The sequence below is a fragment of the Acipenser ruthenus genome, chromosome 27 (genome assembly GCF_902713425.1).
Source record: "Acipenser ruthenus chromosome 27, fAciRut3.2 maternal haplotype, whole genome shotgun sequence".
Lineage (NCBI taxonomy): Eukaryota > Metazoa > Chordata > Actinopteri > Acipenseriformes > Acipenseridae > Acipenser > Acipenser ruthenus.
In genome coordinates, this window is record NC_081215.1 from 23,521,296 (window position 1) to 23,588,842 (window position 67,547).

At 37.9% G+C, this 67,547-nt stretch overlaps 3 protein-coding genes across 12 annotated transcripts; all 3 read right to left on the minus strand.

Annotated features, from left to right (window-relative positions):
* Nucleotides 1-4,489: 4,489 nt before the first annotated feature.
* LOC117432373 (C-Jun-amino-terminal kinase-interacting protein 1-like) lies at nt 4,490-43,553 on the minus strand. 3 transcript variants are annotated; one of them, XM_059002041.1, is made up of 13 exons: nt 43,387-43,553; nt 24,469-24,583; nt 15,684-15,926; nt 11,274-11,355; nt 9,200-10,051; nt 8,041-8,116; nt 7,555-7,727; nt 7,206-7,315; nt 6,695-6,814; nt 6,025-6,078; nt 5,552-5,622; nt 4,836-4,934; nt 4,490-4,719 (listed from the first exon to the last, which is right to left on the minus strand). In XM_059002041.1, exons 1-13 carry the CDS (start codon nt 43,467-43,469, stop codon nt 4,647-4,649), a joined length of 2,151 nt encoding a protein of 716 aa, XP_058858024.1. In that variant the 5' UTR covers nt 43,470-43,553; the 3' UTR covers nt 4,490-4,646. The 3 variants fall into 3 exon arrangements, with proteins under 3 accessions (XP_058858024.1, XP_058858025.1, XP_058858026.1); XM_059002042.1 differs by lacking the exon at nt 43,387-43,553 and adding an exon at nt 26,657-26,965; XM_059002043.1 differs by lacking the exons at nt 24,469-24,583; nt 43,387-43,553 and adding an exon at nt 20,982-21,125.
* A 4,331-nt stretch (nt 43,554-47,884) lies between these two features.
* Nucleotides 47,885-56,881, minus strand: cry2 (cryptochrome circadian regulator 2). The gene is made up of 12 exons (XM_034053833.3): nt 56,539-56,881; nt 56,002-56,110; nt 55,314-55,456; nt 53,584-53,768; nt 53,336-53,424; nt 53,107-53,247; nt 52,511-52,822; nt 51,591-51,742; nt 50,667-50,869; nt 49,836-49,919; nt 49,183-49,325; nt 47,885-48,892 (listed from the first exon to the last, which is right to left on the minus strand). The coding sequence occupies exons 1-12, from the start codon at nt 56,697-56,699 to the stop codon at nt 48,860-48,862; spliced, it is 1,755 nt and encodes a 584-aa protein (XP_033909724.3). The 5' UTR covers nt 56,700-56,881; the 3' UTR covers nt 47,885-48,859.
* A 1,510-nt stretch (nt 56,882-58,391) lies between these two features.
* slc35c1 (solute carrier family 35 member C1) lies at nt 58,392-63,321 on the minus strand. Of its 8 annotated transcripts, XM_059001843.1 has the most exons (5): nt 63,151-63,197; nt 62,991-63,023; nt 61,914-61,944; nt 61,285-61,802; nt 58,392-60,799 (listed from the first exon to the last, which is right to left on the minus strand). In XM_059001843.1, exons 4-5 carry the CDS (start codon nt 61,769-61,771, stop codon nt 60,237-60,239), a joined length of 1,050 nt encoding a protein of 349 aa, XP_058857826.1. In that variant the 5' UTR covers nt 61,772-61,802; nt 61,914-61,944; nt 62,991-63,023; nt 63,151-63,197; the 3' UTR covers nt 58,392-60,236. The 8 variants fall into 8 exon arrangements, with proteins under 8 accessions (XP_058857826.1, XP_058857824.1, XP_033909727.3 ...); XM_059001841.1 differs by lacking the exon at nt 63,151-63,197 and adding an exon at nt 63,209-63,321 and having other exon boundaries at nt 61,285-61,944; XM_034053836.3 differs by lacking the exons at nt 61,914-61,944; nt 63,151-63,197 and adding an exon at nt 63,209-63,320.
* Between the last annotated feature and the right edge of the window lie 4,226 nt (nt 63,322-67,547).

Consider the following 67,547-nt stretch of genomic DNA (forward strand, 5'->3'; position numbering starts at 1 on the left):
TTGGCTGTTCCTCACCCAGTTTTATTCCTCCTACACAGCTGTTTCTGTTTCAGTTAATGATTGTGTTTCAACCTACATATTGAATTGATGATCATTAGCACCTGTTTGGTATAATTGTTTAATCATACACCTGACTATATGCCTACAAAATCCCTGACTTTGTGCAAGTGTACCTAGAAGAATTGATGCTGTTTTGAAGGCAAAGGGTGGTCACACCAAATATGGATTTGATTTAGATTTTTCTTCTGTTCACTCACTTTGCATTTAGTTAATTGATAAATATAATCTATTAACATGTCTATTTTTGAAAGCATTCTTACTTTACAGCATTTTTTCACACCTGCCTAAAACTTTTGCACAGTACTGTATGTATATGTGTATATATATATATATATATATATATATATATATATATATATATATATATATATATATATATATACCATGGCCAGCATGAAGTATTAAAAAGGAAATTCATCTTTTAAATTATTTTAACTTTTATCTAATTCACTTTAAGTACAGTTATAATTCATTACAATTGTCTTGATGTTTAATAGCTATTTTTATGGTTTCGCAAAACGATAAACTTTGAAAGATGTATTGCTTTTAATTACTATGGGTTGAGGGACACAACGTCTGTATTTAAATTTTAAGTTCTGAATATGCAAATGTTTTATGTGAAATGGTTACAACACATTTCGAGACTGGCAGATGTTAAATAATCTAAATGTACTCAATCACATATTAAGAAAATAAAACTACAACTCTTAACACTTGCTGTGTTTGACTTTTTATTTTCCTTAAAAAAAAAAAAAATCGAATAAGATAAAGCAATAGTTGCCCAAGGTAGTTCAATCAATTTACTAAGATCATGTTTTAAAAGGCTGTGCAGCTATGGCAGAGTATGGAAGCAACTCTAAGCATCAGGTTAATCATTCTATGCAAGCCATTGGTCCTAATAATTTGCAATTACAACATCAGGATTATGTACATCCAGGGCATATAATATCCCTCTTTTTATAGCTTGTATTACCAATATTCATAAACATAACCAAAAAATATATATATATGATTTGCTGCCACATAGTGGTGAAAAGTGAATAGTGCAGGAAAAGAAATGGTAGACATTCTGAATTGCAGTACATACATTTATCTAGGGAAGCTGTACACAAATTATGACTTCATAGACATCATTGTGACAGCATTGATCGTGCAGAACTTTCCTTGAGGTACATCATCAAAAAAACAGTATGGCATGAGCAAGCTTTACTGGAATCACCCACATTCTGTATCAGTGATATCTGCGCAAGCGGCGATATTGTCCAGCAGGTTATTTGGTAAAACTTTTAAAACTGTAATATTTAATATGAAGAAGTTTCTACTATCAAGTCTGTTTATGTATGTCCTTATTGGAAATACACACTCACTTCCTCTAAAAAGGTAATAGGGTAATAATCATTTAGATTAGTTGCTCTGACCTATTTTAAATCCACCTGTTTTACAGTTTCAATGTTGTTGTTCTTCTTCAAGAGTATCAAGGGATGTGCCAGTAGAAACCTTTGTAACCATTCAACTTCCCAAGAAGCACATTGCACTGTTTGATGGTAAAGAAATGATCTAATTACCTTTTAATATACGGCATTGAAAAACACACTTCAGGTACTGTAGAATTGTGTACAATTAATGTCCTCTTTTAGCAGTCATAAAGGAGTCAGCAGAAGCTAAACAAAACAAAATAAAGCAATAACTTAGCAGTCAGTCTTTTTTTTTTTCAAATTGATAATCATTACAATCATATTTTATATTTAAAAACATTTGTATATTAATATATTTATATTCTTGACAGATGATATGTATGTTACAAAATAACATTATAGCTGTTTTTATAATGTGACGTTACAATATCAATTGTATTTTTTTTTTTTATTATTTATTTTAGATTACGGTGTAACACCCATACCACCCAGACTAAACACTCCAGTAACACACAAGAAAAATCGCAATCTCCAAAATGCTGGCCTGAGCAAAAGGGATGAATCAGACTTTGATGACTATTACAACGACATCTTTAGATGAAGAGTCAAGACTATTACACTGTCACACTCATCTGTCAGGGTATATTTATTTCTTTAAATAACCATACTACACATTTCTTCTGTTATTATGATTGACAAACTGTTCCTATATTCAAAATGATTATAAATAAATTGACAAAAAATTGAAGACTTTGATTGGGTTGGTCTTACTGGGATTAAAGTTAATTTAATGTTTTAAATCTTGTTCAATTCATAATCTGTTTATATAAAAATGTTCTAGGACAGACTTCTGATTCTTCAGTGCGTGGCAACAGCGTGTTCTAGAATTTCAGAAATGTGCTGGATTCCCAGCAAAACAGCAATACAGTATTACATCATTGCAGTATTTTCAAGTTAAAGTAGAAAAAGCTAAACTTCTGTAGGTGCCATGTGCAGTTTGACCACCAGAGGGCAAAAAAGATACAGGTTTATTGGACATACAGACAAGGAGATGCTGCAGTCACAAACTGTACGTGCAGATTGGTAAAGTTCAATGTGGATATCTAGTTCCAGAAACCATCCGTTTCTTATAAACTAAACACTTCAAAGGTCCAATTATTAAGCTGCTTCCTTTTGTTTTATAATTTTGACACATGTTGACTTATCTTTTGTTCATTTTTCTTCAGCATTCTTAATTAAATTGCTCAATTTGACGCACCTTAACAACACACACACACACACACACACACACACACACGCTTACTGGACTTGCTTCAAACAGCTAAGCTCACAAAAACAATGTTTCACTGAAATCAAGACAGTACAAAATAATTGCAGCTTTTTAAAATTTTAAAGAAAGCAAAATTGCACACTTCAAAAATCAAAAAAAGAATTTCACACACTACAGTATGAATCAGTACAATGTAACATTGTAATTGCAATATATATATAATGGCATATCTTTACAACGTGTTGCTATGTGTATCTGGTATGTTCACTCAGTCTGTAGTTTTAAAAGTAAACCTAATGCATTAAAAAAAATACTTTACACTCCTTCATTTTTGTACAAGGTCATCTTTATAATCCTCCAGAATATGACATTAACTCCACTTTAATCAAGGCTGTGTTACAAAAGAGTAAAACATACTGCTAACAATGGGTACAAATATTTTTTATGATTGGTTTGAAAGTCTAGTTGAGTTGATAAAATGATGTCTGAAAAGTAAATCTGTGCCCTTATTATGGGATATCTGATAACCACATCACAGTTGGCTGTAATCACAAAGCATTAGCACGTCAGTAAATTCATTAAAGTCACCTGCTTCTATTGGCACACACATGCTTTTCTCACTGTGTCACATGTTGACCCCTGTAATAATCGCAGAACAGATTTACTGAGGAGCTGCAGAGACACACTGGAAGCACAGCAGACAAAAAGGATTTGAACATCTGCAGAACCTCAACCTGTTTCGTCAAATGCAAGGAGCACTGACACGGGTCACTGTGTTGAAATCACCTTGTGCTTATTTCACGTGTTAAAGATATGGGAGCCGTAACAGGGATTTTTATTTAATACCTGACTAGAACACAAAACATGGTACAGATCAAGAGTCCTGCAGAGTTTCAAGGTATGTTTCAAACAATTCCTGCTCCTGTTAACTGTTCTAATCAGGCTTGTTATAAGCTTGTTTAAATGTCTACAGAAACCACTTTATAATATAAACAAATGTCAATTATAGCCTTTATTTGTAATCCTTGAAATGTATATGAAGAGCACAGACATCTTGATAAACAACTGAGCAGGACGGACAGAGTAAGGACTTTGGCTTCCCCTTCATAATGTCCTTATGTTAACATAACTGAGGGGTGGATTCAGTTAAACTCAGTTATAGCCTGTGCTATTTACATTTTCCCATAGCGTTATTCAATCAAACTTCTGAAACAGGAAGACATGCCCCCAAAACAGGCCCTGAATATGCAAAACTGTTATGTAAACATACAGCAAGCCCTTGATTGAATTCAAATATATAATGCCCCCCCTCCTGAAAATTTGATTGAATTCCACCAACTGAATTCAATCAAAAGGAAAATAAATTAACAGACTTTCCTCTTTCTATTACCAAAACGTTCAATAAAAACAGGCTGTTACGTCACGGGTAGACATCTGTCATTTTTTTGACATTTTTCCTGAAATCTATGTAAGTGCATATTTTAAATTTCACAAACAAAACTGGTTGCAACCTTGTTTCCGTAAAAATGGGTGATATCCCATTTATTAAGGTAAACAATAAAAAAAACAGAAGTCTGTACTGTCTTTAAATGTATTTCCTATTATTATAAACCTATGGAAAGGATTACTGTAGGTCAGTCTGCTTTGTATCAAATGTTCTGCTTTGGCATCTAAAGCATTCTGTACCCTTTAAAAGGAACGGTTACATATCTGGTATGGGAATAATCAGTTACTAATTACTGTATTATTATTTTTTTTATTAAGAACATTTCTTCAAGAAAAAAACAGATGTCTATTTTTGTATGTGTTAAATATATATATATATTTTTTTTTTCTCTGTCATGCAACATGTTATGATACACAAATATTGTACAAGGCGCAGTTTCCAGGCAGGACTGTCTCTATTCCAAGTAAATGTCTTCTGTGGGACACGTGTACTCCACATATTCCTTGTAGAACTGCTGGAATGCTCTCCTGTGGAAAATAAAACGAAGGAATCTTTAACAAGATTAAATGTTTGCAAATACCAAATGGGTTAGAACCACTGAAATGAAAAAAAGGAAAATCATCAATACTTCATCAATACATACCCTACTGACTCTGCTATTGGTTTAGTTGAGTCTTCAGAGACAAAAACATGACAGGCAAATCTGTGATCGGTTGGGTGTTTGGTTATAAATCCAAAGTATCTAGAAAAAAAACCCAAAGATTATAGTTTTTATACACAGGGGGTGAGACGCTCCCTTCAGAGTCCCTAGCGAGACCGGCCTACTTCACACAGCCAGGAAGCAAACCTGCGCTGTATGACTGCCCAACACATGGCAGTGCTTCTACCAGGTGAGCCACTCAGGGACCCCAAAAAGATTACAGTTTTAACATTACTAGAAATGTGTAGATACTAAAAACTAGCACCTTATTTATGTATATCAGTACACTTGCATTTCTCTATATCTTAGCCAAGTTAAAAAAAATATAGATCATGGTAGATGTGACCTAAATACGGTATGTGAAACAATTCCTTGTAACAAATTTCAATGCAAAGTGTCTTCAAATTCATGCAAGCATTCCCCAGATCTAGAATTCTAAAAAAAAATGTTTTTGGTTGCTGTTTTTCACATTGATGTTGTCAGGAAACGATGGTTCCTGTTGGTCTTAGCTTCTACCGATAGCCTGGCACAGAGCAGCAAGGACTGGGTTGGTTTGGGGAGTCATCAGCCTCTCAGGGGAAGTATGGTGGAACTCTGGGGTGTCTGGGTTAGGAGCCCAGTAGCACAGTACACAGCCAAGGTAGGTTCACATCACTCACTTGTGGTTCTTTGGATGATATCCACAGAAGGAGATATTCTTCAGCTGAAAGAAGTGACTACATTGGTTACCCTATTGAAAAAAGAAAAAAGGAAAATAAGTAATACCATTTTACTTTTTTATTTTATATACAATGCTCATGAAAGGAGAGGAGGCAAACGGCACTGGCACAGAGCTTAACCCTCATATTATTATTTGTTATTACCAGTTGTTTATTTAGCAAACGCCTTTATCCAAGGCGACTTACAGAGACTAGGGTGTGTGAACTATGCATCAGCTGCAGAGTCACTGACAGCAACGTCTCACCCGAAAGACAGAGCACAAGTAATTCTGTAAGCCTGAACACACTCCTGAATTATGTGTTGATTTTAGGAGATAGATTAGATTGTCCACTGGGGGTCGAGACCACTACATTAATTTCACTTGTGACCTGTATCCAGACTTTCAAAGATATGGAATGGCATTGCAACTCACCCCAGACTCTAAGGCAAACATTCTCCCCAGCTTTCTCCCGGAACAAGCAAACTTCTAGGATAAGACAGAAATATTAAATAGCAAATAACAAATGCAACATATATTGTAAAAAAAAAACATTAAGGTAAGAATTGATTTGAGAAAATACTACAAACGATGGAGCACACTGACTAGTATTTATGGATATGATTTAATAGCTGCAAATTAAATGCAACTAAATAGGGTTTGTTGTTTTAGGAAAGAAATGGCATATAGGGAGTACAGCTGTCTACTTTAGAAGTCATAGTACATTCCCTGTTCTCTTCATTACCACTGAAGATTTTGTGGTTGATGTCATTGTTGACTGAAGATTAAATATCTCAGCACCTAGCAGACCAGGCATTGTATAAATACCAGTCTCTGAAAGTCATTGCTGTGTGCTATACAACAACCTATTACATCACAAGCAGCAGAACCGAGCATTGGTATATGCAGTCTGATTGTTACATTGTACACCTGTTACTGATTTTCAAAGACCATTCCTTTTGGGATATTTGTTTGTTATACTGTATAAATATTCAAGTAGGTAAAGCTCATTATAAATCACATGTAAAAACATAAGAGATAGTTAGTTACATTTAAAGTAGATAGATAGATCGATCGATAGATAGATAGTTTAGGAGTAACTTACCTTTTCATATTCACTGTAATCATTTAGTTGTACCACTATTTTAATTCCCTTCATATTAATCTCTAAAATACAGCTGGAAGTGGGGTTGAATTGCACAGTCGCTCTCCTGTTGGTAGCAATCTGAAATGAAGCATAGTGAAGAAAAGGACATGTCTTTGTTTAGCTGCAAGCACATGACATGCACAACACAGAATATACTGCATAAAGATAAGGCACAGTACCAGTAGGTGATGGATGACCATGTTGCTTGACCTAATGCAGAGCTGAAGCACCTTAATCCCAAATCAGATCCTCATTATAGCAATGTTTCTGCTCATCTTGGTCTGGGCTGTATTTGCAACCAAGTCTCAAACACCTTTAAATATTTATTTATTTTTTTCCCAGTGGTGTTTCTATCGCTATGAGATGACTGCGACTGAATCACAGACAATATATAACGGTGGTATAAATGCAACATGAAGAACCTGCCTGCCTGGTTCCCTGTTTCTTGCACTCCTGGGAATAGGATTACCTTTTGCATGGCCGCGCAGAGCACGTCGTTCCCTTTGTGATACGGAACTTGCACTGAGCCAAGGAATTTTACCCGGAATTTGTCCAACCATTCGCTACTCTTCTCTGTTTCTGTTAAAAGAAAGAGAAAGTGAGTAAGAAGAAGATACATTGAGTTCCTTAAGCCAACCAAAAAACGATAAACAGCAAGTATAGACAATATCTAACAGGTAGACTCCCTCACAGCATGCTTGATTGAGGGGTTAGGAGCTCAGTTGTAAAACCTTACATTGTGAAAGGTTCCTTAGCCACTGTGCTAGTTGAAAATAAGAAACACTAACCCCCCCACCCCTATTCTCTGGCTGGGTTACCTTTAAAGCGCTCCGGCTCCTTGGTGACCTCGATGGCGTAGTAAGCAGGGAAGACACCCCTCAGCCCTGTCCTCATGTTGTAGGCCTCGTACCAGTAATCATCAGCCTGCACCTCCACCAGGAGAGGATCGTCCACCTCCAGCTCCAACTCATCATCGTGCCGCGGGACAAACCTGACCAGCGAGCACACGAGTTATATATATATATATATATATATATATATATATATATATATATATATATATATGTATGTATGTATGCACAGGGGAGAGAGACAAACACACACACACACAATGGACATGTTCATAGCCAATTGGTATGAAAAAATCCAAATGACATCAGGTGTTAAATTATATCATTTACAGACACCATACATCTTCACATCCATTACAACATACAGAACCCATCTGTATATTATTTAGATGAACAAAGAAACAATGAAAAGCAATTCTCCAGGCAATAATAATTGCATTTCCTTTGGTCTACCTGAACACTGTCCGATGGGTCTGCTCCCTCTCCTTTCCATTAATTACACAGGAGAACAATCCAAATGATTCAGCACCTAAACACATACAAGTCCTTTTTTCAAAATATATAAATAACATTGGCGGCATTGATTACATTGATATTTTTTAAAGAGCCATCTTAAAATGAGGTTATTTGATGTGCATTTATATTTCTGCATCCCTTTATATGGGTACAGTGACAGATGTCATACAGTATTTCCCTGCCAAAGAACAGCTATACACTATAATAAATCACCAGTGCTGTATGCCAGTCCTGCTGGCAGCTAACCAAACACTGCTGACTGGCACCTGTTCACATAAAGACATTGCTGGATTTACTGATCACATTGCTGGTGGCTTTGAACATTATGCTTATATAATAAAAAGATCTTTCAGAACACGCACTTCTTAGGGATTCGGTGGTAATAGGTATGGTGATCTACAAGCACCCAACACATCCTGGAGAGGATAGAGATCAAACCAGTGCATTAGCATGTGATTATTTATTTCTTAGCAGACGCCCTTATCTAGGGCGACTTACAGTCGTAAACAAATACATTTCAAGAATCACAGTACAAGTAAATAAATAATAAATAATAATCAAATCCAGGTCAAGAGCAAACAATTAAGGATCCAGCCACCCATTCACAGCTTGAAAGATGCAGGGTAGTGTACAGTAAACATTATGAGTTATAGCGTAATGCACACAACCAGATACACAGCTCATAAACACAGCAGCCTATATGCTCTTATACACGTCAGATAAGAAGTACAACAAATCCCATGGCACTTGTCACAAACTGCAGTAGAGTTAACCCCAGCACCCCGGACAAATCTCCCTCTGACATGACACTCGTTCTCTCTAGCATGGGATCAGTGCTGCTTAGGAAATGTCACCCTGCTCAAACAGCAACTGCTTCAACAAATGCAACTTTTCTCTTTGCAATGATTGCAATCCTTTGCAGGATTTTTGCATAGAACAATATTACAAGGATTATGCAAAGATAGGGATTCAAACAAGTGGTGCACCGCTTTGCATAAGGCCCACATTTAGCAGCTCTGCATGAAGACCAGACTTTAAAACGCAGACACAGGAATATAGTAATGTATAGCAATGGTTACACATGTCATTCACTTACTTGAGGAGCTGGACCTGCCGTGCTTGAACACGTTGAGGAACTTCCGTGAGAAGGGGAGGTCCGTTTCTGGGGTGGAGTCCTCAGAGACACACACAGAGTCTCGCTTCAGAGCATCCTCCTCATAGTCTTCGCCGATCGCCGACTCGTAGGGCGAGGAGACACAGTTGTCATAGACAGTGGCTGAATCGCTGTCCTCACTGTATCCGGAATAGCACTGCTTCAAACTGACCAGCTCCAGCTGCATGTTCTCATCCACCACCAAGGTGTATTTGACGGAATCGTACGAGAGGCCGCTAGCCTCAGAGCTGACAGAAGTCCGCGGGACACCGGAGGCTGCTTGAAAAGCACTGCCCCCGTGGTCCGTGTTTCGAGCTACACTCATCTTGTCTAAGGCTGAGGTGGTGGTGTAAACCTCATCCTCCTCACTAATGGAAGGGTTTGTCCGATTGGGCAGGGACTGGTAATGTGTCGTGTCTATATCAGAGCTTATGGACATTCGGTTTTCACTGGACTGGGACAGGAAAGGCTTGTCGTGCTCTAAAGAGTCAGAGTTTTTCTGCACCGGGGTCAAATAGATTTCCTCTGTGGCTTCGAGCCGCACATCGGTGTGGTAGCGGATGCGGTCCCTGTGGCCCTCGGGCTGCCCCTTGCTGTGTTGTTGGAGTTGCAGTCCTCCTGTGGCTGTGGGTTTGTCGTGCAGTTTGGACCGCGTTCCCCCGCTGCTTTGGGTGGAGGAGGTGCGACGGCACGGGGCGTCTGTAGAGGTGCCTCTGTCTTTGGTCTGGGTTGTGCTGAGTTGGACTTTATCCTCGTCACTTAGGCATATGTGATCATGGGTCGGTGTCAGCTCTCCTGCCACAAACAAACAAACAAAGCATTACTACTGAATATAAACTGCGCAAAGAAAAGGCTGACAAAAACAAAATGTGGCCTATTGAAATTAGAAACACCAGGTGCTCCCGAGTGGCACATCGGGTAAAGCTGCTCTGCCTGGAGTGCAGGATGCGCCCTATAGCCTGGAGGTCGCCGGTTCGAGTTCAGGCTATTCCACTGTGGACGGGAGTTCCTGGGGGGGCTTAGGTCAGCCAGCGTGTCCTTGGCTCACCACGCACCAGCGACCCCTGTAGACTGGCCGGGCGCCTGCGGGCCAGCCTGTGAGTTGCCCAGAGCTCTGTGGTCCTCTGACGCTGTAGCTCTATGGTGGCTGCATGGCGGGCCTGCAGAGTGAAAAGAAGCTGACGGCCCAACCCAGGTCACGGCTGTCCATCTTTGTCCCTCCCAAGTCAGCATGGGGGTGGCAGCAGTGGGCCGGATTGAAATAAACAATAATTTGGCTTACCAAATTGGGGTCAAAATAAGAAAAATAACTGGTGATTCCAAATTAAAAAAAAAAAAAGAAACACCAATCATGTTATGTTTTAAAAGTCATAAACCCATTACACACACTTTACATAAAACACCTTATTTATATTTTTTAAATCACAGGGGATTGTACAGATTTGACATTTTTAATTACCATAATCAATCAGTCATTCAGAAACCAGATAAATGAGTTCCTTGAAATTATCACATAGTTGAAGTTTATATGTCCTTGATTTTTAAAACCTCCTGCTGTCTCATTACTAGTCCTTTAAAACTTGGGAACTGGTCATTTTGAAAAGAACCCATTTCACATTGTTCCATCTTTAAACAGCTGTCCAATATGGCTGCCTAACATGGTTGACAGCTTCTTGTTGTTTATGTATCCTTTTAAAAAATGCAAAACACATTACATAAGAACAACATCCTCTGAATCACCTGGCCTCAACAAAGCAGTCCTGATTATGGTGTTGTTATGCTGGGCACCTGTTAACAGCTGCAGATACTGCCAGGAGCGAATGTCTGTTGCAGCACAATCCAAGAGACGGTTCCAATGCATTTCAGTTCCACCCAGTGAACATGCAGCAGCGGGGGCCCCTGTGGCTATTGAGGACTTGACATCACTAATGCAAAGCTGCACAGAAGCTCTACAAAAACACAGCAGTGGTGTAATCTGATAAAGTTTTGAAACCAGGAAACTTTGACGAAGACTCACCTGTTTTTAAGGGGGAAGATGAACGAGAGACCTTTTCCTGCCAGCTGTACTTCTTACCAAACGAGTTGTTGTTTAGCGTGTCCTGTGATCCAATAATAAAAAAAAAAAAACAACACAGCTTTTATTCTGCTGAATATAAAAGAGAATGCGGAACAATTGAGCCTCTTTGTTCCCAGCTTCAGGATTCATTTAAAGGGACGGGAGTCCTTTTTACAGCCAAAAAAAAAAATAGGAATGTTTATTCACAAGCTGGCTTCTGCACTAAAAGCCCAGACGTATGTTTGTTTTTTTTAACTATTTATTAACTAAACATAACCAAGCACTGACTAGATGCATTCGTTTAACCCCAAAGCAGTTTTAAAAAAAGAAATAGTGGTTATTACCTTATACTGTATTCAGAGGGCCATTCTAGTCCAGGTTTTATTAGCATTTTAATTCCCTATGCTTTCTATCGCTACCTTGTGTTTCTAATGCAGTGCTCACAACCAATTTTGATCCTCTATACTAACTATTCTGTACACATCAGACTATCTATACACATCAGAAGCTTGAAGTGAAACAGCTGAACTGGGGTATGAACAACAGGACCCCTCATCTAGATGCTAGCATGCAGCTTCACAAAAAAAAAAAAAACCCCGCAGCTGATGAGGGCTGAAGGCGGACCCAGGTAAACTGTGCATTTCCTGTAAATCCCTTCAGCAGTGGCCAGACTGCGATTCTCTTAGCTGATTAAACTAAGTTCATGTGTCTGTACTCTATGTTCTAGTACAACAGACTATACTGTAAAAATGAACTGAACCAGCACTAATTTCAATAGTCTGAACAATTATGAGAGTCCCTGGAAATGTACGTGCCAATAGTAGAATATATCAGTAGTGCTTGAGGACTTTCATCAGATTATTAGTAATGTGTAATCGCCCACATCCCTCAGATCAACTCACCACGGAATTGTAAGCAGTTCTGCATCATGCAAACTTTATTCTGAGATGCCTGCAGAAAAACGATGAAGGCAGAGAACTGGCTAAAACGCTTGCTCTAGATCCAGAGCCTGGACAAGAACCCCACAGAACATGCACGGGATCATCTACTCAATACAGGAGGTCCCACCCTGGCAATCTGCAGAAACTGATGGATGTCTTCCTGGGCTCCTGGCAAAATGTCAAGCAATCGAATCTGGCACTGATCCATGCCCAGACGTCACCATGCACTTTGACATACGCCAGCCTGGTACTAAGCTCTGCATATGTTGCCCTTTTCTACTTCTATCCCGCTTACAGCAGACACAGCAACAAAATGTCATTGCTTGGCTGTTCAGAATATTTTAACAGTGATATTTACTACATGTTTATGATTCTTTTCCCTCATAAGGAAGTGGGTGGAATTTAGTAAATGCTAAAATAGCTATGTCAGTACTTTGTTGTGATAGATTAGACTAACATTTGTACTCGTTGTGCCACACACATTGCTGACACACACACACACACACCTTGAAGGGCAAATTCCACATGCATTGAAATGTAAATCTGCTGTGTCACCTTGCTGTGTTTCTTTTACACAATCAATCCATTCACAAGCGTTTTTTAATCTGTGTACTGGCTTGTTAAGGAAAAAGAATAATCTCTTTGATAGACTGACCTTTTCTCTTGCTTTAAATACCAGCACTACAAGTCAAAGTGTCTACATAGGAGATAAGTGTTTGTGGTACTAAGAGGGATTACATTAGGCTTCCATAAGCAGACACTGGTTCTTTAATGAATGCATAAAGGTACTCGTGGCACAAGGAGGCTGCGACACTGTTTGCTTCGTGAATGCAACATATTGTTCTATTCGCTGACTCACTGAGATGGTGCAGCTGTCAGATGCAGTGTGTTGCTGTGGCAACCACTACTGCAACGATGATGTTGGAGGAGAGATGATGTGAAACAGGTGCCGTTCAGAAAAATGGGCTTAATCAATTCTACACCACAAGCGTCAGTTACACACGGGTGTGTCAGAGAGTCTTGACGCATTTCAGGACCCAACCCAGGTCACTAATGTAATTTACTAGATGCCTTTAAACAGGAAGTGTGGCTGTGAGTTTATAGGTCCATAAGCTGGGAGACTTGGGTTTTCAGTGTTACCATAAACAAAATCTAGTCTTTTATTGAATTAGGCAGTAGCACCAAAGATTATGGACAGGTTTGGCAAATAATTACTACCAAAAAAAAAGTCCATAATCTCTGTGTGTGTTATTAGTGAATGAACATACTGAACATGCTCTTTGTGTACGTTGTAATAATATTATTTGGTCATGAAGCAGTCTCCATGCAGTAAACACTGGTGCCTAGGATCTCATTGGTTGGCTGTAGCGTATCACTGAGGTTAAAGTGGAGTAACAGTGGAACGGCAGTGTTGTGTGATGCACTGCCATTATGAATTCAGTCCCGTCGGTGAGATGAGATGAGGTTAAAAGCTCAAAAACCAGGCATGCAGACGAGCCTGGCTCTTTTGCATTGGGTGTTAAGACGCTTGCTTGCAGTGTGTGGGGTCGCTGGTTCAGTTTTCACCTGTTACATTTGAAACCTTGTGGATTTAAGACTTCTAGCTTCTGTAATATTCTCTTTGTATTGGATATTCACTTTTTTAAAATATCACAGCACATAATAGGACCACTGACAGATTTGACAGGGTTAAGACAACAACACACTTGCTGATCTGGATATTATGATGTAACACTATGTCATTTATTATGCTAACCCTATAGTCACTCCTGTGGTCTTTCCCCTGCTTTTTGTGCAACTCTAGACTTGCTACGCTTCATCAGAAACACTGCCTAGTGTGAAATTGGAGCACTATGGGAATCCTGTTTGGAACAGTGGGTCAATAAACATCAACTTTTACCTTCTTAGGAGCCGCTAAATGTCATTGTCATGGTTACCACAGTAACACTGCCAATATAAATTTCTCACAGTGATTTTTTTACTTTTTTTTATTAGAAATCTATGTACTTAGAATAGCGTTTATTTTTGGGGTACATGTTGTAAATGTAACTAATTTCGAATAAAAACGTCATACAACTGAGCTTGCCTTCATTTTTTAAAAATTATTTTGTCAAGATCTGCATTTTTCTCTTGGCTTTAAATATATTTTTACATAGAACATAGCTCCACCTGGTGGCTGAATATTGTAATTGTGCTATTATTTCTAAAGAGGAATATGTTGTGTTTTGCCCTGTAGATAATAATGGGAGCAGTCATTCGTGAATAGACTTACTTGAATCAGTCTTTGGCATCACTGTTAAAAAAAGCACATATAACCCTTATTATACAAGTGCCCATGAACTTCATCTTTGAATACACATTGTGCTATGTTTAATTCAAACCTTTCACAAATGCTGGAAATATTATTATTATTATTTATTTATTTATTTATCTATCTATCTATTTATTTATTTATTTATTTATTAGCAAGTGCCCTTATCCAGGGCGACTTACAATTGTTACAAGATACAATTGTTACCTGGCATACAATAAAACAACCCTGAAAGAAAGCAAGCACAGGCTCTGGAATATATAAGAATATAATAAAGTTTACAAAAGAGACGAGGCCATTCAGCCCATCTTGCTCGTTTGGTTGTTAGTAGCTTATTGATCCCAGAATCTCATTGTGCAGCTTCTTGAAGGATCCCAGGGTGTCAGCTTCAACAACATTACTGGGGAGTTGGTTCCAAACTGCTTTACAAACTGCAATAGATTTAATAGACTCCCTTCCTTTCAACGAAGCACTGGAAAAGGTTAGCACTATAACCCAGGATTGGTTTGCTTGAAGATATATTTTAAAATCAAATAATTAGTGGATATCGTTCCTTCCAAAAGGAGGATATCCACTAATAACAAATAATCTACCCTACCCTTCCAAAAGCGACCTTCCATTAATGATACATGTGAGCCATCATCTGTGTGACCCTCCCTTGCCTTAATGTCCAGATTAGATCAGGCTGTGTGCTGAAAGCTTGCAAGACAACAACATATATAGTGTCTTCCTCAGGCAACTCCTGTTTTGTTTAAAGATCATCAATGAATTTGAGGGTAATATATAAAGATGATAGCAATAAATACATACATATGTACCTTATATACGAGAGAGAGAGAGAGAGAGAGAGAGAGAGAGAGAGAGAGAGAGAGAGAGAGAGAGAGAGAGAGAAACATGCATGCAGACGTACATAGATAGGGACATACATACACATATCAAACGGATTAGACAGATAACAGGCACATAATTAACAGCATTAAAATAAATTATTGACAGGCTGACAGACGAGCAGTCAGATTGCCCAGCCAACTAATCCATTATGCAGTAAATACTGCTCCACCACATTATATAGCATTGTAAAAAAATAAATAAATAATAATTGTGAGGATGCTCCCTTACCTGAGTCCGAGGCACCTGTGGGAAGAGGTTAAGGGTGGTTGGTCTCTTGGGCCTGTAGGTATCCATGGTAACTGGTGCAGGTTCCTCCACCGAAGGCTCCTTGATGGGCAGTTCTGCTTCCTCGTCCTCTATATCACCCACGGCATCAATCAAATCCAACTGAAGCATCTCTGCCTGCAGCTTGCTGGACTCACTCCCACCTGCTTTCCCTGCCACGCTATTGGTCTCCTGGCTCACATGGCTCTGGGAAGGCAGAACAGGATTGGATGACAAAGATCAGTCAGTAGCTGTGTCAATGGGGGGGGGGGGGGGGGGGGGCAGCCCATTTAAAGGCATTCATGACGTCACTCTGGGAATAGTAACCCTTTGAGTGCTCCACATGTTGAATACCTGTAAGACGACTTTTTCCTTTTTTGATTTTGTGATGATTTTAACCCTACTAATTGCTAATAGATCTATAACTGACTAAACTCAATTATTTAAATCATATAATCATATCAAATGCATCATCCTATAGATCAGATTTCTCATTAGGATACTTTATTTAAAACCCACATTTAAAAACCTAAAAAGTTACTAATAAAAGCCCACTCACATAGTAACTGACTCATTGGGAACACACCTACACTGCACAATGTGACTCAATACTGGTTTCTCTGCTAATGCTAATGTAAAGTGACAAATCACGACTTCCAGTAATACAATTCGTGTGTGTTTGGGGGGGGGGCAGGTATTACTATCAATGTGTGGACAGAATTTGAGAAAATGTCCCCAGAAAGATGGTAACTCCTGAAAAAACAACGTTTTGGGGACATCCCTACTTTGTAAAACACATTTTGAAGAACTAAATATGCCTTCAAAAAAAATAAAATAGTGCCAAAATATTTAGTTTGTTTTTGACTTTCACCGTGTGGAATTTTGTCTGACTGGAGTAAGAAATAGTAAATATAAATATAGTGAGAGTCAATGAGAAGAAAACACACATACATGTGTGTGTGTGTGTGTGTGCGTATCTGTGAAAGAGACACACATCAAGTCTGTTTTAGTGAGCCAGTATCACTAGCGTCAATGTCATATTAACTGATGCTATATATATCAATTATAGAAGAGCGCATCCAAAAGTATTAGATACATTTATAATACACATTTTGATATACTACTGTAGCTCTTTTAGGTGTGCATTCTTACGTTGATGGAAATCTGTATCTGTGCCATAATAACCTGAAACGGGTCAAATACAGTACCTTCTTCCTTAGACTCAGTGAATCAACTATGCCCTCACTATAGTGTTCACCGGGGTTATGTATGGCACTCTAGGAGCACAAAGCTTGGAGGAATTGCCGTTGAGACTGATATACATGAAGTTCCACAAGGAACAGTAGGAGACCAGCAGGCTCATTTTAATAGAGGTGGTCTAGTAGTGTATACCTGGTGTTTTCTGGAATCACAGAACACTTCCTTTTGCAGGATTCTCGGCCTCACATGTATGACCTGGGCTGCACAAGGATCCCCATGGAGTGTAGGAGCTGAAAGGTGACGTTTTACTTTTCAAAGCAAAAGGTTGACAGCTTTCCCCTTTTAATCTCTTGACATTTCCCCCCGATAGATCCAGTGTGCCTCCCTGCATCTGGAAGAATCAGTTTCCAGCCGACACTTTTCCTTTTAAAACCACTTTATCTAACTGTCACTACTGCTTACTCTCTGCACCAGAAGACATTGCATAGTAAGGGGTTAACTCAATTTCCTTTTTTTTATTTTATGGTTGAACATTTAAAAACGAGTAAAGTAGCACAATGAAAGCAAACACTCTAGCATGCCCATACCTGTACTTAACACTTGTGAATGAATGAAGTCAATTTTGAGATTAACCCTTTAATAATATATGCATGAATCACTTATAATCTGCTGCCATTTTACCAAATTACCCTTGGAAAAAAGATTGGTACTATATATCAAGGCGCACTTGACTCGATTGATATAATATTAATAGGGTTAATATTCATAGTCATTGCTAAAGTAATTCACTAGTTCAATCCTTTAAACTGCACAAGGACATCAGGCAATGGATCAAACGCTGTGTAAACACATAGGAGGCTGTGTGGTCCAGGGGTTAAAGAAAGGTCTTGTAATCAGGAGGTCCCCAGTTCAAATCCCACCTCACCCACTGACTCATTGTGTGACCCTGAGCAAGTCACTTAACCTCCTTGTGCTCCGTCTTTCGGGTGAGACATAATTGTAAGTGACTCTGCAGCTGATGCGTAGTTCACACACCCTAGTCTCTGTAAGTCGCCTTGGATAAAGGCGTCTGCTAAATAAACAAATAAACAAATAATAATAAACATGAAGCTCCAAGCCAGGGTAAAAACCGATTGGTTAGCCTGGGTTTTATTACAGCATTATCAACTTGGGTACATTTTCTTTCAGAAACAGTTTTTGTGTATTCACCCCGCTGGTTCAAAATTTAAAAAAGGAAATAGGGGCCTGTCATTTTCTGTGGAGGTGTGTGAATAAAAACAAACATTAGCTCACTTTTTGTTTGCTGCACAAATGGAATCTGTTACAATTTTTATTAGACCACAAAAACACTAGTTAATTTGTAACATGGCACATGAAAAGTGTAAATTTAAATTAACTTGTAGGTATAGTTAAAAAAAATAGATATTATAAAGAAACAGTGCAATAAAAGCATATTCATGTTCATATAAAGATTGAGATTTTGCGTAACAGAAGGCCACTTTATACCTGATTAAGAACTCCTGTACAATATTCAACCATTCCTAATTCAAACAACTAAAACAATTATCGTTCTGCATAGAAACATTCATTTTGTACACCTGTAACCTAATTTCGAGAAATATTCTGTAACTGCTTTCCAGTTCCAATTTCATATTTCCGCAGGGGACAGAAGGACACATCGCACGAGAAACTATACTGTACCGAGCTGAAAAGATTTTTATTAAACAGTTTCAACTGTTCATGTGAGAAAAAAAAAAAAAAAAATCAATAACGCTTCATTGAAGAACTGGCAGGTTTTCCATCAACTGTTTATATATATTTATTCATTTAGTTTGAAATGATGCTTGCGCTCTTTAAGAGCCATTGCCCGGTTGCTAGGCAACCAGTCTGTGAGACAGGGCTGAGACACTGCTTGCAGATTAGATACTCATTCTTTCTATTTGTGTCCCATAAAGCACCCCCAGTGTGACGTGTTCACTGCAGGCTTGAGTGTGTTACTCACACAGCACCAACGTGTCTGAAAGGAAAACACAAAGCAACAAATGTCGTTTCCTGAATTTTCTTCATACTGTTTACAACAGCTCTATAAACCAATACTACTATTCTATCTCCATTATAACCCACAAAAAGAATTAGTAGGTTAACACTATATAACGCTACTTTTTGTAGCTAGTAGCAGCCCAATTTCCAATTTAGTGTTAATTTTAGTTCAGTGGGATGCATTGGCTTATTAAAGGCATAATAAGGGCAGGGCAGGGCAGCAGTGTGGTGTAGTGGTTAGGGCTCTGGACTCTTGACCAGAGGGTCGTGGGTTCAATCCCAGGTGGGGACACTGCCGCTGTACCCTTGAGCAAGGTACTTTACCTAGATTGCTCCAGTAAAAAACCCAACTGTATAAATGGGTAATTGTATGTAAAAATAATGTGTAAAAAAATAAATAATGTAATTGTATGTAAAAATAATGTGATATCTTGTAACAATTGTAAGTCGCCCTGGATAAGGGTGTCTGCTAAGAAATAAATAATAATATAGATTATTAACATAATATACTCATATTAAAGTAAAATAATCCTTATTAAAGTAATATAGTCATTATAATAATGTGGCACAGGTCAAGGTGGAAGGGAGTTGTCCTCAGATATAGCTCCAGCAGAGAATGTTTGCAGAATGGACCTAAAAAATAAATACTGCATTTTTTCATCCTTCGTATTTGGTTTTCATCTGCATTTCCTGACACAACACATAAACAAGGTAAATTTGAATTTAAACTCAGCAACACAGTGTGACTGTACACAGCAGTACACAGAATTTGACTTTCCCACTCCACGGTTTAGACGATTGTGCATGGGTTGTGTCAGGAAATGCAAATTAAATCCAAATACGAAGGATGAAAAAATGCAATATTTATTTTTTAGGTCAGATCATCCTCAAAGACCTCATTCCAAAAGGAAATATATTGTTTCTGAATCTCATTTACTAGTTTATTTCACACGTAGAAAAGTAGACGGACCATGTTTGTCACACAGACTAGTGTGTTTCCACGCAGAGGTAACATAGCTAATAGCTTGATTGGCATGCGCCGGTACGTTCAGAGCACATGTGAGGGTACATGCGGAAGTCATGTTTTTTGGCTCAGAAGAGATGCTTGAGAACAGCGATTCTGGACATAGCAGTGTGACATTATGCAGATGTTTGGGCGCATACAGATTATTATACAATGACCAAATACATTCGGAACAGCAAGGTGGGACAGTTTTGTTGTATCTGTCATGTAGTGCTGCTGTACCCTTTAACAGCTGCAAGGCACAGATACACACTGCTGAGCTGCCAGAGTTTCTATCCTCCCAGTATGAGAGACCACTGCGGTGTGAGACAGCGGAGAGAAGCCAGGAGCTGGAGGGGCTTTGTGAGTCAGGGGCTGCTAGGCAAAACAAAACCCTTTACCATGCAATCCACAGCAGAAATGCAATGCTAATGCTGGACAAGAAATGAATCAACACAGCAGCCAAGCATGACTGCGCATGGTGGTCTAATCAGCATGTGGGAGCAGGACTACTGATTTAATGGTTTGCATGTTTTAAAAAAAAAAAAAAAAAAACATAAGGTCAACATTAAGGTCAGCCGTATTCCATCAGGTGCCTGCAGCTCTGTAATTTCTGCTTACAGTGTACAGAAGCTGTTACATGATAATACCGCCTCACCCCCCAGGAAAAGTGTTTAGAAATCAAGGTACTGGAAAACATTCCTGTCTCTTTCCGCTTCATTGACTCTATCAGGATTCATCTTCTATGGTTTACTAAGTCACACCAAAAACAGTGTTATATATATACAGCATACATTGCATCTCCAGAGCTATAACGATGAACCAGACACATTAATATACATAAAATGTGTCAGCCTGGCTCTGATGGTGCAATAGTATATATCACACTTACTATACAGCATATTATTGGAAGAAACTAGGTTTTAAAATCAGTGCATTTATCAGTGAACATTATGTCTACAATACATTGTAAGAAAACAAATTCAGAAACCTATTAGGTTTAAAAGGGGGTGGCCTACCTTCTTTCCAGGGTCCATTGTTTGTAAGTGCTTATAATCCATTAACAAATTACATTAGCCTCAGGAAACAGCCAGCTGATGAAATTACATTATGAGGGGAGACACAGTCTGTATAGTATAGTCAGCCCATAGCCTTCATTGAGCAGAGAGAGAGAGAGAGAGAGAGAGAGAGAGAGAGAGAGAGAGAGAGAGAGAGAGAGAGAGAGAGAGAGAGAGAGAGAGAGAGAGAGAGAGAGAGAGAGAGAGAGAGAGAGAGGAATCTATAGGTTCATGTATACTCATTATCTCATCCAATGGGGGGGTTACCTCATCCCTGACATCACTATCTCTGGAGAGCAAGGTTAACCTCATCAGTTACTGGAGGCTGTACAATACTGTAGGACATTCCAGTACTTGCATCCACCAGTAGAGAGATTTGGAGAATGCTATTGTGATGAAAGAAAAATACCCATCTAATTGTATTTCTAATATATATATATAGTACACTGGTAATCTTTTACTGTATAGCATTTTATCAGGATGGAATATTAATCAGTTGATTTCCAAATTATGATAAGAATTTAAAAAACAAATCACTGTCTATTTATTGAATTATACTCCAGCTTGTCATTTTTGCAGATATCCATTCATCAGGAAACCTTCACGATTTTCTTGAATTTGCAAACCCAATACGCATATTCTGGGAACTACAATAATGGTAACTATTACAAAAACATTCTATATTTCAAAATAAAAGGTACCACAGCCTAAATAAAGGATTCTTCCTGTGATATAAATAGCAATTGGTCTGATATTTATGGGGTGACCACAGGCTCCCATCCAAACGACTAAGATAAAGGTTTATTAATGTGCATTCTATGGATACGTTTTGTGAGGCATACAGTAGTAAAACATAATTTATACAACATATAATTCACTGCAGTAAATACTGAAGCAAAGGCTGCAGAACATATTGTCGTAAAATGTCCATTATATACTACAGACATTTTATAAGAGACTGGTAGCTTTTTATCATGAGAAATCAAATGGTATTCCCATAGAAACTCTGTACGTCACCACGATACCAGTACAAGTACAGCAGACAAACATCCGGTAATAGCCTTGCATTATGCTCTAAGCAACGCTGGGCTACCAATTCCTAGCATTCAGAAACATGAGTCATGCTCTCATGAGAACACCATGTTAAATATTGAACCTGTCAAAGATAAGAACAAACACATCTAATCTCAGTTTCCTTGGCAACACAACTACACAAAGGGAGTAAACAATGTTATTCCACTATTTATAGATACAAGTACGGAGATGAATGAGTAATTCCCCTTTATTCTAAATATCAATGAATCAATATAGTGCCTTTCATAGTTGGCCACCATCAGTGCTTTACAAGATAGTGAAAAACAATACATAATATCTTAAATACAGAGACAACAATGCAATACATTAAATACAAGGCGTAGTACATTAAATACAAGGCTAGGATGTGAGTTCCAAACATTGTGGATGCATGTGCCATACAGAATCATAACATAAAGATACAGTGAAAAATCTGAAATAGCAAGTTAGACAACAGCTAACAACTGATATCAGGCTTAAAGAGCACGGAAAGCAAGAGAGAACAAGTGGGTCTTGAAAGCTGGGAAAGAGTTCCAGAGAGTCGGGGCCATGAAGCTAAAAGAGCGCTCTCCGAGTGTGGTGCACTTACGCTTGGGTAAAACAAGCAAGCCAGAGTCAGAGGACCTCAGCATGCGGGCAGGGACATAGCAGGTCAGCAGGTTGGAGAGCGTGCTGGTGAGCAAGATGGGGGGGTGATGTGATCAAGTTTTTTACATCTGGTAAGGATCCTATGCTTCCAGTGACGCCGTGGTTCATTCTGAATGATTCTGCATTAGAAATCATTACATCATTTTCAACCAATCAGATTGCTTACAGGTGTAAAATTACATCATGTTCAACCAATCAGATTGCATACAGGTGTACCATTACATTATTTTGGTACAGGGACACACCTGCTGATTTGAAGGCATTCCAAAACCTTACAAAATGGCTGGTGACACCTACTGCACAAGCAGCTCTTTTGAATCCCTCCATCAACAGATTGCCATGAACTTCAACACAGATAAATAACACTGCTAAATAAACAAATAATAATAATAATTTTAAACCACACTCGAATAAGAACCTGAAAGTATACAAAATAGGCCAAATACTTTTTGTTCAGATATATTTGGGCTCCGACCTCCTTGAATCCATAATTATTTTTAAAGATTATGTTAGAGAGCTCAGAAGTCCCCACTGCTGCTGGCTCTCTCCTCACCTCCTCTGACAATGCTGTTACAAAGCAGCCATCTACACAATGCTTGCAGCAAGTGAGAGCTGATAAGGCTTTCAAATGATGTGAGGTCTGGCAGGGTCTGAATTCAAAGCTGTGTAATTCACATTGTGCCCCTTAGAAACAGTTCTGTAAATACTCACTGTACCTCAAAACATGTTATAGTCCAAAACCTGAGCAGTTATCACAGTGAGAATGCAGATTACATATTTTCCAATTAAAATCGATTAAATCCTACTACATTTCAGTAGCTTTTTTTGGAAGATAACTGAATCGCGTTAAGCTTCATTTGAATACATTTATTTTTTTTATTTTCGGTCTTGAAATATGTTAATAACTTGTGGCCTAGTACTACTCAAATCAATTTTCATCCCAGGTTTTTCTAATTAGCTCCCTAGATACATGGAATAGCATGTTTTAAACTCATTATACAACCAAATGATATCCCTGAACCCTGAAATAATTCATTTTTAAAGAGTGCACTGCCTGTACACTTCAATTCCTATTAATATTTGTTTTACCAAGGTAATTCAATTTTAACCCCAATTTAAATTCCTGCAGATACCAGCAGCTATAAAAATGTAACCCCTGATTTGCACAGCATCTCTGGCTGCCTTTGGGAACATCCAAATAACAAAGCATTAGTTCAGAAGGTTTTAAAGGGTCCTGTATGCAGGACTGGAAACAGATTCCAGACGCAGAGGGAGACTGAGAGGTATCTGTTTAAAAAATCATCAATATTAGCACAAAAGAGCCAGAGCTGGAGTGCAATTGATCTGTGTCCCATCGTTATCATAAACCACAGCATTCTCCCTGATGAAAATCCATGCAGCTCACTTACACAAGAGGATGGAAATGCAATAGCTGATGTCTCAAGACCCCCCCCCCCCCACGCACACACACAATCCCATTTCCACATTGACGTATCAGTCATTGCTGGCAAACCACATCCCCAGTGCCTGCCTGATATTGCATAGACGCTGCTCTGACAGCCACTAAGTCTTGAAATTGAAGCTTTTATCCAGACGGAAAGGCTTGCCCTTTTTACCTTGGAAATCTGCATAGTAATTTAGCCTTTCCCGTGCTTTTACGTTTCAGTTACCAGGCTTTAACGAGTCTAATGCACATTCCCTGCACATCACTACGCTTGGCCCTTACCATGATGTCCAGGCTGTCATTGCAATTCAGGCTCATTCCACATTCATCTGTGATCTCTGTTATCTCAGAGAGATCCTCATCTTCAAACTCCTCCAGACTGATATCATGGGTCAGCCTGTGGAAAACGAACACAAAGCATTTCAATTCCAATATCCACCAATGTACTGAATGCAATCAAATTCTCGAAATTCATGCATTGTACTTGTGTAAACAGCTTTTACTGTTAGTCTTTTGTAACAGCGCAGAAGATTGGGGTCACTATTCTCAGAGCTGACAGTCAATGTACTGCAATGTTATGCTGCAGTTGTGCCAGGTGCAGCTCTGCAATGCATCATTTATTTCCTTAAGGGCAGGTGGGTGGATGGCACTGCCATGATCCAACAGTTTGGAGAGGCTAGGGACTTGGTTTCAAGAACACTTCCTGTTCCTGCTGTATGGTCGACTCAGTCAGTCATTAGATTCCTCATTCAAGGTTTTATGAGATGAAAAACCCAGCCTTGATTTTATAGAACAACAGCAACTTTGTTGAGCTTCATGCTACAGCTTAATCTAGTTGATGAATATTTTTTTCTCAAAGTTCCAAAAAAAAAAAAAAAAACGATTCCAAAAACGAGGCAACTTTCCAGAAAAGGGGCTAATTTCCAAAATGGGCTAATTTCCTAAAAAAGGGCTATCGATTCCAAAAACAGGACTAATTTCCAAAACCGGGGCTAATTTCCAAAAAAGGGGCTATCGATTCTAAAAAAGGGGCTAAGGATTAAAAAAAGGGACTCATTTCCAAAAACAGGGCTAATTTCCAAAAAGGGCTATCGATTCAAACAATGGGGCTAATTTCCAAAAAGTGGCTACTGATTCCAAAAATGGGTCTAATTTCCAAAAACAGGGCTATCCATTCCAAAAACGGGGCTAATTTCCAAAAAAGGGGCTACACAGGATAAAAAATGTAACACATTCTGTAACTTTATAGGCAACGTTTTAATTATAGTCAGCAAAAGCCCTTTATGTCCCAAGTATGCAATGTGGCATTACAGAAATGAAAAGAAAGCACTATTAACGTTGCATTGTTTCTCCTTCATTTAGCTTGACTCTCATTAGTCCCAGAGAAGAAGGGACCTTTATGACATGTACTGCATATTTGTCATAAGCTTCTTAGTGGGATTCTAAGGACAAGCACCAAAGGTTAATAGTTTGTACTGCAAAGGCTTACTTTTTTTCTGTTCCTTTGTACAACATTTCTTCTTATAAGCCAATTAATGTGATTTAAAATGGTACGTCTGTAGTTTATACCATTTCCAGATTACTGATACAGCAAATATTAGTTCTGCAATAACACTCTATCATAAGATCATGACCCTGTTGTAAATAGACTAAAATATTAAAATATTATGGGGATTCATTTGCATAAGTGCACCAATTTGAATACTGGTATCTTAAAAAGGTGAAGCAGAAAGTATGACATGCACGTCCATTGTTTCATCATCCGTACACTTGTCAAAAAGCAGGCCAGTTAAGTGATCTAGTTTATTAACGTTTCACAAAGGTGGTTTCAGCTGCAGGGACACCTTGAAACATGCTACTGCAACTCTGTCAAGAAACCTGTAAGCCAATCAGACACCCTGCTGCTTATAACCACAGCATGAGGTTATAATAATACAGTGAAAAAAAAGAAAATTCACCAGGGGGTTCAAAAGCAGCAAACTTCTAAAATATATAAGAACTATTTCTAAAACCATATGGTACACACCACACCTTGAACCAGTGAAGAGATATCACAGAAAGTGGCAATACAAATGTAATTATGAGAACAAACACACTATTTCCTATACACATTAGGTAAACATTACGCAAAATATTGCTGACATGTTCCACCTGTATAAAAATAACCCTTTTTCAATATTAATTCATATTTAACAGGCACAGCTGTGCAGGCTTTATAATACTTATACGTATGTTTTAATACAGCATTTACTTGTTACTTAGTTTTTAATTTGTATTTCTTTTACACCAAAAGCTTAGCCCTTTGAGATCCAACTCCTCATCTTCAAGGACAGTCCACATCCACAAACAGTAAGAACATTTCATCCAACACCAGACAGACAGAAAAGCAGCACCCACAAATTAAAAAAAAATTAAAGCTAACAGCTGAATACAATTACAAAAAAATAAATTTTAAAAAAAGCTCATCTACCATTTTTCCCACTGATCCTCCATCCAGCTCTCTTCTTCATTAGACTCCATAGCAAAGGTGAGTACCATTTACCCGGCAGAATAATTTCTACAGGATCAATTTAAAAAGCAACTGCAATTTCCCTGATGCTACGTCCCATTGAGATTCCTCACTCTGGTCAGCTCTTTGCCTGTGTAGTCAGGAGCCTCTGCATCTCTCGCTGCTGCTGTGTTTCTTTATTCATTTATTTATTTATTATTTACTCTTTGCAAAAATAGCATCCACTGTTGCAACAGAAAATCTGCTGTGCTCTACAGAAACATGACAGCATGCACTCGACTTGGCTGCTGCTCCTCCTCTAAAAAGCACAGCTCCTCTATAATTAATGGATCCAATCGATAAAGCTCATGTTGCCACCTCCATTTTTGATTCCTGTAGATAGGGGGATAGTGTTGCTGTGATCAATAGGACAAGCGCTGCTTAAAATCTGCCTCCTCATCGTAAAGGAACCCGAACAAAGGTCTACTGCATTTAAAAACAAAATACGGTTTAACTTTTTCAGCGCTGCGGCTCTGCATTAACCAAAGTCAATAGTTTTTAGCCGATTACATTTTTTTGTACTGATGCATGGATGCTCATCCAACCAGTAGGAGACTGTGAGACTATCTATGGCACTGAACTTGAAAGTCAAACCATTTGCATCTTGTAATGATGTGTACTCTGTTGAAGGTCGTTTTAATAGATTTAATGTAGTCAGGCTCCAGGGTATAGAAGCTCTCAAAAGAAAAGGGTTCAGCAGCAGCAGCACTTATTGCAAAACCACTAATTATATCTTAAATCCATTTGGCCAAACTGTATCTTACTTCATCCTTTTAAAAAATATTGGAGGCATTGTGGCTTACTGATTAGTGCAAAGAGAACTGGAAGCAAAAACAAAACCACTTTTAAAATCCCACTTTAGCTACTGACTTAGATTGCAACATTTTGCCATCTGTATACTCTGCACATTGTTAAAATCACACTGAGAACACTGGATGCCAAGCAAAAGTCCCACAGCATTAACGTCATATGGGAATATATATATATATATATATATATATATATATATATATATATATATATATATATATATATATCAGCCATTGTATTCAGATTCTTTGCACAGCCCTTCTTAAGAATTACACAGGTCTCAGTGAGCTGCATTTGATTGTTATGCCTGATGGAAAAGAAAAATGATCTCAAGTTCAGCTCAAGTATTGTGCTGTCTGGTTTTTTATGTGCTTATTTGTCTGGTTCCTAATATTTAATCCTGGTCACGTTTCCCGCTCTGAGGATTGATTTCCAGGCTTATCCGACATGTTGAGAATCCCGCGGGAGTGATGTTTCCAAATAATCAGTTTATGCTTGCGGTGCAAATTAAGGGCCATTGGCAGTTCCTGCAGTGCCATGGCAGAGATGTGTAACAGGACAAGGCCCCTTCTTGCATTAAGCCACACCAGTTCAAGTCGGAGGTACAGATGCTGAAAACCATTGCCAGCAGGCACTCAACAAGGATGCACTTTGTTGGTGGAGGAACTCATTTATGAGCCTGTTTCTCTGCTACTCCTTCTGCCACTAGGTGATATTGTGAGATGTACTGGCATGAGTACTAATCCTTAATCTTCCAGATTCAGGATGCATTCCAAATAAATTTGGTAGATTGTCCCCAGAAAGCAGACATCAGATTACATCACAAAACCCACCCCCGGAATTTGGCACAATTTGTAAAAATCTGGATTGAATGCAGCTGTGGTTTTGCATATTCTTTCTTGCTCATCTAGTGGAGTACAGATACTATGACGCATAAAAAAACCCCACAGATCAGCTCGTTTACAAATGTAGAGATCATCACAACGGATCAGACCACATAATTGCCTACTTCTGTGTAGAACTTTGAGACAGCAGGCTTTCTACCAAGCTAGCCTGTCATTCCACACAGTAATCAGCACTAAAAAGTAAGACAGCATTCCTAGTGCTTTCTATGTGAGTGGAATCGAGAACACTGCAAAGCAATTGCATTGCCCATTCACCTTTATGAATACTGCATCCTTGATACTCATGTTGGGCTATTACCCCTGGAGAACCAACAAGCAGAGAGCTTTCACTAAATACACACACAGCAAATGAACCTGAGTTCTGTCAAAGTTACAGTGTTTCCAGGAGTCTTGTGTACACCCTAAAAATGTGTACTACTTTTGTACTCCTTGCACCCTCTGTTAGCTTTATAGTTCTAATAATTTATAGAGCTATGAAAGGAAATACATGATAATGCAGGTTTTGCTTTCCTGGTGGGCTAACTTTCAACAGTTTTAAATTATAGCAGATGTTGTGAGATTTCTAATGTGAGCAGACGTATGTCTGAAGTAAACTGATGTGTACTCTTTGGCCACAATTCAAACCTGGATCACAAATGAGTTGCTCTTGCTGTGCCAAGTGATGTGGTTATGTCAATATATTCAACTGATTGCTATGATGAGAATGGTGTGGTTATCTCCCTCTAGTGGCTGCTGTCAGAAATACAACCTTCAGTACAGTGGACTACAAAAATGCTCGCCCTACGAGCCACAACATTGCCAATTTGCATCTTTGTCACATGCACTCAATAAAAAATGTGTTCTTCAAGTATAAGAATCTTTATAGTGGCACACACATTATTGTATTTGATATTATTTCATTCATTGTATTCTGTTTTAAAAGGAATGTCTACCCCACCTCCTAGTGCAACACAATTTCGCACTGTTTCAATAGTGATCCAATGCTTGGTTGATGAGCATTTCAACTTGCTGGCTACACACAACAAATCGCTCCTGCTCTATCCTCCCCAGTTCATTAACCTCCATTTCACACTTGCAAAATACAACAGTCTAAGACATGTTTGTGTTATGTTATATTTACATTAGCCACTTGCAGTACAATAATAGCTTCGTGTTTCAGATTAAACTAATTATAATAGCTGGCAACCAATACATTCTATAGTATACTTTCTTCTTCTTTGTGATAACTGTACCAATTCCCTGATCGTCTGTGAATGCCTAACCGATGTGCATTAATAAATTAAGCATTTATATTATATTTGTCTCTAGTTAGTAAGATTGCTGAAATGAATAACTGTTCTAGTCAGTTTTCCAGCAGAAATGCAAAAATGCATTTCTGACCTGCACTCTTCTAACACAGACATTTCAGACAGTAGCTAATAGCTATTTTGAGAGTATAACAGTGCAATATATACTAACTGTAATCCTATGCAGCTAGTCATATCATTCACAATTACAACAAGCCTGCTGTATAAGAGGTTTTCTGAGGGAAATGGTAAATGGTATTTTTAATGGTAACATCTGCTATAAATATACTTTTCCTGCCTTTATAACTCAGCTCTCATTATAAAGGAGGCTGTGTGGTCCAGTTGTTAAAGAAAAGGGCTTGTAACCAGGAGGTCCCCGGTTCAAATCCCACCTCAGCCACTGACTCATTGTGTGACCCTGAGCAAGTCACTTAACCTCCTTGTGCTCTGTCTTTCGGGTGAGACGTAATTGTAAGTGACTCTGCAGCTGATGCATAGTTCACACACCCTAGTCTCTGTAAGTCGCCTTGGATAAAGGCGTCTGCTAAATAAACAAATAATAATAATAATAATAACGCTATTAACAACCAACTATGATCTCTTTCATCTCATACCACCTAAATACTGAATCAGTCGAAAAAAATGTGCACAGGCTAACGAAAGGCAAGGAGCTGTCCCAGCAGCCCAGCTCATTAGGCACCTGGACAATCATCAGGGGAAGTGATGCATCAGAACTTCATTACTGAGGATTCTGCATCTGAAAGCCTAATGACGGGCAGCCTCTGTACCACCTCTAAGCCATCATATCAAAAAATACCTGCCATTTATCACTGGATACAAAGCACTTGTCAATTGAGTGCCAACTATCTTTTTTTCACCCCTATCTAAAATTCATACCAGATATGTTGCCTATTGTTACTGAGTGTGACTTTCAAAATGTTTGATCTCTTAAAGTTAAAGATTGGAGAATACAACACAGGCATTCCTTCAGGAACTTTGCTTGAGGGCTCAAGCCATTACATTTGATTAAAATGGATTAAACAAGGTATAAATTTGCTTGAGACAGAATCAAGGACACTAAAGCATTTTTGCACAAACATCCATACAACATGATTACAGTACCTTGTTGTTTCTGTGTGCAAGTCTTACTGATGAGGAGAAGGAAGTAGGTTTCAATCAACATCCAATGATGATCGCTCTAGACAAAATAGATGCAATCTCAATAATACAGTATTACTGAGATAAGAGGGTGCTACCTCAATGTCGACACTGATCATGTTCACTACACTGCCAGGGTTCACGTTAGGGTAGAGTTTCTTTGGCTGACATTTTCCCAATGGAAAAAAAATTCTCATAGAATAGAATCTCACTGGAACTAGAAGACTCTTTTATGTTGGTTTAAAGGCCTTCAGTTCTGACCTGCACTGCCAATACTATTCATAAAATAATAGATACACTGAAGAAGTGAATGGCTGTTATTGGCACTAGTAAGATTTTCACTGGTCCCCCCATTTAAGAATTGCAGGAATGTTGTTGTTGTTGTTGTTGTTTTGTTTTTTTTTACCTTGTTTTGTTATGTAATGTTTTTTTCCTATTAATGAATTTAAAGTATATTGTAGTTTTCTATTTGTAGAACAATTTGCATACAAATCTAGGTAGCTTATAACCGCATGCCAGACCAGATGGTTATAACCCTTTACGTAAAATGAAAATCACTTTTAAAATATATTATCAATATGCTACAAGCATACCGAACAACATCAACTCACTGATCATAACGCCAATAGGTGTACATTCCATTGCATTCTCAATAATAGCAATCGGGTAGCGGGGCTGTGTCAGGCTGATGGCTTGCTGTTTGACTACCTGATTGATAGACCCTCACTTTTGCAATTGGTTCAAAGCAGTCCAATTGAGAAGGCTTTGATTGACACCGAATATTGAAGTAGTCAAGGGTGACACTGTGCATTAGGAGATTATTCAGATAGACCGCCATTGAGGATCAGCTTCAGTGGGGCCACCATACTGAGAAAGCATTGCCAATCAAAAGCCGAGGAATGAAGTGCTTCTGCTATTTCTCATTTCATGTTTGGTTCATGTTTTTTTGCAAATCCTTCTTTGCTAGACTGTTTTAAGCTGCTACTTCAAGCTACAACATAATTCACAATTCAACCACTTTCAATCTGACCCCAGTCACATCTAATTCATCTTTACTGCACTGGCTTTCTTAAGATTTACTGCACTGGCTTTCTTTGCGTTTAATTTGGGGGATTATTACAGCTTTAAAGGATTATTCCAGGTCACCTCGCCGCTGTATCTCACTGACACGGTCTCCAGGTAAATTCCTGTCCCTGTCCTGAGATGAAGGGGTGGCGTTCAAAGCATGTTCTTTCTATACACTTGAGCTCCAGAAATCCTTGTAAAAACTAACTCAGCAGAAACTGTTTCTAGGTCCTGGGCTGCAGAAAAGGAAAACTTCACCCAGGATCCGGATTAAAAAATCTGCTGCACCCTAGAAGCTCCAGCTGTGACCATCCGAGGGGGGGGGAGACAGACGACAGTGCTGCAGTAAGCATGGCTGCTCTGGGATCAGCGGTCTGAGGTTCTGATCTCCAGCAGCAATTGACTCAGCCAAGATCATTCTAAAATAAGGTCACCAGGAAAGACATGAACTGGAGTAAAACTACTTATCTAGAGGGCAGGTAAAATTCTGCTTGTTAGCCATTGAAACATGATGCTGATATTTTATACACGTGTAACTTTGGTCTCTGCTTTGAGCTATAAAAGCAATATGTATATATATATATGCGCATTATGGTATACTGGACAGCACTGGTTGAGCTCTTGGGCTTCTAATATATATATATATATATATATATATATACAGTGCCTTGCGAAAGTATTCGGCCCCCTTGAACTTTGCGACCTTTTGCCACATTTCAGGCTTCAAACATAAAGATATGAAACTGTAATTTTTTGTGAAGAATCAACAACAAGTGGGACACAATCATGAAGTGGAACGAAATTTATTGGATATTTCAAACTTTTTTAACAAATAAAAAACTGAAAAATTGGGCGTGCAAAATTATTCAGCCCCCTTAAGTTAATACTTTGTAGCGCCACCTTTTGCTGCGATTACTGCTGTAAGTCGCTTGGGGTATGTCTCTATCAGTTTTGCACATCGAGAGACTGAAATTTTTGCCCATTCCTCCTTGCAAAACAGCTCGAGCTCAGTGAGGTTGGATGGAGAGCATTTGTGAACAGCAGTTTTCAGTTCTTTCCACAGATTCTCGATTGGATTCAGGTCTGGACTTTGACTTGGCCATTCTAACACCTGGATATGTTTATTTGTGAACCATTCCATTGTAGATTTTGCTTTATGTTTTGGATCATTGTCTTGTTGGAAGACAAATCTCCGTCCCAGTCTCAGGTCTTTTGCAGACTCCATCAGGTTTTCTTCCAGAATGGTCCTGTATTTGGCTCCATCCATCTTCCCATCAATTTTAACCATCTTCCCTGTCCCTGCTGAAGAAAAGCAGGCCCAAACCATGATGCTGCCACCACCATGTTTGACAGTGGGGATGGTGTGTTCAGGGTGATGAGCTGTGTTGCTTTTACGCCAAATATAACGTTTTGCATTGTTGCCAAAAAGTTCGATTTTGGTTTCATCTGACCAGAGCACCTTCTTCCACATGTGTCTCCCAGGTGGCTTGTGGCAAACTGTAAACGACACTTTTTATGGATATCTTTAAGAAATGGCTTTCTTCTTGCCACTCTTCCATAAAGGCCAGATTTGTGCAGTATACGACTGATTGTTGTCCTATGGACAGAGTCTCCCACCTCAGCTGTAGATCTCTGCAGTTCATCCAGAGTGATCATGGGCCTCTTGGCTGCATCTCTGACCAGTCTTCTCCTTGTATGAGCTGAAAGTTTAGAGGGACGGCCAGGTCTTGGTAGATTTGCAGTGGTCTGATACTCCTTCCATTTCAATATTATCGCTTGCACAGTGCTCCTTGGGATGTTTAAAGCTTGGGAAATCTTTTTGTATCCAAATCCGGCTTTAAACTTCTCCACAACAGTATCTCGGACCTGCCTGGTGTGTTCCTTGTTCTTCATGATGCTCTCTGCGCTTTAAACGGACCTCTGAGACTATCACAGTGCAGGTGCATTTATACGGAGACTTGATTACACACAGGTGGATTCTATTTATCATCATTAGTCATTTAGGTCAACATTGGATCATTCAGAGATCCTCACTGAACTTCTGGAGAGAGTTTGCTGCACTGAAAGTAAAGGGGCTGAATAATTTTGCACGTCCAATTTTTCAGTTTTTTATTTGTTAAAAAAGTTTGAAATATCCAATAAATTTCGTTCCACTTCATGATTGTGTCCCACTTGTTGTTGATTCTTCACAAAAAATTACAGTTTCGTATCTTTATGTTTGAAGCCTGAAATGTGGCAAAAGGTCGCAAAGTTCAAGGGGGCCGAATACTTTCGCAAGGCACTGTATATATATATATATATATAAATATATATATATATATATATATATATATATATATATATATATATATATATATATATATATATATATATATATTAAAAGCCCAAGAGCTCAATCAATGCTGTCCAGTCAGTCATTAAACAAATCTAAATGTCTTAAACAGTAACTAGAAATTGATATTGGACATTTGCAGCGCTAATTTGTGGACAAAATATGTTCAAATGTGTTTCATATAGATGTAAAGTATGGATATGTTAAAAAGTTCAGTCAATATAGCTGCAGACAGCTAGATACTGTATTAAAACAGTTGCGGCTGGTGCATTTTCTTTTACTGCCCCATTCTACACTATAGACTCATAATTGATGGTTGCACTGTGCAGCCTGTATAGCAGGAAAGTGAATTATAATGGACACTTTGATGCAGTGGTTTGGATGGACCTGTTACCTCTATATTCTTGCCGTCTTCATAAAAATATATTTTCTGACAGGTTTCTCAAGATAAATTCATTATGTTGCAGTAAGGTGGTGTTTTTTGCACCCTTTCTTTGGGGGCTATAACTTTGAGATAAAATAAGCGTTCGCCTTCTGTGTGATTTCAGTCTCCTGGTCATGGTTTACGTTGTTTTAATAACTAGATGAATCCATTCTTTCAGTTGAATTGGAAAAGGAATTAGGTAAAGATCAAAGGATGACGTCAGAGAAAGTGCTACCAACTAATGCTTTACTTCCCAGCATTTTCACTATGGAGAATTGCCATGTGTTTCCTTGTCTTTTTATGATAATTTTATGCAACTGAAGAGAGTAAACATCTGTCCACGGCAGGTACAGTATTTAGGATTCAGCTTTTAGAATATTTTTATTCAGCGACAGCCATTTAATCTAGGAAAAACAAAATTCATTTTTAGTATTAATACTAAAATTCATATTTTAGTTGGCGATGCACACTGTAGTATAAAGCTTTAAATGACAAATATGTTTAACTGGTCAAAAAACATGTTTTATTATCTTAGTTGTTTTAGGAAGACTCTAAACTCCTAATAATTCCAATTAAATGGAAATGTTTGATCTACAAATGAGGAATAACTGGCCAAAATGTGGAGTTTTTTTTTTTTTTCTTTTTTTTTTACACGAAGATTTTGCACAAGGCATAACACATTTATCAAGACAGAGACAGTTGAACATCTGGATATGCACTGTATACAACTATTTATAAGACAGTATGTTGAAGTATGAGCATCTTCATTTATTTATTACAGGCTGTTTGCAGTTGATTTATGGCTATATTTGATGTTTTTGTTGAATGGAAATAAAGCTGCATGAGAAATACACAAAATGCAATTATGTTCTTTGAAATACAGCCAATAAATCACAAATGGCACCTTAAATCTAACATGTGTATGCTGTGCAGTACTTTCTTAAATGTATAGTATTGCAGAATATAAGATAGCTGTTAAAATGATAAAATAATAGCTTCAGATAGATAGTATACACCTCATTAGTATAGTACCTTCACACTTCAAGAATGCTGTTTATTTGCTGCATGAACAAGCAACTTTTTGCTACCAAAGGCAATGTAAAGGTTAGGCAAAGAGCTCCTTCCTAAGCCACAGTTTCTACAAGAATGATCAGACAGATGACCAGCCTTTTATACACACACCTGCATCACTAAAACCAAACTGAATAATTCATGAATTGATTGGCACACCAATTAAGGCATTCCCTTTCCTCCATTCCGTCCACATTCTCACATTTAAATCAAGGCTCAAAATGAACCCTTTCCTGGGTTCAGTTAATGTGCACATTTAACAGCAAAAACTAACACCAGTAAACATTTATACAAGAAATAAAGTAAACACATTTAAATGTGAAAATAAGGATAATACCGTTATGCATATAGCTGGTGAAATATTAGAAATATTTATACTGTAGAATACGGAAGTGAATGAAAACAAGTACCGGTACAAAATAGATTATTTACACACACACAAGCAACAACAGAGGCAATACTAGATGCTGAATTTATGTTCTTTACATTGGTGAGATAATCTTGACTCAGAAAGAACAATTTCCCCCTTTAGTTTTTTCCAAATTAAATATATTGCAACAAACCAATGCTTTAACAATATTAAGTTCCTTATTAATTCAATGTTGATATTTGTTATTTCTTCATTTGTATGTCTGTTTTAGGTCATTTCTGAAGCCACAACACAAATTGTCAGATGGTTCTTCCTCTCTCTGTGTTCCCTTCTCATGTGCAACATTGCACAAGAAAAGGCTGATATCAGCAAAAAAAATCCATCCCTGTATGTCATGCACAGGGAACTCATCAAACCTTTCAAGAAATTCCCAGTTGTTAATGAAAATAATGAAAATAATGTTCAATGAATTGAGAATTGCGTATCGTCTCTTGACAGACAGCGCTTGAGACATGAATTCTGTAACTCAAGAAGGTACACAAAGAAAATGTCACCCCCAGTAGCATATTGTCTGCCATAAGAAAAGCATCTGATTTAATCAATGGGTTTATCACATGGGTTTACAAAGCAACTGTGTACTGCAACATGACTAAAATCACTGCTAACCAAGGTTTAATACTAGCACTTGAAGGTGTTTTTATTTTACACTTCAACTTGGAATATGCCTTACCGGTTGAAAGAGAACGAAACACATACAAATTGTGGTGGCTTTCTAGTACCTAATCCAGTCTACTTGCTTTCAAACCATGTGACCTATTGCAAAGCTTCCAGGATGCAGCTGCGTTGTATTTAAAATATTTTACCATAAACAAACGTGAAGGGCCAAATGATTCTCATGTTAACAAAGCTAAAACTAATAAGGTACTACAATAGAGCATAGGTTAGCACTCTTGTAAGACACCACTCTTTACCTGTTATTTTGCTAAGTTCTCTCTCTGTTTTTTTGAAGGGTACATTGTTTAGTGACAGCTGCAGTATACAGAAAACTATGGGACTTTGCATCAAGCAATTAAACTATTTCCAAAGGCAGTTTCTATGAGATTGTCAGACAGTTATATAAGGAAGAAAGGCAGGCTGAGGAGAAAAGTAGTTCCAGGATAGAAAGTAAATGCTGAAAGTGTTGTCATGTCACACATATCAAAATATAACAAAAAACATTCAACTTATTATCAGATTGCAAAAACATCAGGACTCCCTGTCTTTATCTTAATGGAAAGATTCCCAAGCTGTCAATTTCTATTGGCTTGGCATTCAGGTTAGAAAACTCCAGCTCAATATAGCAATATTTTTTTTTGAAAAAGCTGGAAAGAAATTTTTTAAGGCCACAGAAAATATGTATTTTTCCCCCATGTTGAAAATCTTGGCCTGTTAAAATATTTTCTTGCAGAAGGATACCACTGTATGAATGTATTGTACAGCAGTGTCGCTTAAAAACGACTTGATAAAAAAATAAAACATATTCTGTTTATGTTTTTTCAACAGCCATAATTAATGAGCTATCTAAATCTCAAAACCAGATTAGCCTGGTTAATCTGAATTAATTAACAGGGCACACAGACGACATATCCCCTGCGGCTGAGTGGAAATGCAGGTTCTTGTATTTGAATGTCATTTCCCCAGGACAGCCCAACATCACGTTACTGAAAGGTTCCTCCGATCTTATTTTTCACAGGGAGATAAAGTAGTCTATCCCAAGGTCACACAGTATAGCTGAGGAAAGGACTCTGATCATGTTTTCTTTGGCAAGGTTTTCAGTGCCAAACCAAGAAACACCAGTAACATGCACAGATGAATTGCAGTATGTCTATAGCAGTTTCAAAACAAGTCTATTTCTAATGCAAGGGGCACACTGGTATCAGAAATAGAAGATTGCAGGTAAAGAGGTTAAAGATATTACAAAATAGGAAGACAAAAGTTATTTTAAAAAATTCAAGAGCGTCCATAGTCAGTAATATTCGCAGTTATAAAACATGGGTTTTAAATGAGTCTGAAAACCCTTCTCAGTGTGCAGCATGCATTTCATGCAGTGCCCAGATGAACTCAGGGTGCACAATGGAAATGCTACCAAGTGATCATCAGGCATGCCAAAGGCATCTAATCTAAATTAACATTCATGATGTGCACTTTTTCCTGTTGCTCTGCAACGCCCCTCAATCCCAGACATGGTCCAGGCAATTCAACCAACCAATTTCAGCCTGTGAAAAAAACATGGGTGGATTTAATGAGACCGTCTTTACTGGCTTTGATACTCTTTAGTTGATGCAAATGGAGATTTCAAGTTAGCTATAACATTTTATAAGTAACGAACTCTGCAACTGTTTAAGCTGAAAACAATTAAAAAGGTCTAATTAAGCAACTTATCAGTTCAATTAAGGGTCTAGTTAAGTAACTGAGAGCTCAGACAAAGACACCAGCAGACACAGGGGGTCCCCAGAACCAGGGTTTGGCACCACCTGGTGGTCAAAAAAAAGTGCTTATTTTAAAATGTTAAAACATACAAAATAGTCTTGTTGCTGTGCTCAGTCTTGCCATGGTGTATGACTTTTGACAGTAAACTGTCTTCAGCAACCTCACCTTGTTAGCTGAGTTTGGCTGTTCCTCACCCAGTTTTATTCCTCCTACACAGCTGTTTCTGTTTCAGTTAATGATTGTGTTTCAACCTACATATTGAATTGATGATCATTAGCACCTGTTTGGTATAATTGTTTAATCATACACCTGACTATATGCCTACAAAATCCCTGACTTTGTGCAAGTGTACCTAGAAGAATTGATGCTGTTTTGAAGGCAAAGGGTGGTCACACCAAATATTGATTTGATGTAGATTTTTCTTCTGTTCACTCACTTTGCATTTAGTTAATTGATAAATATAATCTATTAACATGTCTATTTTTGAAAGCATTCTTACTTTACAGCATTTTTTCACACCTGCCTAAAACTTTTGCACAGTACTGTATGTATATATATATATACATATATATATATATATATATATATATATATATTGTTAATAACATCATCAAATGATGAGCTTGCCCCTCAGGGATTACAGATACCCCTACGATTTTAAGCGCCTAATAATGAATGGCTCTGGGTATCTACTAATGGCATTTCAAACAAGGATGCTGGATCCCATAACATCTGGAAATTACCTACTCAGGACAGGTCATATGTGATGGTAAACCCACAAACTCACATGGGATTCATTCTTGCATCTACATATCCAAGCATTTTTTTTCACTTTACCAATATTAGTATGGTACAAAGTCATAAGTAAACAGACAATTGTTGTAAGTTAATACAATGTGGTGTCTATTTGCTTACTGTACGAATATGTACTAAAACGTTTTTTTCCTGGTTCATTTGTTTTTAGGAGTGTTTACGAGTGCTAGGCTCATTTTTTTCCAGACAGTGAAGCAGAAGGACAATTCATTGTTAACAACCATGGCTCCCAGAAGCGTAGAGCACAATTATCCACACAGTCCATAATCTGGCAATACTTTCTGTCCATTACCTAAATGCAATGTGGGCAGTTTAGCTCACGCCCCCACTGGATGCTAGATTTTTTTTTTATCTTAATCAATTGGTGAAGAAGTAGCTGAAGACTGCAAGAACATATTTACTGGTATTTCTAAGTAACAGACTCTAACATATTTAGTTTTTGCACAAGTACGTTATATAGAAGTGGACATTGCCTCGCCTCTCTGTTTCTGCCTGAGCTGCTGTGAAACACATCTCCCTTGGGGAAAGGTCAGGAAAACAAAGATCTGTCCAGGGTGATGCAGTTCTTCAATCTAATTGCAATTTCTAAACGTTATAATGGGATTGAGATTTTAATAAACCTTGAGTCTCTGTCTCTAATGACACTACTCATGCATTCAGAGCTGCTTTTCACAGTCATTTCATCTAATCATAATACAGTAAGTGTTACTGGCTTGCTAAAACACCCATAGTGCTTTGCTTAGGCTGACTGGAATGAAATAGGATCCAAACCATAGGTTGTACTCTTTTAACCATATGGGTTTAGAATGTCAGCAGCCAATCAGATGGCTGGACATTCTAAGATACAGTATTTTAATTCCATTTAAAATGTGTTGCATGCAGTATTGACAGTGCATGTAGACACTCAGTAGCACAGTACTTACAGAGTTCACACAATTTAACATTTCATATTGATAGCGTGAAACAAAACTGGACATACAGAGTCCGACACTGTATTTCAGGTGCAATTGGCACTGAATCAATTATACTGCACTATTTTGACATGCAGTAATAAGTTAACAGGTCACAGTATCTTCACAGCTGTAGAAGAGCAGGTATTTGCACCTCAATACAATATGAAATATGCATCTTATATATTATTAACTTAATTTTAATACACAGCCCTATTAACATTAAAATGAAAAATAAAATACAGTCGCCATTCTACATTGCTAAACCAATTCACTTCATTTGACTGTAAAAAAGATGAAAATTACATTCCCTTTTCTGAGGTGTTATGGCTGAGAGTAGACTGTTCAGAGCTGCTGAAATAAATAGTCCTTATCGACAGTACATTATCCAATTAATAGCTGTTTCATAAAACTGGAAACTGGTGAGCATCCACATTAAGATTCAACTCTCCACGTTACTTGAAAAGGACATATTGAACTGATAGTCAATCATCCCTGTCTGTGAGAATCTGCTGCAGCATTTAATATCCAGCCCACAAGATTTGACACAATATCAGTGTTGGCTGAATGCATTTAAGAATCTCAGACAACAGGCATGTGCACCCATTTTAGGGATTGCCATTTGAAACAAAGTTACAACAATTCATAAAGCTAGTGAACACACTGATTGCGGCCCTAAAAATATATATATATATATATTTATTATTTGTTCGAGTTTTTATTGTTCCATTTATTGCTGTATTCACAGATCGGTATGTCAGTAGAGTATACGCAATACACTTGTTTAGCTCCATTCTCCCAGCAGCAAATAAAACATGCATGCGCTGTAAACTTTATTACATCAACTAAGCAGTAATTTGCATGATCTCATTGCATTCTATTTAAAAAAAAAAATGCATAACTAAAAAGAGTGGAGATGCCTGGGATTCTAAACTCAATAGCTTACAAAGGTCAAGAGAGGTTCAGTAGTGTTGTTGATCTATCTTACTCTTCTAAATCAATCTTACTCTTGTAAATCAAAGACGTACTATAAATTGAGTCTAAGTGGGGATGACTTCAGTCCTCAACAGGGAAATCATCTGTGAGGTGACAAGACAGGTTTAAATACAAGAAACAAGGAAACATTTACATGAAAGCAAGCATGCTGTATGGAAGACAGAACAGAATTAGTGTGCAATGACAGCTGTAATCTCATTACAATTCAACCACTAAAATGTACACCTGTCAATGAAAACCCACCCCTTTCATGCAGCTGCCATTTGTGCGCTTGTAAGGTGCACTGAACGCTGCCATTAACAACACTAGATTCATGTTTTATGGTGGTTAGGAATGCATTTGAAAAACTGGCCGTCAATTTGACTGTAAATGAAAACAACTCAACAGATGCCTGATGCTGGAATTCTGCTAACTTGGTGCAGGAGGTGAAAAAAGGTTACTGTGTAGTCTGGCTTGTGTATGCAGACAGAATCTGGTTAACTTTGAACTACAGTATCAGTGTAATGAAAGGTAGATAACCATGTCAAATGTTCACTGTATGTATATATACAAATGTGATGTGCTGTAAGTACAGACAGGCTCGTCCATATACTGTAGCCCCAGATTCTGTTAACTTGTGCTAAATGAGGTCCTAACCAAGTTTCACAAGAATGATATAAGCAGTTCTAGATATAACCCAAACTATAAAGTGTGACATACATTGTATACCTACTGTGTATCCCTGTCACTATAGCAATGAACAATTCAAATTGAAATCAAATCAAACAGAAAGGATTTAAAGTAGATTATCCCTCCTGTTTTTTTTTTAACAACCACACAATGCAGTACAATGAAACCCCTCCTCTTCCACATCGTCTCCAATGCTCAAACCATCCATTGAACAAAGGTTTGTTTGCATTCTATACATCCTGTTGTCTGATTAAAGAACAAAGTGGTATTTTAAATAGCGAATCTATGTCTGTGACAGCCAGATGAAAGCATTCCTTATATGAAATGGGGGACCGAAGTTGAACAGCAGTCTTGTACTGAAAAAGAGTTTCTTATCAGAGTTCTAAGGCTGTAATTGGTTGCCTGGAAAGAAACAGATTGCTGATACAGAGCAGTAGTGGGAAAACTAATATTTACAGCTTTAGACTGCATTTCTGCAAATGTCAAACGCGCACGACATTCCTTGTGCAGAGGCGGACGATCTCCCATCCCCACCCCTCCGAAATAAATATACTGTAAATAGAGTTCATTAAAAAAAAAAAAAAAAAAGCATTTCTATGGACTAATCATGTTGCTATCTTTACTCTAAATAGTATATTGTTTAAAATGCATTTGCTTTAAAATACACCTGAGCATTGTTAGTTTCATTTCGTAAAAACAACCAGTTGCATAAATGTATCATTATAGATTTTTTTTCTACGATACATTTGACATGCATTAGTTAAAATAAAAGCGAGGGATTACTTTTGTCTTTTAAAAAGCACGGCTTTACTTATTTAATTTTCCATAGTACTTAGCTGAGATGTAAAAGTCGTTTCCTCCTCACCAAGAACAAATGACGCAATTATGCTGACCTCGAGGTATATTCTCGTTTTGTCATCAGAACAATGTGCTGCATCTCGCTCCACAAAAAAATCTGAAAAACCCCGGTATTTTTTTTTATTTATTTTTTTTTGCCTGCAAAATATTGAATATAACATTGTACCAAAGCACCAGTCATGCTATTTACCTGAAGAAAACTAACTACGACTTCATACTGTTACTTACACACGTATACAATGCAATACAAATAATGGAGGTTTTCCTGTACTGTAATGACAACCTTAGAATAGCTCACACACATTCCCAATAAATGAATGAATGGAAAAAAAATGCTATACTTTCTATCTTGACACCTGTATCCATCAGCAGCAGATTGCTGTTGCATGTCAGTTTTAACCTGTCATCTGCAATTCACAACCAGATAACGCTCTTTGTCACAATATATCTGCGTAGGGATTTTCAGAACCAGGTACCTGAAATTAAGAGGCGATGCAATCTCCAGTCCCAAGAAAGGGGATCCAGATGGAGGAGGATTTATTTTTTCTCTATCCGCCATGCTCTTTCCTTACACATCTATGCGTTACCTCCAGGAGAGACGAGTGATGCTGAGATGCGAAGCCCAGCTAGGTGGAGGGAGGAGAGGCAGAGAGACTGAGCGCAGAGAGGTGCACGCTGCTGAACTCGGAATCCCTGGCAGACGACTTCTATTGTAGATTTAGGAACTGATTTCAAAGCCATGGTTCACCAAAAAAAATAATGAAAACCAACCCATTCAAAAGAAGCCAGGAAGTTAAAAATATAAGCTATTAATTGCAAACATTTTTTTTAAATGAGTCTCACCGATATCTTGTGTCCTACCAATAATATTAACACAATGTGATTCACATATCAAACTGGTGCTCAAATAAGGTAAGGCGAGTGGAGACAATGTACCTTTCTTGACATGACTTGAAGCGTTTTGTTATTCAACTAAATGTTAGTTCATCTGAAAGTTGGTCAACTTAATAAAATGTACTTCTAGCCTACTGAAAAACAATAATAAAAAAGTTAACCAAATTAAATAGGCATATATATATATATATATATATATATATATATATATATATATATATATATATATATATATATATATATATACTGTATATATATATATATATGGCTCTAAGATATATATATATATATATATATATATATATATATATATATATATATATATATATATATAATTTATTAAACCTATATATTTATAACATTATTTGTATTTACTAAGAATTACCTTAAACTGTTAGTCTGATAATTATTTCAAGGCTATATCTTAGAGCCATTAGTCAGTTATAATTTAAAATGCTATTCCCTCAGCTACCTACACTGATTGACCTATTTACCTCTCCACTCTGTTTGGTAACCAAGGAAACAGCTCCGGAAAGATGAAGACGTCTGATCATCATTAGTACATCCTGCCCCGGTATGACTGCCGACCCTTAAAACAAGCTGCACATGTGATTGCAGCAGCGTTTATTTTTCACAATACCATCACTGGATTTACAATAGGATCTACGTTTATAATAACACCTACAACATTTTACTTTTTACATTATATTTTAAACAAAAAAAAAGAGCACAAATTTTAGGTTTATATAGCATTTATTTCCTTTTAAAATTCCTTATAGTTTCCAAATATTTCCAAATGTATTATTATTATTATTATTATTATTATTATTATTATTAATAAAATAATAATAATAATAATAATAATAATAATAATAATAATAATAATAATAATAAACATGTGAAAACAATACAGCGGTGGATGATCCCTCTTTTTGGCCTTCTCAGTTTGAATTAAGTTTATTATACCAGATGTTAAGACTGGGAAGCCGTTGTCTATTCTGAAGCTTGTGCTGACTGACATCGTTGCCTCAGTTATGTCTTAAGCCACTGATGAGACATAGAAGTGATGTCCCCAAGACACACAGGCAAATTTCAGGACACAGGATACCAGCTGAAAACAGGGACAATGAAACTTAAGAGAAGTAATGCAGGGTGACTGGCCTCTGTTATTCATGCTTGATTTTTTTTTTTTTTGTTCAGCCCTGGATGCAATAAGCTTCATAATGTATTCTATGAGCATGCTCAGTCAGCATTATCAAAAGCAAGGGTTTAATAATGGGATCATGCATCTGAAAATCACCCATTATTAACAGATGTCTGTATATCATTTCCACTCAGTAGTGAATGAGCTCTTAGCACTGCTCACACAATAGGATGTACACAGCATGGGTTATAACTAGCAGTGGCATATCTATTATTGGCTATTTTCCAATGCACAAGCATATTACATTCAGTCTAGGCTGGGTCAATGAATGGGACTGGACCTGCTGTATTTGATAGGATGGGCTTTTCTTTATGAGATAGAAGTGTTAATGAGGTCTTACCGTCGGAAACTGCATTTGCAATCTGTTGTAATGCAAATGTATTTGGTATGTGTAGTACAATATGCCTTCTATTTTCAGGGGAATACCAATATAATAACCTGTGCTGGCAAATGCCATTCTAGATATATTTCAATGTATATAAAAGTATAGTATACTGTTATAGGACTGTGGAGTTGCATGATGATAATATTTTCATTAAAAAAAAACACAACTTCCAATGGGTCCAGCACACTGTGCATGCATCACACACTGTTCATGACATAACATGTGCTGCAGCTATTCTATTCATTTATTCTGTTTTACTCTGTTTTGAATTCTATGCAACCTGCTTGAAGAATGCTATGAAACCAGTTTTGCAAGACACATGCTGTTTCAGCGATTGCCAGCCCCTCCCTCTTTGAATGGAGTTTGGCAAGCGTAAAGGCTATAGAATTAATCTATAGAAGAAAGTCAATGCTACTGATCATTTGCTGGATTCTCTTACTATTTTGTACTAAATAATTGACAGCTGTGATTTTTAAAAAGCACTGATTAGAAAACGTTCAAATAATAAACTGGGGGGGTGCTGTGGTACTACTCTTTCTAATGACATGAATATAAAATTTAACATTCACATTCCGAAAGCTTTATTATACTAAATCTTATGCCAAATTTATATATGCACATTAATATTAACTCTTGGAAGGATTCAAAAAAGAAATAAACCCAATTGAATATGAATTGCCTGTAAGTGGTATATTGAATCCTACAGAACACATGTGTGAGATCATCTTGACAGTTAACTTCAACTCTATACATCAAGTTTTCCAAATAAGATGTTTAAATGTGACGTTCTAAGTCAGTGAACACATTATTAAAACAGCAAATACAGTAGTATTTGTTCTCAAGGGGACAAGGGCCACCAGTGACATAGCTGATGAATTACAACTGAATTATTCAGTAAATGCAAAGACTAATATAGTTGCCCATTGCTGTGTGCCTCCACCTGCCTTCTTTATTTCACTTTGCTTACCTTATTACTGTATAAGAAAAAAATAGAATCAGTTAAACACTAGTCTCCATTCTCGTAATCGGTATTTGAATTCAGCCTAGAGTGAAATACAAGAAAATAACCTTCCAATACAGGATATGTTTTTTTTATAATGTGTTTTGTATGAAAGCCTAGTTTCTCAATTATTTTCCATAGACTTTCAATACTTGAGACTCGACAGCTTGACCAACTTGTTTTTTAGAATTACATTTTTTAGTTCAAACCAAACCAGTCAATTTTGGGCAAGTGGTGCCAAAAATACACTGTACCAGTCTTCCACTGGTACAGCATTACTGAGCAAAAGTAGTGCATGTGTAATATGCTCTTGTAACAAATATCCCAACATATCTGTGAACTGGTCAATTGATGTACAAGTCATACATAATAAAAAATCAACAGATTTTATTATTTAGAGAAGCTGCTTTAATCTGAAAAACAAAAATGCATTTTACACTTATATTAAATAAACAAATAAGAAGCCAACGATTTATAATACAATACATTCATTTCAACATTTCATGTAGACACTTGACAATACAACTTTATTTACTAACTCAAAAAAAGGTCAGCAACAACTTTGTTCATTGCCAACGGTCAGATTCACAGTAGCGGTTACATAAAACAAGTGTTGCTTGTCTACCAAAGACATTAATACTATGTCATGATCTAGAGGCAAAATAAACGCATCAGTACTTTATTTTTATTTTGGAGCAAAGGTTTTTTCAACGTGACCTAATGGAAGAATCTGACCCCAAGTCTCACATGAACACTTTCTGTACACATACTGAATCCCAGAAAGTAGCCACTGAATTAGTGGAAACCCCTGAAATAACAATTCAAAAACAGTTCTGGACACATTGTATATATTAAAAAAATCTAGGTTTTAAAATTACAATAAATTATGCTGCAAAATAAAACTGCAATATTAAAGCATATTACATTACACAGAGTAGATGCTATCTCGATTCTTGTTATATTCTTTAAAGTGTACAAAGGGCCAAAATGGACCATTAATCAAAGTAGTGCAACAGCAAGTTGACGTGCACGGAACATGAACGGAAGACTAGCACTAGCCTTAGGATTTATGCTGTACGTTATTTTCTGTTTATCTAAAAGCTGCCACTTGTTTACACTGGCCATTAAAATAGCCACTGCCTGCCTTTCCCAGAATTATATTTCTAGTCGGTTCTTGGCACTAACATATAACTGAATGCCTGATGATGGAAGTGAATCCATCAGCTTATCTGGGATACCTTTTCACTATGAACAAGCCCCCTTTTAAAATGATTTACTATATTACAATAAACACCAAGGGGTTTTATGAACGACCAACACATCTGCTAACTTTAGTGAACAGTTCCAATATCCATTGGTTGTACACTACAGTTCATAAACAGGACATGGAACGATGCTGTAAATTTGCAAGATTGGAAAGCTGTGGTGTTGCCGATGGTTAACTAATGTTATCATGCCGTACACCTGTGCAGCAACAGTAACTCGTTTAGGATCTTTTCCTCTTAACAGGTAAATACAGAGAATCATCTTAAATGGAGAGCAACCAGGGGGCAACATTTAGAAATCGTATTAGGATCAATGGTAAACAATAACTTAAATAGAAAGGGATATTAGCCTCTGCATTAGATTTTCTGCACACCCCCAAATACAGCTCAAAATGTTGGTTGAAATGAATACATGATCATACTTTATCACTTTACAATAGTTCAGTTCTTCAACTGCATGACAGTTTATTGCTTTAACAATCACAGCTCTCATTTTCATGAGCCTTTTCATTTCAGCGAGTCCTGCATGCCCATGACCTTTAATGAATGCATTCTACCATGCACCTGCTACAAACCAAACACACAACCAGTACCTGGTACAGAACAATAAAGGCAGAGATTTTCTCTGTGTTTGAGCTGTTGTATTTCCTAGCAGTGTTGCATTACAATGTTCTTTTAGAGTTTCAATTATCCTTGAATTACTGATGCAAACTAATTCCTCAAATCATTAGAAGGGATCTTCTGTTTCTGAAAACAACTTAATTGTACGATGACACAATTTCTGTCAAAGGGAAACATGTAATTCAGTGGGGACACACCTTATATTACTATGTAAATTGTATTTTAATTTATATATATTTAGAAAAATAAATTATTGTTCTATGTATTAAAACATGGGGTTTGATTTACTGTATATATAAATAAAAAGCCCTCAAGATAGGACTTCTAGTTGATTAGAGAATGTTACAATTTTCCACTAATGTAAAGGGTTGTTTTGCCATATTTTTATTTCAAAGGCTATTTCGCTAAAATGTATAAAGCAGATGAACACTTTTATACCAATTTAGTCTTCTTAACAAAGTTTAGAAACATAATCCCGCTGAATGACCAGTAACTATTTTGAAATCCGATTAACCTGTGTGCATATAGTAATATCTGAATTATACAGAGCACTCCATCTTGCCACAGTATTCTGTTGCGTTTAGTTTTTTTGCATCCGTTTAGAATTTTCCACCTGAAAATTAAAAGCACAAGCGAAAAAAAAAAGGGAAGTAAGATTGCAATGCAGACAGAAACAATAGCTCTACGCACCCGGCTGTTTGGATTATCAATACCATTGAAAATACTAAGTGATTGATGCAGAATCAGTATATTATTATTTTTTTAAATGTATTCGGATAACAAAAAAAACCCCACAGCACTGATAAATGAGAAACACTTTTGCCAAGGAATACAAACAGAAGTAAAATGCTTCAGGACCCAGTAAGCCCTTAGCAGCCTCTGATTACACTACACATATCCTACCTGTAACTCCTGAATGTTTGTCCTGTTTGTTGGGCATCCACACAGAACTTTGGGTCTTGTGCATTTCTCTTCGCAGTCCGGTTCAGAGGGCCGGTCTCGCTTCCCCAGTGGAGATGTCCTACTGTGCCACACCATGCTTGAACCTGAAATGGTAAAACAAAGTTTCCATTAAGACGTGAACAAATGCATCACGATAAAAGTAACTGGGTTTATACCAGCTTAGCAGAGGCTCCTAGGTTACCCTTATTATTTCCAATATGATGTAATACACAGCAGCTGTTTCATAAGAGGTTCCTTGAACAAACTGGGCAATGTATTCCTTCGAATGTATTCATTCACATTCACTATTTGAAGCAGTTTGGTATTGATCCATCCATCGTAAGCCACATTAGCATTAAGAAAGCCAAATTCTTTGACTTGGCATTAAAGACCTAGACATATCAATAACCGTGCCAGATAGATGTTTGTGTAAAGCAGGCTTTTAAATACACTGTGCAACTAATGTGCAACGGACATTCTTACTTCAAATTCTCTGTCGGGGAGTAGTAGTTTAAATAGTTGTCCTGAAAACCAGAAGGATTACTTGCGTGGGTTTTGTATTATTCAGAATCAGCCAAACAAAAAACAAAACTGAAATAATTGTAAAATATTACCACTGTTACTGCTGTCTCCGTGCGATCGGTCTGTAATTGTGGATCCAAGCTCTTCAGAAAATGAAGGTACTGAAGCCAGTAAACCTACAACAAAAAAAGACCTTTTAAAATAACCAAAAAATAACAAATTTTTCAAAATGTTACTTTCCCTGCAGAAAAAAAAAACATGACATTACTGTGAAGTTGCAGATTATTTTATTTTTATTTTTAATCAAATGCTCAGATTTTATATAGTATTGTAGTTCCCTTATGGATTTCTTAATACATTACTTAATAAAAAATAATAATAATGTGATATTGCAGTTTAAATAAAATTAAGAAGCTAAGATTTTTCTTTGCTTAACTTCAAATGCATTTAAAATCAACAGAAGCTAATAAACGGAGTCAAAAAATCGACCAATTAGCAAAGCAGTACTTGTAAAGCACAGATGGCAACACCATACTTCTGTAAATCTGTGTTTTTTTTCTTAATGAAAGATGACTCAATTTAAATTAATAATTCACCTTTCCCTTATTATGAGCTACAGCCTGCATACTATTCTGGTCTGCATTATCATCTTAATATTAAAAGTAGGTTACCAGAGTGGGAGGGGCTGGTGGAAGGTAAACAGATACATTTAATACAGTAAACAGATAAATCTAATTACACTTGGTTTCAAAACCACAGAAAAATTGTTTTCCCAACTTTAATACCTGTGAGTTTGGCTTGACAATGGGATGTGCATATTATCCCGCACTTCACATTCCTAACTTACAATGTTTTTAGTTTCTATAAATAATTTGGTCTCAATACAAAAGTCTTAATGATTTAAAGCACAATGTTCAACTTACTAAGTCCTTTGTAGTGCGAGAGCTGCTGGTATATCTGCTTCATACGTTCAATGTTGAGCCTGCTGGCTTCTGCGTGCTTGATCATTGGTTTGGGGTAGTCTACTCCAACGATGCACCTTGCTGCCTTCTGCACTGATTCTGGGGCATTCCAGGGCTCATGAATGTACTTGTTTGGGTACTTTTTCAACTTTGGTATGTAACGTCTACATGGGGAGAAACACAACACTGAAGTAACTATAGTGCGTTTTGTTTTTCTAATTAATAAAATGAATACATTTCTAAAAATATCACTTCTTTTTTTAATTTAGAGTGCCCAATTATTTTACTCCCTATTTTCTCCCCAATTTGACTTGACCAATCATTTTTCCCTTCACAGCTCAGGAGACCTGAAGGTTCAGTGGGCAGACACTGATCCCACAACCAAGCCAGCTTCCTCTTTTACACCCAGGAACTCGAGAGTAGATGTCAGCGAGCTACCGACCTCTGGAGAACAAAGGCCAGCCCTGCAGGTGTCCGCTTTTGAGCTCTCTGGACGCATGGCCAGCAGGGTTCACTGTAGCGCCATGAGGAGAAACAGTGATGTTTTTGCCTCCATAACCCACAGAAGTGCCAGAGCCAATGCAACGCTGGCTTCAGAATCCCCAGCAAGGACCGACTACTCAGCCCAGTTAGGATGAAAATATAACTTATTTTGTTAAAGCCTTTATTATTAAATATAGGTACATGTTCTCCATTATATGGAATGGGCTGTATGCCCAAAGAGCCTACATAAAGCAGCCTCCCTTTAGTATACTGCTACTAATATGAGGTTTTTGAGGATGTGGTTTTGAACTATAACATTATATACAGATTATCAACTCCTAAATCTTTCAGTAATGTGTTTGGATGTTTTTATTAAATGACTGGGTTTTCATTCCTGCTCACCTTATGTAGTCACCACTCGGATCTGTTCTCTTTCCGAAGCCCACAGGACAATAGCAGTGAAAGAACTGCTGGAAAAAAGCACTACATGACAGCCACATCCAGCTTCCTGCATTCACACTGAAATCTGCATCCAGCAGCAGCTCCTCAAATACCTGCAGTGAAAAAAAATTCAATAAAATCAAGCTCAAACAACTCTAAACACTGTAGCACAAAATGGGTCTTAAAGTGTGTGTTTTTGATGGGGGGGGGGCAGAGGGGGTCATATGCATCATACACATGGGAGGAGTCATATGCCAAAAATTATTTAGACGTATCCTCCCCAAATCAACACGACACGACCATCATGACAGTAAAAATAGACATAATGAAGCATTCTTACCTTTGTATAAGTTAGTGATCAGCAGATGTGTCAGCCGCATGAAGAGCACAGCGTGTGGTTTTCACTAACTCTACTGTGCAGAATAAATTATTTTTTTTTCTATGGGTAAATATTGGGACTTTCTTCCTATGCATCGGGATGCGGGACATTTGCTAGGAAATTGTCCCGACCATATAGGGACTGTGGGCATGTATGTTCTAGGACTAATTTGTTTATTTTAACATGTATTCTGTTGGCACATTCGTGCTACATTTGCAATTGTTTTGACAGTGAAATGTAGCCTGAAATATGAAATTGAAACTTAAATTTAAATGCCACACAAAACTACATAATAAAAAAATAAAAAACACTGTCAGCAAAACAAAACTGGCTTAAAACAGTCATTTAGAAACTAGAACGCAAATCAGCAATTACACAGCTGCCCTCAAAGCACATGCTGGTTTATATTTTCCGCAGTGACTCTGATAAACTACAGGGGGGATGTCACACTACTTTGGAAAGTCTGATCAAATGTTTATGCTAAAAGTAGAGTGCGTCTTACCCGCATGCCGCTTTCCCAGCTGATCCAGAGGTCCCCTCTGGTTAGGAAGCAGGCCACAGCATGTCTGGCCAGGTGATGGATCCAACCCTCCTGCCGTAGCTGGGTCATAATGGCATCAATCCAGGGATACCCCGTACACCCCTCAGCCCACTTGGCCAGAGCCTCTGGGTTTCTGTCCCACGGGATCTGCACACAGATTGGATTTCCCTGCATCCGGTCAAATTTGGGATTATTAGTAGCTGCCGTGTAGAAGAACTCTCGCCAGAGTAACTGCCCATACAAGGATAGGGGTGGACTGTTGCTCTTCTTGACCTATTCAGAATATCAAAACGAGGGAATAAATAAGGAATGTGTTTCAAAAGTGCCAATGACTTACTGTTCTATATGCTTTGTTCCTTGTATTGAAACGCATGCTATATGCAATAATACTACAAGAAATAATACACATAATAGTTTATAATGTACTTAGACCGCTTTCTGCAGTGTTGAAATAAACGCTCAACATGTATGAAACACCATTAGTAAATAGGGTTTAAAATATACAACTGTAACAAATATCCAACGTTCCCAAAAGCTACCTTGTAAGTAATCCTTACCTTTTTATACAGTTCTAGTAATCTGTAGTAAAATTCTCGACATGATAAACAGCCAAACCGTAGGTATGGACTTAATCCTGTCTGACTCCCAATCAGTGAGTTTACATCAATCTTGGGTCTTTCAAAACTGGCAACCCAAGCCTGTAAGTGTTAGAAAAAACAAGTGATTATAATCTTTTATTATGAAATCAACCCATTACTCTTAAGAAAGGCCTGCAACATGACTGACCTTTCGTTCTAAATGTCTGTCCATTCGTCGCAGGGCTTCCGTTTCCCCCCCCTTCCATTTGGTGGGACCGAGACTTGCTGTTTTAAACCCTGAAACAAAGACAGGAAAAGTAAATCAACAATCCGTGTAGAAAAAGTAACACCAGTTTTGCATTTCCTTCAAGAAAACATGGTGCAATTTTTGTATTAACTGCAATAAAAACTTAGTAAATGTGACCCATCAACATGTACTGGTTTCAAGGCACTTACCTAGCTCCTCTAGAGATGGTACGCCATAGTGCTCATCGTGGTTTTCGGCGATACCAGTCCTGCATCTTTCCATTTGCCCTCCTGTGACTGTGCCCACTGGTTTTTTCGGAAGCTCCAGGCGACTGATAATTGCTTGAAATCTTTTGTATGTGAGTGGAGGACTATTTTTGTTTAGTTCTATTATTCTGCAAAAAAAAAAAAAAAAAATGTAAACAATAAATTAGAACAATAAGTTGTAGGAAAAAAAAGTACTGAATTACAATAACTCTTTGCTGAAGTAACCTTGAATACAGGTCGATTGTAAAGCTTTTTGATGGAAATAGTGCAAAAGAAATAGGCCAAAACTGAATGTGCTTACGGGCCTTGAAAACACCAACTGCATACAACAGATCAAAGTTGATGTTTAGATATGTAAAGATGTCGGTATGGAAAACAATGTACATATTAAGAAGGATTTTTTTTTTGGGTGGGGGGGGGGGGGGGGAAGGTGTTGTTAATGTCATCTTTTAAAATTATTTTTATTTATATTTATTTTTAATATATTATTTTCATGATTAGAGATGCATCATTAACAGACATCCAGCGACATACAAATATGCACCTACTATAACCGATTTAGGTTTTGGATCTATGGTATGATGTATTGTATTTAGTTAAAAAAATTATATATATATGATATGCTATGACTGTAAAGGCTGAAATAGCCTATTTCTCCAAACCAGAATTCTCAATAAACAAGTCACAGATAACCAATTAATAGTACCCATTTCAACAACATATGCAACTGTGTCTATATCGGTATCTACTTAGCCATTCCCACTTGGTCACTGCCTTCACGTGCCTATTGGTACAGTGTACTTGCTACTGCACATGTTGGTAATGGTGACTGAAACGCCAAGCTGTTCCTCCACCCCGTCTGCACATGTTTCACAGTGTGACTAGCTATCACTGCATTTCTACACTAGATGGCAGTATCCTCTGTTTTCAAGCCAAACACTCACTGCAGCATCATGACCTTTATATAAAAAAGGCACAGCAGGGATCTAGGGATCATTGACATATTAGAATGTTTATGAAAATATATTTATTACATGTACATTTTACAACAAAATAAAATCCCTTGCTGTCTGCTTACAATATTCTTCAATCCTATGTTCTTTCCACTTACAACAGCCTGTGAACTAATTATGCATGCTTGTATAACTATTTTTACATTCAGCAGAATCCAAATGACTCTCTGTTGAAACTGGCAAATTTGCAGCGTCTAAGAGGGATACAGCTCTCACTTACTGCAAAGCTTTCACTCAAAATTATTCAGAACACACACATTATTATATATATATATATATATATATATATATATATATATATATATATATATATATATATATATATATATATATATATATATATATACACACATACATACATTTCTTAAGGTGTAATTCTATGAGACTGACATGCTCTGCTTGCTCGATGTGAACAAGACCAGCTTTTTGGATCTTCTTATTGCTCAGACTTATTGCTCAGACTGGGCTGTTTGGCTGGACCAGAGGAACATGCTACAGGAACGGTTTGCAAAATAAGTTTGTTCAGGTCTGTCCAGTCCGGTCTTTTTAAACATTAAATAGTGTCTGTCTAAAAAACAACTGAGAACGTTACACTAGATTAAACCAAACAGATCTGAAAACTAGCCTACAGGTGTCACAGGAATTACAATGAACTCCTACCTGTCTAAATTGTAAAGTGTGTGCGAGTTCTTTACAGCAACTTCCACCCCTAACTCCTGTGCCATCTTAATGATGGCTGCATCCCTTTCTTTTCCAAAGGGTTCCGAATCATACTCAAACGTCAGGCGTGTCACATTCCACTCCTAGAAAACAAAATAAATAAATATTTAGGCGACCAGCTCTGGCACATTTAAGAGGAACAAAAGATGAGGGTTTGCTTTTATAAAGTTAGAAATGAATCTGGAGAGCAAAGTCAATTAATATGCTCTCCCACTACATTCCATTTCTTACATTTGGAACATGTGTTTTAAATACTGAAGCCAAAGAATAATTTGTATGCTAACACTGTGTACACCAAATATACAAAAAAAATGACAGTAACATGTCAGTAGAACACCATGACCTACATCCAAGCATGTCTTTGGTTAAGAAAAGTAATTGTGACACAGATTCTGATAACTCTCAATAACTAGCTTAGGAAGCTTAGTTTCCCATGTATAAGCGGTTCACTGGACACATGCAGCACACACGGTAGGTATGTTTGTAAATTCATTTGTAATTGCATTATGGTTAACGTGGGCTTTCAAGCATACCACCGCCACACAGGTTTCATTATAAGTAATCGTATCAATCAATACTGTTATTTACCAGTGAAATTAACCAAAATATATTAAGGTATCTTACTAACTTTCAAGAGGCTTGGAAAGACATTAGCCGGTTGCCCACGGACCACAAAGAGCCTGAAGTTAAGTTTTCTAAGGCTGGTGTCCAGGTCTTGTAATGACTCGAGTAGAAACCTAGACAATAAAGCAGAAGTCATGTATGTAATCGCTATAGGGAGTAGAATGAATGGCAAGTACAGTACACAGTCACATTTTTACGGCATATCTATAAACTTCAGTGATCGGAGCAAAATAGCAGTGTTTTGGTAAACGGCAATGGTGCAATCAATGTGATCTAAAAACATACATTATCAGGTGAGGTCAGCATGTGCATTCGAAACAAGACAAGTGTTGCCATGACATCGTCACAATCCTTCCGACTCTTCATTGCAGTCCAGCAACATCTGTATTATGGCTATCCAGAAACCATCAAAGCCATCCATCACCAATTTCATTTTACAAATGCCGAGTAGGTAAAATGCATAAAAACAGTCGGTATAGTTGAATGATATTGAACTATTTATTAGAAAGAAAAAATATATAAATATATATATTACACACACCTCCATCTGTTGATGCCCACGTCCGTAGTACCAGCAGCAAACCAAGGATCCAAAAAATACACGCATCGCACAGTGTTTGCACCCTCCAGAGCTCTTTGCAAAGCCGGATTATCGTGGAGCCTCAATCCTTTACGAAACCAATGCACCGAATTGACCACCATGATTGTAAGTACACAGTATTTAATTTGAAATATTCTGGAGTGTTCACATGCTCCGCTGTTGTATTATAATGTTCAACACACGCCTCAAGACTTCCACCAAGTTATACCATCCAAACTGTTTAATCAAAGTCACTCCGGATTGTATTTGACTCCAGCTCCTATTGGCTGCAGGGTGCTACGTGTTGGGAGTATTAAACTGAGCAAATGCTCGACCTCGCCTATGATTGGATGACTGTCCAGTGTAGGTCACGCCCCATCACGTTCCTCTGGCACACTGTGGTCTCGCAGACCCGCACGGGGATGAAATTGACTGAGGAGGAGTTGTTATCATCAATGTGTTATTACGTTGTTTGAAAGTTATATGATTTTTTTTTTTTCTCACAGCAATCTTATATAAGGTGTTTTTCTTATGAAAACGATTGCATTTTTTTGTCTTGTTATATGTGTTAGGCTTGTAACACGATATGCAGCAGAGATCCTTGTAGTTCATCTGGTGAGTGGTGAATTAGTTTATCATCAGTCTTACATAATTATTTCTGTGATGCCCAGATTAGCACCCAGCCTTTTTTTTTTCTGTTTCTTTACAGAATGCATATGCAATCCTGGTTTGTATTACGCACAGCAGGGTCCAGAAATATATTTAACAGAATACTGATTGATTCAGTCTGTTTACACAGCTGAAAGACGTACACGTATTTAAATACAGGATTGTTAGCCATTTACATCTGTTTTTATTCCCTTACGTTTTAAATCTCTCTCTCTCTCTCAATTTAATTTAGGTAGTTCTTAAAAAAATGAAAGGACTAACCTTGTTGCTCAAATTCATATTCTATCACTATACTTTTCAATTTCTTGGTAAAATGCTCCACCTAGTGGGTTGTATTGGTACTTGCTGAAACACCAATTGAAACCAATCTTGTGCTGGTCCTTGAAACAGTACAAACATATTCTGTATGTTTACTGTATACAGACACACATGTACAGTAGTTGTATACTTTTCCTAAAATGTCAAATAAAACCAACATGTTTCTATTCTTGGATGCAAAACATATTAAAAATAAATAAGAGCTCTGAGTTATCACTAATGCCATTATGTACTTGTACTTCACAGGAGATAGAAAAGGGAGGCAATTAGAATGCGAGAATGTGGAATTATATCAGGATTGGTGAATCAATGTACCTAAACTTCTAAAGCAAGAGATGTTGACAGGACTTGAACTGTAAAGTGTACAGCACTGCACCAATTGTGATCCGCCAACAAAATACACAGCCTTTAATAGCAAAACATCATTTAATTTGACATTTAAAAGTTTTACTATTGTACAGTTTTCCAAACACCTGTGCTTAAAATATACAACAGTACTATCATTGTTTCAATTGGTAAAGGAACACATGTCTTCATATTATAATATGTATTTACATATTATTTTTGATAGAAAAAAAAACACTTGGTACCTTTATTTTACCTAACATTTAATGGAACATCATCACTTTCCTTCAACAAAATGTCACAGAATTATAATATTACATGTTATTTTTATACAATTTATCACTTTGCTGTGTGCAATACAAATTAGGATTGCAGATGCATTGTGATGAAATGTCTCCCAACTGAACTGGCAGTGTGACTGTGTGCTGCTAACTAATAGTGTTATTTAAAAAGGACTTTAAAAAATCATTAATGTGTAATGATTTTAATTTACTTTTTTTTTTTTTTTTTTACTGATATTGGGTAAAGAAATAAACAAGTAGAAATAATATGTTCCTTCAACAAATTTGATGTCATAAATCTCAAATGACCAGTACTTAATGAAAATTATTAAAGCATACTAAAGTAATTACATAACTCAGTTACTAAAATATAATGTGTATTTGTTTTGATTATTTAGATGTAATTATATTACTTCTTCAAAGCAGTTTCAAGTATTTATTTTTCTTATCTGAATAAAAAAAAAGACTCTGTAGTCATCTTTGGACCATTCTATTTATAGTGGACTTTTTAATGGCCAAATTGAATGCCCTTTTTATGTGCCCCTCTCACCTCCAAAACACACCCATAAACAGATTTTTAAAATAATTTATGATGATCACTCATGCACATATATCTGTGAAATATAACAATAAACAACATCTGGCATGTGTAACCCAACAAAGCTGTAATAGGTGACCCATGGAAGAAAAACTGAATTTGACCCAGTCTAAATTAATGTCCCCTAAAACTTGAATATCATGTAACCCAAGCATTTCCAGTACACAGAAAAGTTCCCATTATAACTGTATTCACACAGACCAGACCGGTTGCTATATAGAACAAATTTACTGAAGACAAACTTAGGGTTCTGAAGTAGGACGGCAGAAACCTATTACCAGTATTAAAAGTACTTGAAAACCAGAATATAAACAAAACCATCCTTCATAATAATAATAATAATAAAACTACAGACTTCAAAATATTGGCACATCTCTCTCATGTTCGGATATTCATTCCTTTTTCCAAAAGTAATAAAAGCCATTATATTGTTCTGAACGCAGGCAGAGACAGCATAGCAGCAGGAGCAGGGGGCGTGGCCCCTGTATGTGTGCCTTTATTTAACCGCAAGACGTTACAATATGTAACGAAGTAGAAAAATATCACAGGAGTAAAGAATATGTTGTGTAGGACTGACTTTACCCCAGTGGATTAACTACAAAACAAAGGATGCCAAATAGCAGTTAAAGATAAATGTTGTTTTGTTTATTCCCAAAATAAATAGTACATAAAGACACCACATTTTATTTAGTTTTTTCATTCCTTGCCATTGCCGTTTCTTCACAGTAAACACTGGCCAGAGACACGTTTTCATAAAGTAATAACATGAGGTTTACTTGTGCCTTTTTGTAGCTGAACAAGCAAATGATAATTGTGGAACTCACCATTTTGGTTCTTGTTTATTAAATTCCACATAACAGAAAGTTGGCACAAAAGATATATAATATATACAATCTATACAAAAATCACTACACAACGCAGCACAACACACTGTTGACCCAGATGGCCTTCAATAGAGATCACTATGCGTGCTCGCACATAATCTGGTTTGTTTACTTTTTGCTGTCAAACTTTTAAATAGAGGCTCAAGAGATACTGTGTTGATTGTATTTTTTTATTTAATTATATACGAATCTCACACGGAGCTCTTTTTCATTTGCCATTTTTTGAAACTGTCACACAACTTCTGGTGAGGCGGTAAATAAGTGCAAGTTATTTTTGTTATTTACAGCGAATACGGACATCTGATTTTTGTATCCGAATACGTCAAAAAATATTCGTTCGAATATTCTGATATTTGTCCCAGCACTGATATATATATATATATAATTAGCTGCCACAAACACTAGAAACATTCTTCATATCTCTAAAGCATCCACTCATAAGAATGAGTCATGTCTCTTTGCAGTACACCGTGTCATTATTATACCCAACAGAAAAGACAATGGAGGGGGCTTACAGGCTCATGGCATTATCAGAGGTCCCCAATATTTAACTAGAGTCCCTCTCTATACACCCGAGTCGTTTTTAGCAGTTACAGTTTTGATCTGTGGTTCTTCCTGGGACTTCCTCATTTCCATTCCTTTAACCCAGGTGTAAGCGGAAGAGCCTCCCAACACCATCAAGTTACTGGTCCACCACAAAACACTCTTCATACTGTCATAGTAGGTGACAGCAATGACTGTCTGAACACAGGCTTTGGCAGTGCCCGAAACATTATGGGTCAGAGGACTTGTGAACTTGATCTGAAGACCAGTGACATATCCTATAGCGAACCCAAAGACCCCTCCCAATGTCATCATACCCCAGAAGTGCAAGCTGTCTAGCTTGTCGAAATAAAAAACTGTTTGGAATTCCCCCAGGATGGCGATGAGAGGGATAAAGAGGATACAAGCATTGATGTTGTTATAGTAGGTTAGCCTCCATATACTGCCATCCACAACAGGTATTACTTTCTTGGTAACGATAGCGTTGAGTGACACACACAGACTAGCTAGAACACCAAATAGTATCCCAGACCAAGACAGCGATCCCTCAGCCCCTTCTTGATCCACTCCCAGCCAGAAGCCTCCTGCAGGAAAAGAATAAAATAAATATTAACAATAAAGTACCAGAACAATCCACTGCAGTCTCCATATCTAGGGAAAATGAAAGTTTATTTAAGTGACAGAATGAACGGGGACGAAATTACTTGCTTGTTTATTCCAAATAAAAGCTCGACAAACTATATTATTGCCCTAACATTTGCTTCATGCTTTCCTCAAACTAAAAAAAAAAACAAAGAGAAGTGGTTCTCTGGAAGGATGTAAAACAATGTACAGTTTCTGTAGAACATAATCAGCTGCCGCCCAAACATTCTAGTTGAAAGAAATGATTTTTTTTTTTTCTGACCGATTGAAAACTCGAAAACTGTGGCTCTTAAAAACAGATACAACGCACAGATGGGATTTTTTCCACCTAGTCGCCAACTACTACGATATGCATCGCCCCATCCACTACATTGATAAATGTTAAGAAAGCATTTTGCATGCACTGCCACACACACACATAACTCACCTATAATCACCCCACAGCACAGCAAGGCGTGGAACGAAGTGGTCTGCTTTAAAATCAGGTAGGACATCAAGACATTGAAGACAGTGGTCAGAGACCTTCCGACGTTGTAAAAGGCCACCCCTACATATTTCAGGCACAGGTTGTTGAACGTGATCATGCCGATGAAAACAATGGACAAGGGCAGCACCCCCCTCGAAATCTTGGGGTCGAACCTGACCGATGGGAACTCCACATAACCCGGACACAACCTGGCGAACACGCTTATGCACCAGCACAGAATCACTGTCACAAAGCACTGGTAAAATGTCACAAAAAGAGGAGCATCGAGCTTTAAGGCAGGGCTGTCCAGCAGGTACTTATTGAGAAAGACCATGGTAATTGAAATGAACCAATACAGCGTCACCACGGCTGTTATTTTGATCGCTTTCATTAGGAAAGACTCGAACGTTCCCTCCTGGTCCGCGGAATCCGAACGCGTAAGGGCCATTTTCAAAATTCTGGAGCGTTTGAGCTGAGTCCTGTTCATTTTTAAAAGAAAAAAAAATAAGCAGGTTTGGGGTTATCAGTTTTGAAACGGTTCCTTCCAATCACACGTCCTCGCGTACCGTACGTAAACAAATGAGGGATACCTTGCCCTACCCCACTTCCTGGATTCTCTTCCTGCAAAAGAAAGACGTAGCACCAAGACTGTTCTCTTAAAGCGACAGTGTCCTTTTATAATTAATGCGACAAACTGCAAAATTAGGATCAAGATTATTATTTTTTTATTTAGCAGACGCCTTTATCCAAGGCGACTTACAGAGACTAGGGTGTGTGAACTATGCATCAGATGCAGAGTCACTTACAACTACATCTCACCTGAAAGACGGAGCACAAGGAGGTTAAGTGACTTGCTCGGGGTCACACAGTGAGTCAGTGGCTGAAGTGGGATTTGAACCGGGGACCTCTTGGTTACAAGCCCGTTTCTTTAACCACTGGACCACACTGCCTCCTATGATGCCCAAGCTCACGTCTATTAAATACCCTCATCAATAGTATCAAAACAACAGGAAAATGTAGGTCACTGATTTCATTTGTATTTCTAATTCTTCGATAACATATTTAATACATAACATTTCTTGCGAGAGGTTTAATGTACTGAACTACAGTATGAAATGTTGGTGTACTGTCTATCCGTTTGCATTTCTGTAATTTACTAAACTGTGATAATGTCAATAGAATTACTTTTTTGACAAAGTTATTTAGCAAAATAAAAACATACCTGTTATCAGCTTAGAATATTCTGATTCGTAACTTGTTCCCTTACTTTAATTCAGGATATAAATATTTGTAATATAACTCGAAAGATATAGTACTGCATCCTGTAGTCATTGTATTTGCATATTCAAAACTGAAACAAGGAAGCAAAGCGGGCTAGTGTTAACAGTGCTTGTATTATAAAGAGGTGGATTTTAAAAGCCTGCTTAGCATTTAAAGTTTAATATAGTAAACATTCAATATGCACCGGACACCGTTTCTGAGGCATTCTTTAATTGCTATACCGCCGCTATTAAAGGGGTATTGAGTAATGTGTTTTAAAGGTTATACTAATTGGACTAGTCTTTGTTAACCAGATAAACAAAATAGACTATATTGTACGTTGCGACCTATGAAATTCAATTATTTAAATAAACTTGTGTGCCAAATAAAGTTTATTTGAGAATTACCTTGTGTTGTGTGATCCTGGGATCAAAGAGAATCTACAAAGAGGGATTAGAATGAAAGTGTTACCAAGTATTAAATTATTGATTAGCAGAGTATACCACAATTACTGAACCTGGTGCCCGTACCTTTCAGCTACCTATTGTCATTAAAACAAATACTTACTCACTATTTAATCCATTGTGACATTAAGAAAAATAAATCTGTGACCTCACTCACCCACCTGAGACGGCAACCTTTATATCCTAAGTTTCAGGATGTACAGACAGAGAACTCGACCGGATAAGCGCACCCACTTTCGACCCATCATCCAATCACAGTCTCTCTGTAACCTGCTTAACAAACTTTTGCATGTTCTGCAGAAAGTGTTTACGTGGCCACATATCACTTCCTGAAACACCAGACAAACCCGTTTGACTGTTAATTGATTTGATTTATGTGTTTGTTGTTGCAAAAGTTACGGACGTAACCACGGTTCCCTGAAAGAGAAGATCGCTAATGATACTTTGGGGATATGCCTGCTGCTCAGGTATTCACTGAGCACTTTATATCAAAGCTGCCGATAGGCACCTCCGCGGAGTGACGTCCTCGGTACCGCCTCACCAAGGTAATAATAGTCACTGTGCAGAGACACCAGTCTCTTTTGCATTGAACATGCGAATGTGAGTGATGCGACCTCACAAGGTTGGTGGTCATTTTCTATTGTATGCGTTTGTTGTCACCACTTGACGATTGTAAATCACTCCCATCCTTACGTCTTCGCTCAGGTGAGGTGCAATTGTGCCAGTAGGGCAGATGGTTTTGTGTGAACGGGTGGGTCTGTGGCCGCAAGCCTTCAGGGTCTCTGCTAGGGTGGAGGCTGCCTGGGGCGGTTCTGCTGGAACTGTCTCCCTGGGCGCTGGGGCCCCACGTCCGGCGTTCCCCCGTCTTTGTTGCTGACTCCTTGCAATAGAGGCCTGGAGGAGGTGCCTCAGGTCGCCCCTTGGTGCCATAGGGATTGGGATAGTCTGGGTTACCGTGGAAACTGCTGGACGCCATCGCCTCCCCCTTCCCCGTGCCGAAGCATGGGAGGAGAGCATCGCAGCTCTCTGTGAGAGTGTTGCAAGATCTCCTCTACCGCTGGTCCAAAAGTGTGGCCAGGGGAGATAGGTGCATCTAGTAATGTGGACTTGTCCACATCCGGGACCCTCTCTTGAGACAGCCAGACCTGTCTGCGCGTCACCGGCAAGCTCGCCAGGCTTCTGCCCAGGGCTTGCCCTTGGAAGCCTGAGATTTGTAACAACGTGCCCGAGACCACACGTAGCTCTGAAGCGCAAAGAGGCCTCCTGTATTCGCCAGACGTGTTACCTGCTCTTCAGTCACGTAAGCCTTCTCAAGGTGGGCCTCCGTGATCCTGCACTGACCGTTAGGGCATACAGCTTCCTTTTTTTTGTTGTTGTTGTTTTTAATTTAGTAGTCACCAATTATTTATTTGTTGTTTTCTTCCCAATTTAGTAGTGTCCAATTATTTTGTTTAGCTCAGCTCACCGCTACGACCCCTGCGCTGACTTGGGAGGGGCAAAGACGAACACACGCTGTCCTCTGATGCGTGTGCCATTAGCCGCCCATTTCTTTACACACTGCAGACTCACCATGCAGCCACCCAGAGCTACAGCGTCGGAGGACAATGCAGCCCTGGGCAGCTTACAGGCAAGCCCGCAGGCACCCTGCCCGACCACAGGGGTCGCAGGTGCTTGGTGAGCCAAAGACACCCCGGCAGACCTAACCCTCCCTACCCCGGATGGCGCTTGGCCAATTGTGCACCACCCCCTGGGAGCTACCATCCTCGGTCAGCAAAGGAATAGCCTGGACTCGAACCGGTGACGTCCAGACTATAGGGCGCATCCTGCACTCTACACGAGTGCTTTTACTGGATGCACCACTTGGGAGCCCGGCATATAGGATCCTTGGACAGCCCTCCCACTGGGAGAGCTTGCACTAAGGCCGCTATGGTGGAGTCCGCCGAAGGGAACTGTGTGAGCCCTACCGCTTCTGCTCCAGGAACGCCAGAAAAGGCTGGGGGTTGGGGCTGGGGCAGGCGCAAGGGGGACCTGCTGCCTGCTTAACTGTTCGAGTATCTGGGCCATTTGACCCTTTAGCTCGGCAATATCCCTCACCTGGTCGGCATTTCTGGATCTCTTCCTTCTCCTTGAGGGAGATGTAGAGCGATTGCAGGGGTGCTGTGGATCCTGCGCACAAGAAATACTTTGGTTAGGGCTCGGAGGGTGAGGAGGAGAGACCTGGGATCCCGAGACCGATGACGACTCTCCTAGGCTGGCTGCAAGGTTCTCATCCGAGAGGAGAATTTTGCATTGTAACTCGGAAATGAACAAAGAAATCCCAGGTAGAACAATTGGTACCCTTTGGATACTCAAGACCATATTCATTAACTGTTTAACTCCAAAGTTACTTAAAACTATGAATTGTCCTTGTGCTTTGGATCTTTGCTACTTTGTTTTTATGGTGTAGATGGCACATCTTAAAACGGACCTTGTGGTACAAGTGCATGGACTGATGCAGCTAACTCAGTGGTATGAACACCAGTGAGGTGGTAAGAACACAGAGGATTTCTGCTTTCTCCTTTTTTAAAATGTTTGTAACCAGCATGTCTTGGAGTATATTATACTCATTCTTACTTGTACATTTCATACAAAGCTCTAACATTCCCCTTTCCAAGAAACTATGCTCACCACTCTTTTGTTGCAGAAAACTCCACTAAAAGAGATAAACAACGGTTTGCAAATTATTATTATTTTTTCCTGTTTTGCTGTGTTCCATTTAAATTCCCAGACAGAACAAAATAGCTTTGGTTCTAAACACTGCTACAACCTTTTGCAACTGTGACTCGTGTTACCTTTCAGTTAAATTCTGTATTTCAAATGATGTGGTAGTGAAATGGGAAACCATCTGTTGAACACGTTTAAATAGTGTCCTCCCATGTATAAGCATTAACATTACATTCACTTGCCAGTATCTTGTATAATTTAGCTGCACCTCTATGTTACCTTTTTACTGTAGTTCAGCTTTGTTCACACAGCTGCATGGACACATATGGTTAAAAGATATACTGTATACTCCATTACTGTAACCTTAAAAACATTTTCTGAAGATCCAGTCAATCAGATATTAGACAGTATATTTCCTAATGGAACCAAACAAAGAGGTATTGGAAATGCAGGTGACGTGTTTCCTTTGTACACCTGAGTTTGGTAGACAACCTTTTTTGCATATTGTCATATCTGTAAGTTGAAATCCTTTGCATCCTGTAATCAAACCTGTAATTGAAGTGAGTATACAATGAGAATGGCATATTATCACTAATAATGTATTTTACAGTCTTCTGAAGTTTGTTTTAAATAGCTCTGAACTTTTTTTATGAATTTAATTTTCTTTTTTATAAATGTAAATTATAAGGAAAGTCACATTTAAGTACAATATTAATATTGTGGTAATGAAAACTGTGAATTTAGAATGGTGTAAAACAATATATTTATTTCAGTATGTATATGTTTCTTGTTAACTGTAGGTCCAGTTACTGTACCTTGCACTGAGTTATCTGCATGCTATATATTAATTGTCCACTGGGCGGCAGTGTAGCTTCACAAAAATAGGCTGGTTTAATTTCTTGTAAACTGTAGGTCCAGTTACTGTACCTTGTACTGAGTTATCTGCGTGCTATATATTAATTGTCCACTGGACGGCAGTGTTGCTTCACAAAAAAAGGCTGGTTTGATTTCCAAGAACAAAATGAACACAAAAGCAGTGTCATTTGTTCAACATAAATCTGACTGATCAGATTACATGGAAAAATATGTAGTATTCCAGAAAACGAGGTCTTGGGATAATTAAGGGCTGTGGTTTATCAAAAAGACCTTCAATAAAGGCTTAGCATGTCACTTTCTACTGAAGCAGACTTGCACACTGGTTTATCAGGGGTGGTCAACTCTTGCTCTTCTAGACCAGATATGAGTAGCAACCACTTTCTTTGTTGTTTAATTATACCTCTTACAAGATACAACCAGGTCCCAAAGCTGTTAATTATTCAATTATACTTGCTAAGTCAGGTTCCAGGACTGGAGTTGCCTGTCTCTGATTTAGGTGACGATGGCATTTTTGTGACAGTCATCAAGGGTGATTGTTACCATTGACACTGATTTTAAGGTCACTTAAAGTTCAAAGCTCATCTTTGTGCAAATCACAATACAAGTAATATTAACACACATTTTAAATTGAATAACAACAGCATTCATTGGAAAATCTAAATATGACTAGGTGTATTTTAATAATACATTTTAAACAGTGTTACAGGATCCCATGTGAAATACCGGTTTTGAGATGACTGATAGAAAAAGCTAATGCTTTTATAAACAAACCAATTCAGATCCCTAACTTCTGTCTTCTATTAATCTAGATTCTGGTGACAATACAGTAAGAGGTATTTGCTGGTTTCCCTTGTTTTAAAGGCTAATGTTCAGCCGAAAGCATAATATAATTTAAGAAAACTATCGATATATTGTAAGTGA

Excerpts from the sequence above, each read along its gene's own strand:
- slc35c1 (XM_059001841.1), bottom strand. The coding sequence starts at position 61,810 with ATGAACAGGACTCAGCTCAAACGCTCCAGAATTTTGAAAATGGCCCTT. Across the intron at positions 60,800-61,284 it reads GTGCTGTGGGGTGATTATAG|GAGGCTTCTGGCTGGGAGTG; the intron begins GTGAGTTATGTG and ends CTTTTCCTGCAG.
- cry2 (XM_034053833.3), bottom strand. The coding sequence starts at position 56,699 with ATGGTGGTCAATTCGGTGCATTGGTTTCGTAAAGGATTGAGGCTCCAC. Across the intron at positions 53,769-55,313 it reads ACACTTTACAATTTAGACAG|AATAATAGAACTAAACAAAA; the intron begins GTAGGAGTTCAT and ends TTTTTTTTGCAG. Across the intron at positions 50,870-51,590 it reads CCGAGTGGTGACTACATAAG|ACGTTACATACCAAAGTTGA; the intron begins GTGAGCAGGAAT and ends CTCCCCATGTAG.
- LOC117432373 (XM_059002041.1), bottom strand. The coding sequence starts at position 43,469 with ATGGCGGATAGAGAAAAAATAAATCCTCCTCCATCTGGATCCCCTTTC. Across the intron at positions 6,079-6,694 it reads ATTACAGTGAATATGAAAAG|AAGTTTGCTTGTTCCGGGAG; the intron begins GTAAGTTACTCC and ends GTCTTATCCTAG. Across the intron at positions 5,623-6,024 it reads TGTTTGCCTTAGAGTCTGGG|GGTAACCAATGTAGTCACTT; the intron begins GTGAGTTGCAAT and ends TTTTTTCAATAG.